This window comes from Equus asinus, chromosome 10 (assembly GCF_041296235.1).
Source record: "Equus asinus isolate D_3611 breed Donkey chromosome 10, EquAss-T2T_v2, whole genome shotgun sequence".
NCBI lineage: Eukaryota > Metazoa > Chordata > Mammalia > Perissodactyla > Equidae > Equus > Equus asinus.
The window spans coordinates 106,156,343-106,228,431 of NC_091799.1; positions in this window are offsets into that span (position 1 = coordinate 106,156,343).

Sequence of the window (72,089 nt, forward strand, 5' to 3'; positions counted from 1 at the left end):
AGGGGCTTCTCTTAACTTCAGGGGATGACAAAGGATGACCAGGTAAAACTCTGAAATTCTATTCTCAGTGGAAACAGTGCTCCAAAATTAAAGGGAAATAAAGATGTTTTTAGACAAATAAAAGCTGAGAGTATTTGCTTACATCAAATTTCACACTATTAAATATATTAAAGGACCTCCCTCAGGAGCAAAGAAAAGGATTACAGAAAAGAGCAGAGAACCGGAGAAAAAGAAGCAAAGTCATTGGAAAAAATAGAACAGATATTATCTGCTTAAAACAAAAATAACAATGTCTTAGGGGCTTATATGGAAGTAAAATACACAGCAAATGAGAGTAAAAAGGCAGTGGTGTGGAGTTAAATTGGACTTCTATACTTGCATTATTTGGAATCTATAAAAGTGCAAACCTGAGGCAGGCAGTAATTGACTAAGTATACATCTTTTAAATTTTTGAGGTGACTACTAAAATAAAGATACTAAACATAAACTGAAAATATCTAATAAGGTAAAATAAAATAATATTCAATTAACTAAAAAAACAAGTTTAGTATGGGGCTGGCCCCGTGGCCGAGTGGTTAAGTTCGCGCGCTCCGCTGCAGGCGGCCCAGTGTTTCGTTGGTTCGAATCCTGGGCGCGGACATGGCACTGCTCATCAGACCACGCTGAGGCAGCGTCCCACATGCCACAACTAGAAGGACCCACAACGAAATATACAACTATGTACCCGGGGGCTTTGGGGAGAAAAAGGAGAAAAATAAAATCTTTAAAAAAAAAAAAAAAACAAAAAACAAGTTTAGTAGTACATATGAAAATAATACGTAATCTCCAAGCAGCATTTATCTTTGGAATGAGAGGATGGTTGACATTAGAAAAAGCTATCAACCTAATTCACTCAGATTACTATACTAAGAAAACAAATATAAAACATAGAATCTCATTAAAGGCAGGAAAAATTATAAAATTCACTACTCACTCAAGAAAAAGTCTTAGAGAACTAAACCAACTTTCTTATCCCAATAAAGCCAGCCACTGAGGCCTAGAGCCAACATCATCCTTAACAATGGAGATTAGAAGCATTTTTATTAAATCAGGAAGAAATCAACGTTGCCGATCATCATCCTCCTCTGACACTTTTTATAATCCCCACATCAAAGACACAACAGAAGATAAAAGAGATAGGGCACATAGTCACTGTTAAGGATGGGACACTATTCCTTATTTGTAGAAGATAGGATTATTGATACTGAAAACTCAAGGAAACCAACAAACACCTGAAAACTATGAGAGAATTCATACAGATTGGTGCATAAAAGAACGACAGAACAACAAAAATGGTCCTCATAGTCACTCCCTGCACATGGACACACACACAAAAGTAAGTTAAAGATCTGTCTTTTCAACAGCGACAAAAACTCTAAGGCATCTAGGAATAAGCCAGTCAAATTAGGACTATGAACTTTATGGGAGAAATTATAAAAATTTATTGAAGTCCCTTAAACACATCCTACTCAGTGGTACCCTCGCTTCAAGTGTGTGAAGAAAGAGGGAAACACTAGCAACAGCAAAGGTCATCGCAAGCAAGGAAGAGCATTTGCTGGTTTTGAATTGGGAAGACCAAATGAGATGCGTCCCCACACTGTATGGGCCACACGTCAGCTCGGCCTTCTGATAATTGTGGAACCCAGGCAAATTGATTAACTTCTTCTGTCTCTGTTTTCTCTTCTAGAAAATGTGATATCCCTCAGACTAAAAGTGTCGTGACAGGTAAGCCACAGATGCTCCAGCAGCATGAGCAGCCATCCCCGCTCGTGTACAGACTTAGAGCCGTTCTCCAGCTCACGTTTAAAATCAAGTGGGCTTTTTACCTTGACACAAAAGGTTCTAAACTTCAACTGGAACATAAACAGACCAGTGTCAGTAAGAAAATGTTCCAAAACAAGAGTGAGAGTGGGGCCCTGTCACTTCTGAGATAAGATGATGTTGTCTACTGACAAGTTTCACCCAAAAGCTGACAAGCAGGATAGAACAGATTCTCTCAGATAGACCCTCAGATGGTTCAGAACTTGTTGTATGGCCAAAAATGCAATAAATGGGACGAGGAAGGAAGCATCACTCAGAAAATAATTTCCAAAAATAAATATTTGAAATGAAAAATGACAGAAACTCAAATTATATCCTTTGAAAAAATACTTTTCAAATACATTAAAAAATTATTGTAGAAAACGGAAATATTTTTCTTTATCTGATCTGGAGAATGAGACATTTTAAACACATTTAGCAATGGAGAAACTCGAAGATTCTGAGAGCAAAAACACCCTAAATGGAGAAAAACCATGTAATCCATTTGCAGGGTTACTATTCTTAAAACATAATTTCTACTACAAATCAATGAGCAAAAAAGACGAGCATGAAATGATAAAATAAGAAATAAAAATACCCAAAACAGTTGTGAAATTATTGTGCAACAAACATCAGCTCATCCAGATAAAATGCAAGTTCATCAGCTTTGTCTGCTCCATTGGGATCTGGCTGGTCCAGGACTCCCTGACCCACCTCTCAAGAGTTTTGGCAGGATTTAAAATTTGGCGCAAGTTTTCTGTAGAGCATTTGGACAATATGTGGTAAGAGTTTTAGCAAATTCACCCATTTTGGCCCAGCAATTCTGCAGAAGGAATGTCTACTAAGAAAAGACACAAGGATACGGTCAGAAGTCTAAGCTGAGGTCCTGGTCTCAGCCTTGTTTATAAGAGGGAAAAACGCATCCACCTCAATGTCCGGGACAGAGAAACTTGAACGCAGGAAAGAACATCGGGAGAAAAGCAGGGGCCCTTAACAATCGCAATTTTAATGTGCTCAAGAGACACAAGTACGTTAAAAAGACATCTGTGCATAAAAGAACACCAAGCAATGTTTTAAGCATTACTCACGTTTACCTCTGAGAGATCTTCCTCCATTTTGCAGGAAAACATAACTTTTTAATTAAATAAATATTATCATAATATCTTAAGTTAACTTTAAAAATATGTTATGACCCTTTACAGACATATCCATGAGTATATATGGCTCAGAGAGGAGCAGGAACCCAGGAGATGAAAAGGGACAAGCACATCCCAGTGAAAACCATGACACCATTGGAGTGAGTGCATCCCCCAGAGAATCCTGTCCCAGAAGGCAGCTGTCCTGACTGGTGGCTCCAAGAGCACCATTGCCTCCTCCTTGGGCATGCACGGTAAACTCAAGAGAAAGAGACATGATTTACTGCAGGACTGCACTCTCCAGGGGCTGCACCTTTGGGCCAGGGAACATCAATTAAAGATTAGGGGCCGAGCCAGAGGCTGGAGATTGCCCTGCCGTTGGCTGACCTTGCTTCTGCACCAAATAGCCCCGTGTCTATCTCTATGGATTAATCTTTATTAATAAACCTGGAGCATTGACAGGCATGTGGCAGGGCTGGGAGACTGTGGCCATAGGTGTTAGGAAAACAGCCGGCACCCCCGACCAAGACCCCCACTCGTTACAAAAGAACACGTGGCGTGTTTTGAATCTTGTGTGTCTGGGCCATGGCTCACTTCAGACGAGTAATTATTGAAATGACCCTTGCAATTTTCAAAGGACTGTCACTTCCTTTCGAAGATCTGACCTTTGCCTGCCTCTCCTCGGAGCAAGTTCCCAGCCCCAGGGAAGTCTTGCTGAAGAGTCTGAATCCAAGGAGACCCTCACACCCAGGAGGCCGGAAGGATGAGGCTGTGAAGTAGAGAGTCGAGTTAGGCTTCAGCGCTCCTGCCTGCAGGGGAGCAGGACCTGTCACCTGCCATGACTGTCCTGGGAGCCCGTGAAGGCTCCGAGAGACAGCAAAATAGAGAAATACTCAATGGCTAAATCAGGGTATTGCACTCGGCTAACCTCAGCAAATGGTTCCATATTCTGCAATGCAATGAAAAATAGTGGTGGCAAATCTGTTTATTTGAAACAACAAAATGCAAGTGACGAAGTAAAAATTCCAGGGGAGTCCTGTGGGAGGCACATAGATAGAGATGGGGAAATAAAAAGACAGAGCAAACACGTTCGCTCTGCAGAGATGCAAAGGGAGGGGAGACGGATTGGGAAACGTCCTTAAATAGGGAGCTGAGGCCTCAGAGTAAGTGAGCAGGACGAATAGGGGCCTGTTCAAAAGCACTGAAAATGCTGACTTGCCTTTTTACCTCAAACTTTTTCGTTCTTTTACTCTTGGCTCATAATACTGTTTCTCAATGAGCTGTGGTCAAGAGAGAAGACTCAGAGAGTCAAGATCCAGCAGCTTATATGCATTCTCAAACTGCATGAGAGTAACCTGGGAATTTGTTAAAATGAAGATTCAGAGGCCCTGGCCCAGACTTACTCACTCAAAATTTCTGGTTATCAATGCGAGAATCAGGATTATCATGTTTCCTGGATGAGAAATACGGATAAGAACAGATCATATCACACAGACAGTAAATGATAGTAATTCTAATATTTATAAAATTTATGTAACCATTCATTTAACTTATTTAAGACTATTTGCAAAACTGGATAATTGAATAATATTGCAGTAATCATAAATCTCTGTCTGGCTATACATAGAGAAGTGATGAAACTAACTTGCTGATGCCCACCAGTATATTTATGGTAATGAAATACACATAGCCTTATTTCACTGACCTTCCAGCGGCTGTTCTCTTCTCATCCATGTGATCCATCCACACAGTGCTGCTGGAAGGAAGCAATAAGTTTGTACATGTATGTAAAGTGCCTAGAATGGTGTCAGGTCCCAAGTAAATGCACAATAAATTTGCTTTACAGGGAAAGCTATGAAGATGTTGCAAAAATATAAAATTAGAATCAGACAGGAATGTACACAGTTACATGAGGTAATGTGTGTGCTTTACAATACTTGCACAGAGTGGGTAATCAATATTGTGATGCCCTCATTATTATTATCACTATTACTGTCTTAATTTTTCTTTTCCATTCCCACAGCCACCATCCAATTTAAAATCTTGCATCTCTCACTTGGTCCCTGGCCATGACCATCTCACTTGCTTTCACCTACCTTCCATCCCTCTCTAGGCTCCAGAGTTCTGCATGTGCTGAACTAGGGGGTTTGTGCAAAAGGTCAAGCTAACCTGAGCTTGCCCTGTGGAATTTGTCTTAATTCTCACTTACTCAACACTTCACGTCTCCCCATCTTTGAGCACAGGGTGAAGACCAATCATTACAATAAAAATTCTGGACTTACTACAATTTCAAATTTGCATACACATGAACTTCAGCTCTGGACACTTGTCCCCTGACAGTGTAGCCCTCCAGCTGCAGGTTTGAATCACATAGCCTCAACTTTCCAAGTGAACACCCTTTTTCTTTCCCAGACTTTCCTATTTTTCAAAGTCGTCCTCAGCCTGACCTTCCTCTGAGGTTGTCCCAGGATCAAACCATCCTTGCCCTCTCCCTTTATTGGCTAATAATCTGTAATGCATCTGCATGACAGACATTTTACTTTTTTAAGGGAACTACCCTCTCTTATTTTGCTCTCTTGATTCCTTTCTACATCTGTTCCCCATCTGTGATGACAGGGCCTGACTCATTCTTTTACATGTTCTATATAGTCTGTACGAGAGACTGACATGTGTGAGGTGCTTAACACACAATATAGCTAATGTTTACAAGATTTCATTCTGGTCCTGGCACTCAAACTCACACCAACCATGTGAGCTGGATGCTATTATTATTCCTACTTTACAGATGAGGAAACAGGAACAGAAAACTTAAGTAGCTTGCCCAAAGTCTCTAAGCAACAAAGCAGTGAAGCTGGGGTTCCAAGCTGGGAGTTTGAGTACCCAGCCTAGTATTTAACCTCCTTATGTTCATCAAATCATTCATCATCTTGAGTTGATCTGGGAAACTTTAATTTTTGTGTATGTGATGTGTGTACTGAATCCTGTTCCTGCTGAGAGGACAGCGCACAAGGCATCTGGTCTCAAGAGAGCATGAGCTTGAAAGTTGCCCTGCAAAACTGACCCACCATGGTCCTGCTCCCTCATAACTCATAGCACATTTCCCATGTCTAACCAAGGGTGAGCCTCCCACTGTAATACTGAAATATAATGAAGCACCAGGATAAAATTTGGGTCTTGGGTCCCATTAGCACAGTTTGCCTGTCTAGGAAGAAATGGCACCTGATCTTCCATTGTCACCTGAGGAGGGACTGGATGTCACAGAAACATTCTATGAATAGCATCCAAAATCCATGGGTCACACCAGCACACTGAGTTCCAGCAAGATGGACCAACCCTGCTGTCTTTTTCTCATGGGCTCTGGGTTACAGATGCTTGGCAGTATCCTCGGCAACCTAACCAAACTGCTATTGCACTGTGCCCTTTCCCATTGAGAACCAGGAGCCTGGGCCTCATTTCCCTCTTGCCTTCCTGAGAGGACTCTGAAAAATCAAGGAGGTAGCCTCCAAATGACCCCCCATTATCATATTGAACATCTCCTATGGACAGAGAGGGATCCCTGAGCTAGCTTGTCCTGAAACCTTAGACCCAGAGGCCCTTTAGAGTTGTGTGGTGTTTGTGGTAGACTGTGAGAAATGGCAGATTATGTTTCAATTGGATACTAAAGACTCAATATAACTCAAAGAAAGCTAAATTATTATCCCCCCAAAATGAAAGTAGCCTAGGTTCATATTCTAGCTACAATGAAATGTGATCATTAAGAAATGATCTATAAGCTACAATCATTTGTGTAGAGATAACTTAGAAGCACTTCAGCACATGTTCCTGTTGACTCAGTTTTAAATCAATTCATTTAGAGATTCCCCAATGTGAAGTCCTTCACCTGCTTGTGTTTGTCTGTCTGATGGAGGTGGGTTGCTTCCAAAGGCCTCTGACCTCAACTCTAAGTTATAGCTTCTTCTTTAGCTATGCCCCTCACTAACCCTGTGGTTCAGCCAAAGTGACTGAGGACACCAGCAGTTGGCTTCTCAAAATGGCAGGCTGTGTTCCTGCCGGAAAGCACCATCCCAATTTGTGCCCATAAAAATACTCCAAAGCTCAGCCCAAATGCCGCCATCTTTAAAAAGATGGCTCCCAAGGGAATGTGTCCTTTTCCTGAACATCCGTCTCCCTTTGTTTACCACTCCCACCACAAGGGGCAGCTGGTGTGGTGAAGAAGAAGGACTTAGAGCCAGGCAGCCTGGGCTCCCATGCCAGTTCTGGCACTTATGAGCTGGTATGATCTTGGACACATGTCCTTAGTTCCCTCAATGTAAAACAGAGATCCTAACGATTCCGCCTCACAATATTAAGTGAGTTAATACGCGTAAAGCATTCAGAACAGACTGTGAAGGTAAGAAGGTAAAATCTGTTTGTTACTATTACGAGGCTCTTTTTTCACGTTCCTCCTGCACATACACACACACACACTGCTATAATCCTCCAGAGGTCAGAAGTTTCTAGAAATTTCTCACACCCATATCACCACAGTGCCTACTGCAATGCCTTGAATATAGTAGTAATCAAATATGTAGAAATACATATTATTTCTATGAGGATATAATCTTTTTACAAGAAATAACCTAATCTAAAATTAGATAGATAATATCTGAAGGCAGTTGAGAACCAAAACAATAATCTAGATTATTCTTATCACCTCATACCCCACCAACAAAAAGCTTCTTTGTTTAGAATATTTTGTTAGTTTGTGCTTTGCACATCAATCAGGAATTTGTGAGCCTGCAATGAACACTGAGATGTGTATGGTAAGATGTGTAGGTATAAAATCGAGACTAGTTTATCCCATGACGCACAGCGATTGTTTCCACCATGTAGGTAAACGTCGTGGTTAATAGCTAACTAGGCTGGCTTCAACAAGGACCATGAAGTTTACCTACCTTCACATTGGAGACTTGTACTGATTTTTTTTCCATTTACTAATCTTATTTTAAAACAAAGCACAGCATATTTGGGGTTGCCTCTCACTTTTTCTTGGTCTTCACTAGGTGACAAATGCACCTTAGTAAGAACACAAAAGACTGTTCTACCCAGGGAGATGCAGGATGCTCTGTAGATGGACAGATTGTGTTTCTTCTACATTTTCAGAAAGGACCTCAGGAAATCTTAATTACTACACATATCTAATCAGTATTTATTTTAAAATACAGCATGATAAAAGTAAATCAGAAAACAAACAAGTATATAAAAGAATTGCAATACTCTTTTGCACTAAATAGATAATTAATTACATTTTTACTTCCATATTCTAATTTTGAATTTTTCCTTAATGGTATGTGATTAAAAACTTTTATATATTCAGATGTCTGATTATACGTTTCTGGATAATTAGAAGTGACTGTTAGAACTATTACTTCCCAACAGAACAGTAAAAACACACAAGTACTCTCTGGGGTTCTTTGCCATTAAAGCCCTTTAGGATAATTGTCTATATTCTTACATTATTTCCAAAATATTTAGCAAGATTAAAAATCATTATTTCTGATATTACAAAATTTGTTTTTTATTTTATAATTATTATTTATCAAAAACAACTTAGCTCAGGTAGATACAAAGAAAAAACACGTAGTAATTAATTAATTTTTCTAATCCGCCTCCTGGATAGAATTTGGGTGGGCAAAACCACAGTTAACAGAGAGCCGTCAACAGCCTACAGCACAAACGCACTCGGAACACCAACCCATTCACTCTCTCCATTTGGGTGAGTAGGTGGCGCAGCACCTGCCTGGGCCATCAACACCCTCACAGGGTAAGTTACTCTCAGCCACAATCGCTCAGATGGGGACCTCCCAGCCAGCTAATTCCCTCTAATTGAATGTTATTTAACCACACCATTCCCCCAACTAGAATTCTTAAACTTTTTTTTTCTGTTTCTAACTTGTTTGCCTTCACTAATTAAAGAAATGTGCCATGTTTGAAAACAAACAAAAAATAAATTGGATATGCTCGTAGGAAAATTGCCTGAGAGATTGTGCCAAAAACGTGTGGGTGATTTGAAACAAGCAATTCCCTTCCTTCTTCTTCTTTTTTTTTTTTTTTTTTTTGGTCTCAATGGCTATTTTAAGTTGTGTGCTGAACAAGCATAACTCGGCAGAGCAGCTGGGAACAGGCGTCCGCCCAGCCCTCCGAAATGCTGGGCAGGCCGGCGCGGCCCGCCCGGTTCTGCTGGGGCTTCTGCGGAGATTGATCTGAGGGGAGCACTGTCAGTTAAGACTCAACTTTCATTCCACGCTGTCTGCAGTCAGCAGCGGGGAAAGTTTAATTCTGAACTGTGAAAAGATTCAATAAGTCACCACAAATCACCCCAACTAAAGCCCAAACGGAGTAATTTACACAGCACTTTGTGATCTTCAAACAGTTTGCAGTGGGCAATTATTCATGCCCGACATGGGGCCGCGGGGTCCAAGCTCCCTGTTTGTTCTAAGGCCGAGGAGAGGTGTTTGAAAACGGCAAGAGACGACCAGGAGCCCAGAGATCACGGCTAATGTGACACCCCCAGGCCTAATCTTCTTAGAGCACTGGGATAAAGTAAGTATCCATTACAAAATCGGCCTTCATTCTGCCCCCTTCTGAGCCCGGCCACTCTGATAGCCAGCTCGGAGACAATTGCGCGATTCTAGACTTAATCAGGTCTTAGGAGCTGAGGCAGGAGGAGAAGGGCTAATCTCCATATTTAGTCCATCTGTACTTGTGGACCTGACTTGCCTGCCCCTGATAGATCAAAAGGAATTGGCAAAAATCAGATTAAGGCTGGAGAAAAGGGGGGAGGTTCAAGCCGTGTAACAGCCACATTTTTTTCCCCCTGCCTTGGATGTGTATACATTTATTAAGACCATGCGGTTAATCCCATGAGCTTTCAATGCATTGTGCTTGTCTTTTCTTCTTTCCCCCTTCTTTCAATCAAAAAAAAAAAAGAAGCTATTAAAGTGAAATATTGTATTAATTATAAAAATATGAGATATGCACATGGAGGGCTGATGGAATTGCTCAAACTTAGAGAATTTCTGAAATTTGATTGTGCAGTGCAACCCAGCAGCTCGCTCGTCCACCTGGGAAGGGGCGCAGGCCTGGCGTTTTGCAGGACTGAGACACACGGCGGAGCAGTGTGAAGTCAGCGGAAGAGAAGATGCTAATTATTAATAGAGGCTGCCACGGAGTCAGGCTGCCGGCGAGGCAGGTGGAAGAGCAGCGCCGTGACATCTGATCTCCCGGCCGCGCTACCTCGCTGCAGAGTCTGTGATGGAGCACGAGGAACATATGGGACTCACCCATTAAACAGACTCTTGTTTCCTCCTTCAAAACATGCTGCCACATTAGGCAAAAGTAGGTTATTTTCTTCTCTACTTCCTGTACATTTTTGTCAGCAATAGCATCTTGCCTCTGTGGCTCTCGCCACTGCATCTACACATGGGCACTTACAACTCAGGACGCCCTACAACTCAGGACGCGTGGACAGATGGGTAAGGAGAAGGGGGCAAAAGGGATTCACACTCTCACTGCTGTTGGCCGTCACCTGCTGTTTGTAAACAGTGACATGTGGCCACCAGCCGTGTCCTTCAAGCTAGGAGAAACATGTGCACCGATAAGTTAAATGTGCAGGCAGGACAACCCTGAGTTGGTGCCTACCTAATGATGGACGCAGCTCACGCCGCTCAGCGAGTCCCAGGCAGGGCTGCAGAAAACTTGCTGGCGTGAGAGGAAACTTTGTGAAAGGAGCACCGACTCCTTCCTGGAAGGCTGACAAAGTCCCTTCTTTTTCAGCTTCTTACAAACCCCCACCCAGTGCCAGAAGAGAGCTGTGTGGCCGCTGGGTTTTGGCAGTTGAGCTCACCTCATTAGAGTGGATTAAGTCATGATGCTGAGAAGGATAAAAGGTGAAAAGCAGAGCGCCCAGGACGGCGACCGCGGAAAGCTCTGAGTGCCATTTGTGTGCGACGGCCATTATTGACTCGCGCCCATGTGGTTCACACTTTTCAATTACCGTCTGCTGGAAAGGTGGCCGGTAATTGCAGAGGCTGAAGCTGGAGCACCAGTGTCAGGGGGCTCCCAGCCCTCGTCACCTTCTCTTGATGCTTGACTCCAGGATGTTCAAAGGCAAAGGTCCAGAGCCTGTGGATGTCCCCAAGGACCCAGGGAGGGGGCAATGCCATTAAAAACGTTAATAAATAAGAAACACACCCACATGTGCAAGATGGCCATTAAATTGGCAACCCCTATCTGGGCGGGGTTGGGTCTCAGTGTTGTGCAAGGAGTCGCACTAGCGAATGCCTGCCTTTGATACTCCCTCACAAGACTTTCAAAAATGATGAAACAAGGACAAACTCAGGTGTCCCCTGGCATCGTGCCTTTGCTGCCAGAGTATTTCTGCAGGTGCCGCTTCAGCAATTGGGGCCGTGTCTGCGTTTCTTCAGACACTCTGCCCTTTTGCAACTTCGCTGTCAATCTGGAATTACCTTTCTTCTGCCCAAAATGTAAGAAATAAAGAAATCCAATTCCAGATGTACATGATGCGTGATTTTACAAGGAAGGGGTTAAGAAGTTCAAAAGGATCTGAGATCATTGGGGAAGACAGGATTGCATGGGGTGAAGCTCATCTGTGGCCAGAAAGGAAGGAAAGGACAGGAACAAAGCAGATCAGATAAACATTTGGAATGAAAATAGGGAATTGTTGGGCAGCTCTCCTGACTTGCGCATATTTCCCTTTGTCCAGAGGCAAGGGGGAGTTTTTTTCCTGGGGATGGGGGGACTTACATTCCTTGGGAAGATTAGTGAGAAAAAACTCTAAGGACTCAGAGCAGCCCGTATGAGGGTTAGTATGTACTCGGGACGAATCGTCGTTTGCGTTCTAGGATGTGCAGAGGATTGTTCTCAACACGCCGGATCTCACAGCTCCCTTCTCGAGCTGCCAAGTCCAGCCAGGGCAAGAGAAACACAGGGCAAACCCAACGAAGAGTACATCGCTCAGCTCTGGGAGAACTCTCTTAAAAAGTGAAGCCTTTGCTCATGAGCATGCCAGTGCATTTTTGTACAAAATAAACGAGATTTAGGTGTGGTTTGAAAAAATGTTATGTATTATTAAGAATTTGACCTCTACAGTCTGAGTAGAGAATTTCTACTTAGATTTGACACCTTCTTAGTTTTCAGCAAAAGTGAGCTCAGGTGGCTGGCTTTTCTTATATTGTGTGTGTGTGTGTGCACGTGTGTGCACACGTCTGTGTGTGCACAAGGCTGCCCTCCACCCCACCTCAGGGACAACATGCAGCCTCTAACCAAAGGAAACACTTTGTGCACCCAGACCCTCGCACCCTTCTGCTCTTCCATGGGCCTCAGTGGGCTCTCCCTCAAAGCCAGTTCTCAAGGCCCAGCCCCAGCTGGTACACAATGTCCTGAGATAGAGCTGATTCCCAGTAAAGGAAAGTGGCCCGGCGTGGTCAGGCTGGGAATGGGACCCTGAGACCACGGAACTGAGATGTGTGGATGGCTGACTGGAAGCTCCTGGCTCACGGAGCAGAGCTACTGGGATAGAAATGCACTCTTACCCCCAAAGTCTGGAGATCTAAGAGACAAGGGACCCTGATGTAAGATCTTTGACTTTTGCACTCATTCTAATATGGGAGTTGGGTGGCCCAGTGCTTTGAATCTCTTCTCTGAGTAACTACCAGATGGCAGGCGTGGACTCTTAGACATGGAGCTGCCTCCAGCACAGAAGCAGGATGTCCTCTCTCAGTTTCCTAGTGCTGGGTCTCACTTCTAGCCATCTTCCATGTCTTTAATGGACTTCTTTGGAGATGGGCCGTGAATATGATAATGGAGATGCAGCCCAGCAGATTTCAGCTGCAACAAAAACGTGTTCCATCATCTTGATAGTGTGATACCTGTACCTTAAACCCAAGGGTGCTGCTAATAACACAACATCAGAAAGGCTCAGAGAGGGCAGGTCACCATGAACTGTCCCCTTTTTGGAGGCTAAGCTCTTGCCTTCCAAGAGAAGGGCCATTGGACCGGATGGCCCTTTGTTCCAGCCAGGTCCCAGTGTCTACCAGGCTGTGATTGCTGAACTCAGTCCTTCTCCCCCACGGCCAGTGCTACAGACTCCCTGAAGGACACAGATGACGAATGGCTTGTGTTGATTAGTAATAGGTGGCAGGAAACGTGCTACTCTGCTGGAATAGCACCTGTCCCCGAGTTCTATGGAGAAATAGCACTCTGATCTGCACCTTAATCCCACCAGACCATCGGAAGGATCTTTGGGTGAATGTAAAGAAATCAAGAGTGAACACAGCACCCATCAACCACAGGCTTTATTTTCTAATGGAATCCATGCAAAAGATTTATTGACAATTTTCAAATAGATAAAAGTGTTGTAAGTAATGTGTTAATATGTAGAGTGTTCTCTATATAACCACGCTAACAATGTGAAAAAAGGAATGTGTAGAAACACACATATGTTAGTACATGGAAACTGTACACTTATTAAATAAGCTTACTTTTCCCAGTCAGGGAATTTGGGACACTTTGTCGGTTGTACTTTTCCAGGTGACATTATTAGAAACAGATTAAGAAAGGGATACCACTTGTGTTGGATAATTAATTATCACCATCCGAGGCCAGAACTCTTTTCTGGTCGATCCTGGCCAGAGAGCTGTCCTCAGGATCACTGTACCAGACATCTGTTGTGGTCACTACCACCGGCCAGAGAGCCATCCACGGAAATACAGCAAAGGCGGACCAGGCCCAGGATGGTTTGCACACACCACAGGCCCATTGTTCTTTCCGGAGAAAAGACGTGAGACCAATGTATTCCCACTTGAGATCAGGCTGATAGTTGGAAATGGTGGTGAGAAGGCCAGGCTTTTCAGACCAAAGGACCCGGAGTTGGCTGGAGGGGCTTAACAGAGCGTGGAGCTCAGTGGAGGGGGCACCCTGGCCTGTGCCGGCTGTGCACCTGCTGTGGAAGCTCGGGTAAGAAAGCCCCCTTCTGACACCTGTACTTATGCACAGTAAGTAAGGACAGTCCTTCGCTGGGCCTCGCCGTGGCTCAGAGTAAACACTCAACAAATAAGACATATTATTTAGCCTGAGTTATCCAAAAATTATATATATATTACTGTTCTTTCCATATGAAACCGTGTTCATCTAATGAAAAAGTGCCATAGGTTTCTGTCTTCATGGAAAGTCCCCTTCTCTATCATTCACAGACCGAAGAAGTCTTCTTTCTCCAAAGGCTGGCTGGTTTACCCACTCCATCACCCCAACATGGGGCTGCACCCCTCTTCTCTGTGCTCCCAAAGTCTCTGAGCTCCGCTGTGTCCCCCACTCTGTAGCTCTCACCTGGTCTATCATACTGTCCAGTGAATGCTTGTTGAGTGACTATGCTCCTCATTCACGTTTCTCAAATCTTACTTTCTCCAAAAAAAAGATTAGACAGCTAAGATGCCCTAATGAAGTGACAGAAAAAATATTGCATTGAGCCAAGGAGTTAGGCTGGCCAACCTGTAGCTAATCAAAAAATCCTTTCTTGGTGATTGTTATCACATTTTGATTTTTTTTTGAAAAACAGAATAGAATCCCAGAAAATAATATTTCTCAATAAGATGTTCTAAAAGTAAGTTATTTGGCTCCTTCCTGACCAAATCCTGAACCCACAGGAAGTTGTGGGGACAGGATAGAGAACAGGAGGCTGGTGAGGACTGACTTTCCATCAGTGGGGTGCACTGGGGAAGCTCTTCCCATCCATGGATCCATTTGGTTTCAGAGCATCCCTCTGGCTTCTGTCCAAAAGAACTGTGCCAAAGGGTACATTTACCAGTTTCCCTGGAAGAAAATCTCCTTTTGAACAAAATATCTTTTATTTCTTTAATATTAATGGAACCCTCTTCTGTCCGCCATGCTTGGTGCCCTCTCTTTCAGCAGATATGAGAAAAGGTTAGAACTAATCTGGGCCCCTGCACCCTCTAACCAAGAAAGGAGGGTCCCTGACATCACAATGCTGCATTTGTCATGCAAACTGCATTTCCAGAGGGACTGGCTCAAAATGCATCAAGTCCTCATCTCGTCTGCTTCCTTCCTCAACCCCATGACAGGCAGAGCCTGATCTATGTCACCATGTTACAAATAAGGGGACTGATGCTCAGAGACACCAGACTTCCTGATTAAGGCAAGAAAGTTAAGAAGGAAAGCAGAACACAGCCCCTATTTTCTGGTTCTCCCTGTGTAGACTACCAACCTAGAAGATCACGACTGAGGGGTGCTAAGAGGCAGTCGTGTTCCCTCAGTTCACAGAGAAGTTGTCTCCAAGCAGAAGGCATTGAGGCAAAGCCAGTTTTACATGGATTTAGATATATGCTGATTAAGAGTAACCACTGTTTCTGATAACCTACTATGTCCAACCCCGAGACTTAGGCAATCTCATTCCTGTTTTATATATAATGGCACCAAGACTCAGGAAGTTTCATCAGCTGGTACAAGGCTGTTAGTGCTGCCTCTGGGTTTGGAACCCTTCCCCAAAGTCTGCTCCTTCCAGACAGCCTCCCACAGTGGCGGCAGGGACATGTACCAGATGACCTGCATTTCTAAAATGCAACCTCTAGTTAAAAAGTCATAAAGCCACACTGGCTGAAAAGAGGGTACTAACTAAGCACAGAATGTTGGAGCTTCTGCTACTGTTTTCAGCTGTCGCTCAGGACAGCACTACATCAGACCCACCCACTCGGGGGCAGAGGCAGCAGAAGGTACACCAGGGTGTCTGTCCATGGGATCCCCTCCCACTTCCCTCTGGAATTGGACTATTTAGCAGTCTCCCACTGGTTTTCCATATAGGTGAGGTTTGCTGAGGAAAATAAGCTAAAGAAAACTCAACGAGCCTCTAAGTACTTCATGAGGATGCTCTGTGATTTGGGGTTAAAACCTCGGCGCGCTGTGCACCCTCTCCTTTCCTCATTGCCTGTGAGCAGGAGCCCCCTTCTGCACAGCAGGGACTGTAGTGACCCAGAGTTAAGGATTAAACGAGATGATACATGGCAGGCTTAGTGCAGGTGCCTAATGCTTTATGAAATCTCATTAAATGAGACCCATGAATAACAAACGTAACAACAGTACTAATAACAATAATTTGTCTATGCTCATCTCAGTGCAAAATACCAGAGCCATCATGTCAGATCCATCAGTCAGTTGTGTGGCCACTTCCCACAGGAGAAAATCCATAAGGGCTCTGGCTGAGGGGCTGCTGGCTGAATGTTCAGGTCACGGCAGCACACGAGACCTAAAACATCTCCTTACTGACGGACTTTAAGAAATAGAATTTCTAGGCCAGCCCCTGTGGCCTGGTGGTTAAGTTTGGCATGCTCCACTTGGGCAGCCTGGGTTTGTTTCCTGAGTGCAAACCTACACCACTCATCTGTCAGTGGCCATGCTGTGGTGGTGACTCACATACAAAAACAGGAAGATTGGCAACAGATGCTAGCTCAGGGTGAATCTTCCTCTGCTAAAAAAAAAAAGAAAAGAAAAGAAAAAAGAAATAGGAGTTTCTGCAGTCCTCTCTCAGGAGCAAACACATTTGTTATTTAATGCCGTGGGAAAGGGCTCATCAGTTCCTTACGTGCCGTCTCAAACTGTTGAAGGTAAGCTCCACAATTAAGACGATCTAATCCAGATCCTTATGTTAGTCCACGTCCTCTGCCCAGTGCCTCCAGGAGCCCTCCGTGTCACAGTACCTGTGCATTTATTGTGTTCACGCTCAGTGTGCACGTGGTGGTGGCTGTGTTGTCATGAAAAACACTCCTTTGCATGCAGAAAGCTCTGACACTTCTGGAAACTCTGACAGAAACCCCATGAGGTAGAACTAGAGAGTGTGCTTGATGACAAGAAATTCAAGCAGCCTGTGATGGTTCTGATGGAGCAGCAGCCCCCCGGCCCCCTCAGTTCCTGATTAAACATAGTCTTACTCAGTGTGATGCCAGGCCCAGCGGCCCTATCACACATCCATCTTTAAAACACACCCATCACCTTCACCTCATATGTGAATTTACTTTCTGGTTGTTCCGAGGACCAATGAAGAGTGACACAGACTCCAGCTTTCACCTCCAGGAAGGCCCAGCCAGCTCCCGGACAAGGCAAAGTTTGCGGTGGCAACGTCTGCAGAGGGCCCGTCACCCCTGGAGGACGACTTTCTGAGAAGGTCACAGCCGTGAATGCATTAGCGAGGCTGGTGTGGTGCGCGGTGGCCCCGTCTCCCCTTTGGTCTCTGGCAGCAGCTGCATATTGGATGACGCCCCCTTTCAACTGCTAAGTGATGCTGCCGTTTCAGCGGCCAGTCGCCAGCGGGCTCAGGGGAGAAGCGCTATCTCCTATGGCCATGAAAATTGATATTGAACATGGAAGGGAAAATCTCACAAGCTGATAGCAATTAGCTAAAAAGGATTTGCGACTCCATGATTCATCACGCCAGGGGACCAAAGTCATTTGCAGACGCTGTTTCACGAGTCCCGGTGCGCAGCGCCGACCTCTGCCTCTGTTTATCGCTCACGCTGCAGTGTGACATTTTCGGTTCTCAGAGCCCCTTTCTAGAACAGAAGCTGCCGCAGTCGGATGATGCTCACTGTCAAAGATGCATCAGTGAGAAGGTGGTCAGGGTGGGGCTCAGATTCTTATTTACATTTTAGCTATTCATGCAGGAAAATGGAAGACGGTTTCTTTAAGAGTTCCTTGCGGTGGTGTTTATGTTTAAGAAAGCGATTTGTCTCTCTGGGTCAGTAAGAAAATTACACCTAAATTACTTAATCACAATAATAGTGCTAAGTTAGAAGAAGATTATCTTTAAAAAAATCTTTTTAAAAAAGTTATCTTTATTTGGAGATCATCTTTAGAAAAAAAATGCTCAGCCCAGGGAGCTGTGCTTTATCTTTCGCTGACATCCGGCGTGTCCACTGATGCAAGCGTTCACTTCTTGGGGGCAGGGGTCCCCCATCTGCCCCTGTGGACCTGTAGCTCTGGGTCATTCACCTAAACTGCTGCCCAACAGTCCATTACATCATACACCATAGTTCCTCCATTTCTTAAATGGACAGAGAATTTGTTCACAGTTTTGTCACAAACAATGCAGGAAATGATGCCCTGAGTGGTTCTCCAGGTAGGGCTGTGGTCCAGACGGGAATGTGGACAGTGGGCTTCAAGGCTTTTCTGACCCCAGAGAAGGGGTGGAGCACTTGAGCTAGTACCACACAGAAAAATCACATGGAAAAGCTTATTTATATGTTTTTATACTGTTTATATATGTGAAATGAGTAGTATATTTATATACTAGATTTTAATTTCAGTGTGTGTGTATATGTCTTTATATATACACACACTGCGTGTATATGTGTGTATATAAATGTATATAAACACATATTAAAATTAAAAGCTTCTTTATAAAGAGAACAAAAATACCATAAACAGACAAAAAAATGCCACAGGTAACCTCATCACCAATTAGGGGAATGAGACTTTAACAGCAATGCATCTCATATGCCACCCTTGTGACTGATGTGTAATGTCAAGTCTGATAACAGAAAGGGTTGGCTGGGAGGAGGGGTGATGGTCGTGCTCAGGCAGCCTTGAAGGAGAGCCAGTGTGGGAAGCCAGCGAGCCCAATGTCCGGCCCCTGCCCTCAGCCCCGCCCCACTCCAGCAACCCATGGGCACCAGACTTTGGGCCCTTGGCAACCAGACCGCCAGCGTATCTTGTATCAGTTGAGGGAGTCTGCCGTCTGATGCCAGCCACCAGTTCTGGCTTTCTCTTGTCTCTGGCGCCCCAAGGTAGGCCCTGGTTGACTCGCACACGTTTTAGCTCGAATTACTTGGGCCGTGGAGCAGGTTTTAGCATTGACTTGATGGCCAGCAGGGAACCATCTGTGAAAGAGCGTGGAAAGTTTTTAAAAAGGAGGAATGCGCACATACTGAAGCACTTTCAGAAATGTAGGTACCCCTGCTCAAGGGTGGGAGCCAGAGAGAAACAGAGATGGAGAAAGAACTGCCAGGTTGTCTAGAGCTGTGGGATTCAGCGCTCCCGCCGGGAGACAAGAAGATTCTGGGACGTAGCTTCTCCGGGTGTGGGAGGTGCCCGGGACGGCTGTAAAGACCTCCATGTTCCCTGACTCAGAGTGGGACAGCGAGGGGCTCAAGAGGACCAGTTTCCGCAGCACCTTTTTGGCAAAACCAGAAGTGGTTCTCTGTCTGGGTTGTGTAAGTAGAGGTGGGGGTGAATGACACTGCACACAGTACTTTCCTTCTTGGGTTTGGAAGGGGGCTCTTGGTGGGAGATAACAACACGATATTCAACACGCAGTGGACTTCAGTGAGATTCAGAAGATGCTTCACCTGTCTGTGTTCTAAGGGGCCCAGCAAGTCTATGAGTTATGGAATTTACTACATTCAAGTTCCATGGAACGTGGGGATGATGTTCCTTAGCTATAAAGCTGTTGCACTTACCACTTTTATAGTTGATAGAAATCAAATCTGGGTAAATGACTCAAATTTCAGGATCTCTGAAATTTTCACGTCTGGAAAATTCTGTACCGATGGGCCATACAGGTGTCCTCAGAGTGAGCTTCCTCCTCCCCATTTCTTCCTCTCGCTCTTCCTTTCCCCAAAGGAGGGACCTCCTTGTTGGGCAGCCCCCGATGCATAAGCTTCCTGCAAAGATTTCAGAAACGGCCCCAGCTCTCCCGGCCCCCAGGGTTCCGACCCTGAGGACTTGGAAGCGCCCTCTGCGCTCGCTGAACTGCTTCCTCTTCTCCTTTGTCTCGCGCGCGTTTTCCCTCTTTGGACAGATGTCGCGCTCGCCCTGGAAGCCCAGGTCCATTTGGACTTGAGAAGCTCTTCCTCCCCTACACCAAGTGTAGACAGGCGAGCTCGCCGCAAACGGGGCTCTTATCTCATCAGATGTGCTCCAATTAGAGGGCCAAATAATTTCTGTGCGTCTCCGATGCTGAGACTGAAAATTTCCATCCAACAGAGCGCGGGGCCTGGGCGGATCGCTTTACAGGCGCCGTCTCAGGAGCGAGCTGAGCGTCTCCGCGCGCCCTCTACACCGTGTTCCAACGCGTAACACAAGCTCCGCTTAGGACAACAAGGGCTCAGCAAGCCGCGCTCAGAACTGCTGACGGCGCGGGGGGAGATGGGAAAACCGGTAAGCGGATCCCTTCCTGGGAACCGGATCTCGCGACCTTGTGTCTCGGCAAGGTCAAAAAGTAAAACAGAGAAGAACTACATGAATGCAGAAGATGCCACCTGGGAGCGCGTTCAGGGAGAGCGAGCTTGGCTTGGAGGAGAGCAGACAGGAAATGTGAGCCGGGGATGGTCTGACACGCTGGCTCTCTGGAGTCCCGGGCGCTATTCCCAGTCCCACTGCTTTGACCTCGTGAAGGACGGCTCCGCACCATCTCCTCTCCTGTTCTTAGGCTAAGAACCTAAAATAGGGTTGATGACCACGGGTGAGGCTGGTAACATGTGTGGCTGAGGTCAGCTGGCACCTGGGCTGCAGGAGGACCCAGCAGTGATGGGGCAACCCCCACTGGGTGAGGCTTTGCACATTCTGTTCCCTGCTGGAACAGTTGTCCTGATAAATACTTGCTTCTCCTATGGGATGAGACTCAGAAGGCACCTTTGCTGGTCCCATCCTTGCTTCTATTACCTGTCTGCTTCTGCTGGAATTTTCTTTCTTTTTTGTGGACAGTTACCATTCGCTTCCTCTTCACAAAAATCTGTATGCTAGTTGCCTGCGGGTGTGGCTCTGAGCCCCATAGGCTGGGCTTGGGCCCTTGTTTCAATGCTGGCCCACTGGGTGGCCCCAGGCGTGTCCTGTCTGTGCTTAGGTTTCTTACCATAGGTGGACTTCAGTACCGTACCTCTGTCACAGGGTCTCATTATGAATAACTTAAGTATATTTGTCAAAGTACTTAGAACGGTGACAAATACACACATGTACACACACAAGTTACTTATTAGTGGGGACCGAGCTGTGCCTTCTTTTTGTTCTTGTGGCCTCAATGCCAAGCACAGTGACAAGCACAGACTAGAAGTCCCGGAGGGTGCCCTGGCTACTGACCCTCTGGCCAGTGCCAGACGAGGATAGGGACAGGCCCAGTGGCATGGAGAGGCTTCAGGGAGGCCCATGGGGTAGCCACTCAGGCCTTCAAGAAGGCAGTGTGCTGGGTGGCTCTTGTGCCCCCCTCGAGCCTCTGGACTCCTCTGGTACTTCTTCCCTCGAGCACAGTGTCTTCCCTCGAGCACAGTGGTCTCCAGTCATGAGGCCTCAGCCAACCTGGAGTTGCACGTGCTCCCAGAACCCGTGGAGAGTTCATCTCCCATGGATGGGCTTCTGGCCAGTGAGGGGCAGGGTGAATGAACACGCCCCGCCCCACCCCCATTCTTATGGACAGTCCTGCGTCCAGGTCATAAGGCTCCTTGTAGGCAGGTCCCTCGGGATGGACATGTCCGTTGCATGTAGAGGGGATCCACTCAGGAAAACACCAGCCCTCCTGCTCCCGGCACGTGGACGCTGTGCCTCGACTCTGCTCTGTGGGCAACCAGGGCTTCCACCTGCCTGATGAGTCCTGCTGAGGTCAAAAAAGCACAAAGCAAATGCTTTGTTGGCTCTTGCTTCTTTAAAGGGACAAATGTAAGCCGTGCACAGACCCAAGGAGGCCACACTGTGTGAGCTGTGCTCTGTGTGTAGGTCAGGGCCAGAGAAGACTTGTTCTCAGGGAGGAGGTTTGTGCCCTCAGGTTAGAGCTCCAGTGGTGTGAACCTGCAAGAGAAGCCCCAGCACTGAGCCGAGGGGCAGGTGGGCACGGTGGGCTCCCAGAGCCTTCCCGGCTTCAGCTGGGGAGTGGTCGGGGCAACGAGGCAGGCCACCTCAGGGACTCCCAGCCCTCGGCCCCATCATTTTCTTCAGTGCCATCTTGGTTTATGATTCAAAAAAGGATCATAGATATATTAGTTTCCTGGCCCAAAGTAACAAAATATCATAAACTGAGTGGCTTAAAGCAGGGGGAATGCATTGCCTCCCAGTTCTGGAGGCCAGAAGCCCAAAATCAAGGTGAGGGCCAGGCTTTATTGGTCCTGAGGCTCTAGGGAGAATCCTTCCATGCTTCTTCCGGCGTCTGGTGTCCCAGGGCTTCCTCGGCTTGTGGCCGCATCACCCCCTTTTCTGCTCCGTCTCACACGGCTTCTTCTCTTCTGTCTGTGCCTTTTCCTCAGTGTGTCCCTGTGTCTCGGAGCTCCCTCTCCTATCTCTTATAAGGACAGCTGTCACTGCATCCAGGCCCCACCTGGATAATCCAGGATGATCTCGTCTCCAGGTCCTTAACTTAATCTCATCTGCAGAGACTTTTTCCCAAATAAGGCCCCATTCACAGCTTCCTCTGGTTAGGACTTGCACACTTCTTTCTAGGGGTCACCATTCAGTCCTTACAGGTCTCTCTGGAGCCATTTAGGAAAGGGAGTAAATCTGAGCAAATCATTTCGTGGAGAGCTATGGGAGACGTGAGTAACTTACCCCCTTTGACTCCTGAAGGCACGTTATCAGGAGCCATAGAACCCTGAGGAAAGAAGAAGGCAGATTAATTTCCCAAAGATTTTCATGATTTATTTTTTGTGCAAAACCTCATTGTGTATTTTACCAAACCGCGTTTTATTTTTTGTGAGTATCATATAGGCTTGGCAGAGATCGTGGTGGACACGAGCACCATTTGCTGATTTTGCAGTATCATTGAGCCTTCTGCTCACAGAATTTTGGTTGTTTTGGAACTACATTTGTTTTATGGAGTTAAACAAACGGAAAATACAAAGTGCTGGTGTCAGGCAATGTGCAAATATCCATGGCTCCTTGTAGCCGGAGGAGAAGTAGCCTTCACTGCACCCTTGCTAAGCCCTTGGGTCACTGTCCAGTACCTGGCACCCAGTGGGCCCCACACATTTGTTAAATGACTTTGTGCGGAGACTGAGTACTAAGGGAGAGTGGAGGGTAGGGGAGAAGTGGTAGGGGGTGTGGTTGGAAAGTAGATTACTTCGGCTTGAGAAACCACAGGCAGACAGTTCTTAGCTTCCTCCCTGGAAAATGAGGAATTCTGGAAAATTCTAAAAAGTAGAGATGAGTCAGAATTTGGACAAGAGGAAAAGGTCAAGACATTCTAGTTGTTGGGATATATTATGATTGAATTGTGCACCCCTAAAATTTATGTGTTGAAGTCCTCGTCCCCGGTAACTTAGAATGTGGACCTGTTTGGGAACAGGGTGGTTGCAGACGTCATTTTAAGTCAAGATGAGGTCATACTGGAGTAGGGTGGAATTGCATGCTGAAAAGTACAAAATGTAGAGGAAGGAAATCAAAGGAGATCTAAATAAATGGGAGACGGTCCATGTTCCAGGATCGAACAGCTCAAAATATTAATAACACCAATTCTCCCCAAATTGATATACAGGTTTAAGGGGTTTTATTGTGCATATAGACAAGATTTTCCTAAAATTTATATTTAAGTCCTAGGAACTAGAATAGCTAAAATTTTTCTGAAAAAGAAAAAAATACATAAGAGGAAGCACTCAACCCTTTTTCAAGACTTCATATACATGTTTGTGTATATACATACACACACACACACACACACATATATATATATATATATAAACCAAGACTCTATGATATTGATGGAGGAATTGAGACAGATTTATTAAAAAAAAATAAGAGAATCCCACACAAGTTCAGCATATTGATGTTTGGCAAAGATGCAAAAACAATTCAGTGGAGGAAGGACAGCCTTTACAACAAATCATGCTGAAGCAATTGGACACCTACAGGAAAAAAATAAACTTGACCTAAATCACACACTCTATATAAAAATTAACTCAAAAGAATCATGGATTTAAATGTAAAATGTAAAAGATAGTTTTAGAAGATAGCATAGGAGAATACCTTCAGGAGTAAGGCTTGGAGAAAAGTCCTTAGACACAATCAAAAACATAACTCATAAAAGAAATAGTCCATAAATTAGATTTCATCGAAATTGAAAATTTTTGCTCTGCAGTAACAAGGATGAGAATACAAGCTACACATGGTGAGAAAATATTTGCAAAGCACGTATCTGACACAGGACACATATCTGGAATACATAAAGAACTCTCAAACTCAACAATTAAAAAACAAATAATTCCATCAGAGAATAGCAAAAGGTTGAGGAGACGTTTCTGTGGGAGTGGATACGGACGGCCAATGAGCCCATGAGAAGAGTTTCCACATCGCTGGCCCCGGCGAGATGTGGAGGAAGATGGTGCTGAGCTATTGCGACACACCTGCCAGGACAGCTGGAATGGAAATAGTGACAACACCCAATGCTGCGAGGATGGAGAGTCACAGAATCCCTCACACACGGCTGATGGGAATGTAAAGTGGAGCAGCTACTATGAGAAGTAGTCAGAAAATTTGGTAAAAGAAAAATAAAATAAAATACACTTACCACATGACCCAGCAATTACGCTCCTGGCATTTAATCGAAAGAAATGACAACTTACATCCACACAGAAACCTGTACATGATTGCTCAGAGCAGCTTGACTTGCAATAGTCCAGACTGTAAACAACCCAAATGGTCCTCAGTGAGTGGACGGTTGTAGCCCTGTGCCCATACACTCTGGAATACGGGAGGGCAACTCAGCAACACAGAGGAGCAGACCCTTCATATCCACAACTGCTGCCCGCACCCTCTGGGCATCACCCCGAGTGAAACAGCCCACCTCAGAGGGTAACGTATTATATGATCCCATTTATATGATATTCCTGGAATCACAGAATGATAGATGGAAGACAGATTAGTGGTTGTCCAGATTCATGGAGAGTGGCATGGCTTTGACTACAGAGGGCTAGTCAGAGGGCGGGCTCTGTGGTGCTGTCCAGGTCCTGAATCTTGATTGTGTTGTGGGCGCAAGATCCAGTCCTGTGATGAAACGGCAGAGAACCATACACACACCTCACATCAATGTCAAATTCTTGGTTTTGAAATTGTCTAACTCTATAACATGTGATCATTGGGGGTAACCAGGTGAGGGTAGAGGGGACCTCTTTGTACTACTTTTGCAGCTTCCTGGGGATCTACAATTATTTCAAAATAAAAAGTTAGGAACAGAAAAAAGAAGCAATGATACGCCAAAACAAATGAATTAAAAACAAAAGAAAAAAAGAAAAAGTCCTATGCTTCAAGCAGCGCATGTCAAAAAAAAAGAAATTTGAGCCAAAAAACAAATGGCAGAAAAGAATATGTATATGTGCATAAGCAATTATAAAACCATACTCTCTAAGGGTTTGTTTCGCACAGCTTAAGTAGAAAAGGTATAAAACTATGTACAGGAGTGGCAACACCACTTTTAGGATCAGAGGGAAGGAAAAGTGCAAATAGGGACTCAAACATAATCTGTAAGAGTTTTACTACTTTAAAAATCCTGGAGCAGGGGCCGGCCCGGTGGCCGAGAGGTTAAAGTTCTGCACGCTCCAGTTCAGTGGCCTGGGTTCACCAGTTCTGATCCCAGGCGCCGACATACTCCACTCATCAGCCACGCTGTGGAGTCACCCCACATACAAAGTGGAGGAAGATTGGCACAGATGTTAGCTCAGGGCATGTCTTCCTCACACACACACACGCACACACACACAAAACTGGAGTAAATATGCAGAAATGAGATTTGACCAGTGAGTGGTTGATGCAAAATGTTGCTTATATTCTTCTCTGTACTTTTCTGTAAGCTTAAAATATTTTATAAATTGTGAGGAAGAGAGAGGGGCAGAGAAAGAGAGACAGAGAAACAGGGACCGGGAGAGAGAGTGAGACAGAGAGACAGAGAGAGACAGAGCAGAGAGGGCCCTTTCCCAAGGAGCACGTGAGGAACCGTATGTCCCAAACCCGGGCTGAGAGAGGCTGTGACAGCTTCAGAGGCACCAAATGCAGAGAACGCCAGAGCTCGGGGCCTGCTGAGTTAACTGCATTTTGCTTTGAAATTGAATGATAGATTTAGAGTGATTTCTGATTCAATCAGAAGAGGCAAGTGTGGATATTGTGTGGGTTTAGTAAGAGAAATACGGAGGGCAACTCTCTCCCTGCAGGCTGCAGCTCCTGGTGACAAGTTAAAAGGAGACGGAGCTTTTCCACGGGCTCTGGGTTCAGGGTAATTCTGGAGTCAGTGGTGCAGCCTGAGGAGGGGATGCAGCAGGAGGCGCCAGGTGCATGTCAACGAGGGCCCTCGCCTCCCATGGCTGGTGCAGGATGCCCTGTGAGTGGGTGCTGCACTGTCTCTGGGCCCTGTTCTCAGGGTACTTTCTTCCTGCCCTCACTCCTGGGTTTGGATGTTGGGGGGCTCAAACTCAAGGAGTTCTTGGGATTTACCTTTTCGCAAGAATCAGACCAAGATAAAACTGCTGAGACACATGCTCCGCTCTCCCCAGAGCGTACAGGAGCTCCCTGCATTTCCATCATGACACACAGGTTAGCGCCCACCCAGATGAAGACACTGTTGTTTAGAAATTATACTTATTTCTCTGAACAAAGAGAATTCTTTTTTTCTAATCATGGTCTGTTAGTTGTAGACTGCTGCTGTGCACTGAATGTTTGTGTGCTCCCCAAATTCGTGTGTGGAAATTCTGATCTCCAAGGAGATGGCTCTAGGAGGTGGGGCCGTCGGGAGGTGACTAGGTCATGAGGTGGAGCCCTCATGAATGGGGTCAGTATCCTTATAAAGGAGACCCCAGAGAGCTCTCTCGCCCCTTCCACCGCGTGAGGACACAGAGGGAAATCGGCTGTCTATGAACATGGAAGGGGGTCCTCACCAGACAGCAAATCTGCTGGTGCCTTCGTCTTGGACTCCAGCCTCCAGAACTGGGAGAAACACTTCTGTCATTCATCAGCCACCCGGTCCCTGGCATCCTGTTCCAGCAGCCTGGACAGACTGAGACGGCAACACCAGAAAGATCCTTCATTCTGACTCTGCAAAGGAAGGAACTGAGCCTCAGGCAGTGGGAGGGTTACTGACCAAGGAGATGGATCAGCAGGTGCAGACCTGGGGCTGGGATCCAGGGCCTCGAGGACACAGCTGTGACCTTCAGGGTCTCTCCCATGTGGCCGTCTGCTGGCCCTCCGTCTCCAGCAGTGACTCACCTCCCGACATGCCAGTGCCAAGCAGGACTCTGAGCAGCCCCCTCCAGAGGGAATTTTGGTGAAGACCTCAATACAATAGAGTTCATTTTACATGTGCAAACAAGTTTGTCTGAAATAATTTGTGGTAAAATATTATTTAATTAAAAGTAAAGTGCACCGTACAACTATTACAACTGAATTTGAATGTTTGCAAGTTGGCACCTGTGATGTGATTCTTTGGTGACTGAACCCCTGAGGCCACTGTCCAACCGCCCTTGAGGATCTGTGTCCCTCCGACCCCGTGAGAGGGAGGTCGGGAGAGTTCTTGTCCCAGAGGACCAGTGAGATGCCTGCAGACCTGGCCACACCATAATTGCCGCCTGTGAGATGTCTTGAGCTGGGGACCCACTAGGCTGCACGTGGATGCCTGACTTACAGAAACTTTGAGAACCTGAATGTCACTAAATTTGGGAGTAACTCATTGTGCAGAAATGGAAAGCTAAGACAAAATCCTTCCCAGAATGAAGTTTAAAAATAGAATGCATGTGGGTATCTTAAAATCTTTCTTTTCCTCTCTCTAATAACTCGAAACTTTCCCTGACCACAATAATTTGTGAAAAATGTTATTCAGTTCTACATAAAGTCCTGTCCCTCTGTGACCTCATCCCTTCACTGGATATCAGTACAACTCCGCTCTCTGATTGAAAGACGTGCTCAAGTTGATCATAAAGCAGCAAAGGTGTCAGAAGAAGGATGTTGCTACATAGTTTTGTCAAAAATCACAGGACGGACTTGATTTGTCCGGCGGCTGCCAGTTTGGCTGATAATGGATATGTGACGCTTACGTATTTTATGTCTACCCAGAGGCTCTTTTTTGAATTACAGAGCTTTTGCACACACTGAAATAAACACATAGAAATGCTGAAAAAATTAAAGAAAACGTTTCCAGCTCCTGCAGTTCACTTGCAACTCGCTGCTGGGCTGAGCTTGACAAGTATGCAAATAGACATCCAATTGCAACCATACAGCAAATTTCACAGGGTTTAGAGCTTCTTATCAAAAGGGGTGCAAAGGATTCTGGGCAGTGGATCAAGCAGTTGGCGCTGACAATCTGACTTTGCTCGTTCAGCTATCAGGAATTAGAGGCAAACATAGAAGCTCATGGGAGAGAAAGTGGCTTGGTTTCTGTAACTGGGAGTCTGTGATTGAGACTCTAAGCAGCTGAGGGGTGACCAGTTTAGATACCCCCTGGGGATACCGTGGGAGAGGGAGGATCCACTCCCCACGAAGGGGAGAGCGTGGTGGTGCTCAGGTCTGACCTGTGGCATTGACTGTGGGTCAGAAAGTATGTCTTCAGGGTTTAGAATGAGAGGGAGCCTTATTCACTGATGAACGACAGAAGCGTTTCTCCCAGTTCTGGAGGCTGGAGTCCAAGACGAAGGCGTCTGGTGAGGACCCCCTTCCTGGTTCATAGACAGCTGATTTCCCTCTGTGTCCTCACACGGTGGAAGGGGCGAGAGAGCTCTCTGGGGTCTCCTTTATAAGGACACTGACCCCATTCATGAGGGCTCCACCTCATGATCTAGTCACCTCCCAATGGCCCCACCTCCTTGTCCCACCTCCCTGGAGATCAGAATTTGCACACACGAATTTGGGGAGCACACACACATTCAGTGCACAGCAGCCACCTGCAGCTAACAGATGAGTAAAAAACATCCTTTGATATTTTTATTGAAGTGTTTTCATCAAATATTGGGAGATTGGGGCCATTATATTTTCCTTTTTTTTCTGCCCCATTCTCGAACTTCTTTTTGGGATATCAACTTCACGTATTCCAGCACATTTGATGTTGTCTGAGAAATCGAGGAGACTCTATCCATAAGTTTTTTATTCCTGTTCTTCTGATTGGATAATTTTCCTTTTTTTATTTCTCTGTCTCAGGGACACCTACCTGTCATATTCAATCTGCTGTTAAGCTCTTCTAGTGACTGTTTTTATTTCAGATATTGTACTTTTCAGTCCTAGATTTTTTATGCATTTAATAGTTTCTATTTCTCAGCTAAGATTCCCTATCTGTTCTCTCAGAAAGACTATATTTTCTTTTAAGTCCTTAAAGATATTTAATATCTGCTTTAAAATTCTGTGTCTTGGGGTCGGCCCTGTGGGATAGCAGTTAAGTTCATGTGCTCTGCTTTGGCAGCCTGAGAGGCACCGTTTCAGATCCTGGGCGTGCACCTACGCATTGTTTATCAAGCCATGCTGTGGCAGGAATCCCAGATATAAAAAAAAACAGAAGAGGATGGGCACAGATGTTAGCTCAGGGACAATCTTCCTCAGCAGGAAAAAATAAAGAAAAAAAGAGGAGGATTGGCGGTGGATGTTAGCTCAGGGCTAATCTTCCTCACAAAAAACAAAAGAATCTGTGTCTCCTAAATAAAACAGGTGGACCATATCAAAGTCTGTTCCTAAAGTTTGATTTTTTTTCCTTGTCTGTGGGTCACATTTTCTTATTACTTTTCATGACAAATGATTTTTGGTTGAGAATGATGCATTATAAAAATCTCTGGATTTTGTTACATTCCTCTAGAGAGTGTTGAATGGTAAAAACTTCATTCATAAAATACAAATTTCAATTGTTGACTGATTATTGTGACATTTTAGGGTTGGCTTTATGCTTTGTCAAAATAGATAAGTGGAAAAGCCAAGGAGTTTACCAGATCTGTCTAACTTGACACTGCTTAATCTCCAAACCCCGTCTTTCTTCGGGACTGTGTCATGCTTGACTTTATACTTTATCTGGGTCTGGAGGATGCCTGAGTCCAAATCGTGGTCCTTCCATCTATGTCTTGGCCTTTCTCGTGCCTCCACTGGTCGTTGGGATGCCCACGAGGTCTCTTCCCTCTGGCTGGTCTGGAAACCAAGGCCTCAGCACTGCTCAACCTCACAGCTCTGTTCTGCTTTCAACCCCATAACAGACCCTGTGTATCTCCAGCCTAACGCACAGCTAAGGATCTCCCCACAGAGAGCTCCAGGCTGCAGTCCAGCCCTTCCTCTGTCCAATGCCTCAGAACTGTCCACTTTTATGGTTTTTATGGCAGGAGAGCTCATCTGAGACCAGGTACCCTGTCATGGCTATAAGAAAAAACTCTGGTCATTATTTTGCAAAAGTGATAAGCTCATGAATTTTTAGTCAACATTTAGATTTCTACAACTGAAAAGTTAAAACAAAGAATATATTTCTTAATTTTATCAATTAAATATTCCTTTGTTCATCTGAAACATGCGGAAAGTGGAAAGAATATTTGTGGACCATAGAATGTGTTCGGAATTTTGTGGAGGAGAACAGAATGTAGACTCTTTCTTCAGGGTGTCATCTTGCTAAAGATAGTTAGTGAGAAATTTGAGTCAGGAAGAAGATTGAAGTTTCCCTCATACAGTCAAAGGAGCTAGGGCCTGGAGAGGTTGCATATCCTCATCAGAGTCACACAGCTATTGATTGCCTGATGCAGCGAACTGAGAACAAAAGCCTATGCATCTTCTTATTCAGCAAATATTTCGTCAATGCCATAAATGCTGCGTTCTGTGCAAGGTATTTGAGCTGCAAAGGTAGGTGAGATACCAATGATTTCTCACCTCGTGGAGCTCAGACGTTAGTGTTATAGGCAGATGTGTGTCGTATTCACCCAGTGATGGGAAATCACAGCTTGCTGGTGGAGCTGAGATGGACAGAGACATATAATCATAGCAGAGCTCACTGACCTTGAGGGTCGGCAAGAAGTGATGTTTAAGGGAGACTGGAAGCAAGGATAGGAATGAACCAGGAGAAGACTAGGGCATGTGTGTTCTAGGATGAGGGGCCTAGAGCAGGAGGAAATCCAGCATGTGCCAGACAGCGAGGGAATGCTGTGTGGCCTAAGTCCAGAGAGCAGGAGGAAGCAGCGAGCCAGCGAGGTGGAAAGGTTGGCAGGCTCAGCGCCTGTGAGGCCTCTTGGGTCATGGTGAGAAATGAGGTCTTTGTCCTCCAAGCCATCAAGACATCAGAGCAGGGAATGGTGGCACCAGATTAACTCCACGTTCTCGGTGCCTTGACATTACAAGGCTTATTTGGTTAGCCTGGGTGCCCAACACGGGTCAGGGAGTGAGAATCTCTGCTCTACCGAGACATTCAGGGACCCAGGGGGACGGAGGTGCCCCTTCTTGTAGCCGTGACATCTGGAGCTCTTGCCTCCTCATCTGCTGTAATGAGGGAGCCACACACTGGCTTAGACTCACTCGGGAAGTGATCTCATCTCTTCTTTCCACCTTCCATTGGCCAGAACTGGCCAAGGATCCCATCCACCTGCCTGGAGCCCGGGAGCCATGGGCGTGGGCGGAATGTCTGGAGAGTACCTTCGATCTACTACAAGCTGAATGGGAATACCTGAAGGTGGTGTCCATGCCTGGTGACAGCTGAGTGGGTAACTCGTACTCTGCTAAAGGTGAAGTCACCTTTCAGAGCCAGCCTCGTGATACCATGTGGGGCTAGGGGCCCAAGGTGCTAGGTTTTCTGGTTTTTTAGAAAAGGGCAGAAATCTGGATTTTTGCTGTTGTTGTTTCTCTTGAGGAAGATTGGCCCTGAGCTAACATCCATTGCCAATCTTCCTCTTTTTCTTTTGCTTGAGGAAGACTAGCCCTGAGCTAACCTCTGTGCCAATCTTTCTCTACTTTATATGTGGGATGCTGCCTCAGAATGTCTGAAAAGGGGTGTAGCTCCACACCTGGGAGCCAAGCCTGCAAACTGGGGTTGCCGAAGCAGAGCATGCTGAACTTAACTACTAGGCCATGGGACTGGCCCCAGAAATCTGAATTTTTATGGGTAACTGAACTTTCCAAATTTTGAATTTTTGTTCCTATATTTTGGACCAATATGTGGGTTAAAGAGAGCATGCCCTCAGACCCAGTTTCTGCTGTAGACTGCCAGTGTGATTGCTCTACATACTGAGGTTTTTCTGCAAAACGCATGAGGGGATTGGATTTTCATTTTGAAGAGATCACTTTGGATGCAAAAGAAAAAATGGACTACAGGGCCCAAAATGCATGTGGAAAACAAGGTAAGATGATGCTGAGTGTGTTGAGGGTAATGGCAAGGCAACAGAGAAGCAGACAAACAAAATCGGGAGGGGAAGATGATTAACTCCAGTAAACTTGAAGGTGGGTATGAGGAAAGGGAGGGGTCCAGGGTGGCCTGCCACCCACTGGAATGAGGATCCAGGAAGAGGATTTGTGGGTGAAGATGGCGAGAACTGCCTGGGATGTTGAGTTCAGCTGAGTCTGAGGTTTCCAAGTGGAGATGCCAGGAGCCCATGTGGGTGTGAACAAAGGATGCTGAGGCTGTGGTTGGTGGCATCACTTGTCCCCAGTCCAGCTCCCTGCCGCTGTGGGGCCCATAGAGGCAGGCCGAGCCTAGACGGGCTCTTTCCAGGCAGCGTGGCTGCTTCCTTTGACTCAGCTGCCAGCCAGACCACACTGCTGGTTCCAGACAGACTCTGCTTCTAATCCCTACCAAGGAGAGGCCCTAAGAGGCCCCTTGGGGGAAGTGTTGCCTCCAGGGCTCCAGGGATGCATGGAAATGTCCCCAAGTTTCTACAGCAGCGTCAGGCTGCTGGGTGCCTTCCCTAAGCATCCTCACGGAAGCTTGTTGTTTTTCATCAGACATCACAGTGGCATTTAGACCGGGGGGGTGGGGGGGGGTGCTGGGAGGGAACTTTTAAGGAAACCTGCAGAGTCTTTGCAGACCCTAACGATGTGGCCGCTGCCCCCAACTCCGCAGAACCATGTCCCCTCCATTTATGACAAATCTGGTGCATTTCTACCTCAAACATCCCTCTTTCTTCCTCCGCTCCTGTCTCCTCCCTTCTCACTGGTCTGCTCTCCTTCTTATTTGATTGTTTCTGTTTAATTTGTGGCTGCTGCAGAGATACACTAATTATTGGAGAACGTACTTTGCTTGTGTAGGAATGTTCTAGTCTTAACTAGCACCCTACACTGCATGTCCCCAGGCTCCTCGCTGTTGCATGGAACTACCATCCGTCTCATGCCTGCTCCTGCTCACAAGAAGTCTGCCACCTCGACACTGACGCGCCTCAGGCTGCAAGTTCCCGCTGATGTTCCGGTGGCCACCGCGCGGTTCCAGGGGCCTCTGACAGTGGGGTGCTACACTGAGAGGTGAGAACACCATGTTGAGGAGTTTCTTAGACCAGTGTTCCTCTCCTTGAATCAGATGCCTACCCACCAGCATTCACAGCTTTTCCTTAAAGCGATTGTTACCTGTCTTTTGGACTCTATTGTGGTGACTGACAATTTTCAGACACTTGAAACTGCCTATAGTATTTTCTATGTGGATTATTTCCTGGTGTTTTGTTACCCAGATTTCTGGTACTCCCATCCATGCAGTACATACTCCATCAGGAGGAACGGCTCTGGAATGGAGCCTCTGGGCTGTGTTCTTCCTCTGAGGGGATCCCAGGAGAAGAGGCTAACTCATGTCCTCATGCTACGAAGAAATCACTATTTGAAAATTCCTTTGGCCGGCTTTCCATGGGACTTTTAATTTCCATGGTGCCAAAATGCTGATGATGTCATCATGATGCACAATCCTCACCCCACCTTGCTTAGGGAAGCCCCCAGCCCCTGGCATCTGAGGCAGGTGCAGATTTCAGCTGCATCACGCGGCACACCACGAGGCTCCTTTCATCATTGTGAAGGAAGTCTGCTCATTGGGAACAGATCAGAACCTGCCCTATGTGGAAATTCAAGCAGCTTCTGGAGCAAGCCTAAGACTGCACGGACACATTCCAAGGTTCACTCTGGGGAAGACCAGTCTCAAAGTCACATCGAGAGAAGCCAATGAAGACCTTAGTTTCTCCTTCTCCTCTCCATTAACAGCCTGCATCCCTGCACCCTCCCTCCTGCCCTCAGAGGAGGACAGGTTTGTCCACGTGGGCTTCTCCCTGCCCCAGCTGCCCAGGGACTCCCTGCTGGCTCCTTTACCTCCACTGCTCCCTCTCACTGCCACCCTTCCTTGTCCTCAAGCATCCTCTGTCTTGGAGGAATATTTCCTTGACACCAAAAGTCTACTCTCCCTTCCAGTTTTTGTCTCCTAGATACCATCTCCTGTCCCCAACCCTCTGACTTGTCCTTTCACCATTCTGTGGAAACTCCCTTCCAGGACAAAGATTCTCAAATTGAGCACACATTGGAACTCCCTGGATGGGTTGTTAAAAGACACTGCTGAGACCTGCCCCAGAGTTTCTCCTTCAGTAGGTGTGGGTGGACCCCTGGGAATCTGCATTTCTGTTAAGGTCCTGGGTAACTGCAATGCTGTTCAGGTCTGGGGTCCCACTTAGAGGACAGCTGCTCTAAAATGTGGACTGCAGAGACCTCTCTGCAGTGCTCGATGCCATGGACCACTCCCCTGAAACCATGCTCACAGAGCATCTCCTGTCCGCTCACTCTGGGCAGTCCTATTCTGGTCCCTCATTTCCCCCCACCCTCTAAGCATGGATATATGCTCAAGAATCCTATTATCACCCCTGGATCTCTCTGAATGCTTCCCTTTGGAGAAAGAAATTCACTCTGACGCTCACTTACGAACTAGTTTCTGCCTTGTCTCAGGTCTCCCTAATTCCAGCTTGAAAATACTAGTAGTTTCCATTAATTCCAATTGAAGCATTATAACAATATCTGTCTTCTTTTTTCCTAACTCCCCATTCCTCCATATTAGTTTCTATATACGTAAAGCAGCATTTTTATTCTATGTTTATCCTTACATTCTTTTTGAGGAGAGAATATTCGAGGGGCATTCCAAATCAAACCTCTGCTGTGATAATTGTGTCTGCAGCAACGACTGTGCTTGAGACGGATAGCTTGGCTAAATGTTTGACAAATTTCCACCCATCTTCCAATAAGGCCCGAGCCCATTTTCCAATAAAGCTGATGAAACCTGATAAAAAAAACGTTAGAGGAATCGAAAGGCCCCCAGGCTAAGAGGAATCATATCTCGTGAAATTCCACATTCAGCATCATCTATATTGGAAATATTAAAAAATTCATATATAGTGAAATGATAGATACTTATGTCACTATTTTAAAAAGTTATGCTGATAGAGCTGTCCGTCGCTCATCGCTAAAGATGCCCTTCCTGAATATATGAAGATGGCATTATTGACCCGCAGACCCTCCCAGGGCGTGCTCTGCTCTGAGCGCTGATGAATCTGCCCTGAGCCATCTACACCCCCCGGGCTGATGGTCTGATCAGGCTGCGGGCTGGACTTACACAGAGCGTGGTCAGGTACCACTCGGGCTGGGAAGGACCCCAGAGCTGACAGAGGCGAGCACACAGAGGAAGTAAACTGTGAAGCGACATCTCCAGGTGTCTGGGCTGCAGAGACCAGAACCGGGTGTCCTTATTCCTGGCCCTGTGAGGCCACATTGTGTCCGTTGCACTTTTGCTGGCCATTTCCGCCTGCCTCCCACCACCTATGGATGGGGAAAGAGGTGGATCCCAGGTTTGGAAGATGCTTTGAGCCCCTTTTGCAACACCCTTACAAACGTTAACCCGATTTCTTCCTCAGTACCACCAGGAAAAGAGAGCTCTCCACCTGCTGAGGGAGCCCATGGAGCCACTGTGCTCCAAGCATAGACGTGACTCCTTCTCTGCCCCACCCCCGAGTACACAGAGATGCCCTTGCACATTTGCAGTCTGAATCTGTGTGAAGTGGGGGAGGCCAACATCCTGTAGAAAGAGGAGAAAGGCTGCCCTTGCAGCATCTCTTTCATTTCCCAGAGGTAGGCAGTGAGCAGTGAGGTCAGCAAATGACACTAGGGGGTCTTCCCTTTTCCTTTGATGTCACTCAATCCACTGCCCAGGCTGTTGTGAGGATTGCAGCCTGACTGAAAGGCTGGGATGATGGGAGGTCATCACAACAAGGAGCATTAGTCTTCTAGAGGAGCTTTAGTCACCCCTGTTCTAGAGAGTTCATTGGCCACCTTTCCGGTTCCTCTAAGGGCCCCTATCCCTTCACCCATCCATGCTGCCCCTCCCCGCTTGGTGAGAACACCTCCTCTCCCCACCTCCACTACTCACACCATGCTATGATCCACATTCCTCCCTCTCCTGGAGCCCACCAACCCCAACCAGAGGATTCCCTGGCTTATGTTGGTCCTGCAACAGCTTCTCTGCCAGCAGCCAGGAGGCTCTTCTGAGACAGCCCACGTGATGCCTTCCTCTGGTCCTGGCCCTGCAACTGACAGCATCTTCCAATTAATCTGGCCTTCCCAGTCCCCACTTTGCTTAGCTTCCTGTCATCTGGACTCCCTGGCTGACAAAGCCCAGAGCACCCTCCTTCCAACCCCAAACACCTGCATGCCTCTCATTCTTCAGGTCTCTGCTCAGATGTCACCTCCTCTGAGAAGGTCTCCCTGACCACTTATCTCTCTCTGTGATTATGAATGCTTTGTGTTATTTATTTATTGTCAGTGTAACCCTTTAGTTTATAAGCTTAAAAAGAACAGAGGCTGAGTCTGGAAACAATATAAATATATATGCTTTGTCATTGACAGGGCATTAAGCATGGTCTTCATGTTAAATGTTTGTTGACTGAATGAGTGAAGACAGAGGAATGAGCAGAATGCTCAGAACCGCACACGGGGAAGCAATCCGGGACGCATGGGTGTCTTTCCTGGAAAGAGGTCTTGGAGGACTCAGTGGCTATATTCACCCTTAGGAGTGGGATCTGAATTATTCTTGGTATTACAGGGTGGTAGACATAAGCCCAGATATGGTGTCTTCCATAAGAAGGCCAAATTCACAGTACACTCTTTGACATCAGTATTCAAAGGATCTTTTCGGACACCATGCCTTCTCAGAGAAGGGAAACAATAGAAAGAATAAACAAATGGGACTTCATCAGATTAAAGAGCTTCTTCAAGGCAAATGAAAACAGGATTGAAACAAAAAACAACCCGCTAACTGGGAAAAAATATTTGCAAGTCATGTATCTGACAAAGGCTTAATATCCATAATATGTAAAGAACTCTCGCAACTCAACAACAAAACATCAAACAACCCAATCAAAACATGGGCTGGAGACATGAACAGACATTTCTCCAAAGAAGATATACTGATGGCCAATAGGCACATGAAAAGATGCTCATCATCGCTGATCATCAGGGAAATGCAAATCAAAACTACACTAAGATATCACCTTACACCCGTTAGAATGACAAAAATATCTAAAACTAATAGCAACAAATGTTGGAGAGGTTGCGGAGAAAAAGGAACCCTCATACACTGCTGGTGGGAATGCAAACTGGTGCAGCCACTATGGAAAACAGTATGGAGATTCCTCAAAAAATTAAAAATAGAACTACCATATGATCCAGCCATCCCACTACTGGGTATCTATCCAAAGAGCTTGAAGTCAGCAATCCCAAAAGTCCTATGCACCCCAATGTTTATTGCAGCACTGTTTACAATAGCCAAGCCGTGGAAGCAACCTAAGTGTCCAGCAACTGACGAATGGATAAAGAAGATGTGGTACATATATACAATGGAATACTACTCAGCTGCAAAACAGAACAAAATCATTCCATTTGCAATGACATGGATGGACCTTGAGAGAATTATGTTAAGTGAAATAAGCCAGCGAGAGAAGGATAATCTGTGTATGACTCCACTCATATGAGGAATTTAAAATTATGGACTAAGAACAGTTTAGTGGATACCAGGGGAAAGATGGGGTGGGGGGTGGGCACAAAGGGTGAAGTGGTGCACCTACAACATGACTGACAAACGTTAATGTACAACTGAAATTTCACAAGATTGTAACCTATGAATAACTCAATAAAAAAAAAAAGAAGGCCAAATTCAGCTGAGTATGATGAAAAATCCTCTAATAAGCACAGCAGCTGAAAATGGAACCGAACTTTCCAGAAAGGAATGGGTTTCTGGTTACAGGTGCCAACTGCTCTCTGGCACCAGTGACAGAGCCTGTCTAAGTGACGACGGCGCAGAGGAGTGCGTGGTGCTGGCACCTACATGCATGTCCTTTCCTCTGATATCCGCATCTTTGGGCAGACGGCCTGCTGGATGTCATCTCTTGGGTGGGATGGTCAGGAGGACTGAACCGCCTACGTCCTGAGAGCTGATCTGACTCTCTTCATTTTCCTTCTTTGCTAAATCTAGAATTTTTGATTCTCAATGACCTTTTAGAACCTCGGGGTCATCATCACCACTCCGCATTGTGTAGAATTAGTTAATTAATTCAACAAATGTATACATGACATATGCCACACATACGTTCTATAAGTTCTAGTCCTAAGCACTAGAAATTTTAAAATGAGTTTAAGTAAAAGGAGGGGAGAGGGTCTCTGTCCTCATGGAGTGGATCCAACTGCAGGAGACAAGAGGATTGGAATGAAACCCGGTCATCCCGGGAGACTCTCAGCGTCGGGCACATTCCTCCTGCATGTTTGCTTCTTACAGCGGCTTCCTTTGGAAAGCAGGACGTCAAACAGCCCACTTGTAGTAGAGCGCTCAGATTCAGACGTTATAAATTAATACAAGATGTATTCAACCTCAGGTGCAGTTGAAGATATTACATCATAAGAATAATGCACGTCTCCTATAATCCATCATTTGTTTGGGAAGTGGTGGAGCCCGATATAGGTTCCATGTTTATTCAAAACTTCCTAGGCCATTTGGCAGTTTATACATAGTAATTGCTCAGAAAAGTGACTTAACCCTGAGAAGGAATGCTGCAAAGCTCCATTCTAGGAACCTCAGACAAAGTACACACAACAGCAGTTTCCTGCAGGAAAGGAGGCATTTTAAAACTGAAAACTGAAAACTGATGTAAGTAATAATCGTCAGAGTGCTTTTGTTTGTTTGTTTGAAAGAATGAGGTATCTGGGGAGTTTATTATGGATTCTGGCCTGAAAGTGGAATAGTAATGAAGACCTGAATTAAGGAATTTGGACTTCTGCCTCCTGCTGTGTGCAGAACTACCCGCATTCGGATGAGAGTTCTCCTGGCAATTAGAACTTGAAGCACAGGATGCTCTGGCTTCATAGCAAACGTAAAGAGATTTCTAGATCACAAAAAACACAAGTCTTTGATGAGAGCCAACAGCTAAAAGCTCACCTAAGAGTCACTAACTTCAGATGAAAAGATACGCAGTGTGGAAAAAGAAAGAGAATGAGTTAGAAGATGTAGCACGTGTCCGGTAATTGGGGTTCTGCTTGCAGGAATTCTGCCATTTGCTTGGGGATAACAGCTTTTCCTAAAGAGCGAGAGTAAAGTGCTGACAGGGAGGATCCCCTGATGCCTTATCTGGGCCCAATGGACAACACCAGCAGTAAAATTAGGATTGGCCCACAAATCGTCCAAACCTGGAAGATCTGAATTATCACTATGTAGGACATCAGAAGCCAGGGCCCCTAATGAATAAACAGCTCAGCAGAAGATTCTGTTACAGGGGTCAGAAAAAACGCCTCAGTCTGAAGGTGATTCATCAATACAGGCCGGAAAGAAACCCTCGTTTCTTCACAAGTATAGTGGGTTGAATTGTGGCTCCCCCAAAATGATATGTTCCTCTAGAAACTGTGAATGTGACTTTATTTGGGAAAAGGGTCTTTGCAGATCTCATTAAGTATCTTGAGATGAGATCATCCTGGATTAGAATGGGCCCTAAATTCGTTGACAAGTGTTGTATATTAGTTAGCTTGAGCAGAAATAATAAAATGCCATAGACTATGGACTTAAACAGCAGACATTTATTACTCACAGTTCTGGAGGCTAGAAGTCCAGGATGAAGGTGCCAGCCAATTTGGTTCCTGGGGAGGGCCCGGTTCCTGGCTTACAGACGGCCACCTTCTCCATATGTCCTCCTATGGCATTTCCTTGGTGTGTGCTAGTGGAGGGAGAGAGAAAGAGAGAGAGAAAGAAAGAAAAAGATCTCTTCTCCTTATAAGGACATCAGTCCTATTGGATTAAGACCCCACCCTTATAGCCTCATTTAGCCTTAATTACCTTCTAAAGGAAAGCCTCCATCTCCAAACACAGTCAAAACTGTGTCAACGTATGGATTTTGAGGGGATGCAGTTCCATCCATAACAGTCCATACAAGAAACAGAAAAGAGGAGATGGTAGACAGAGGGGAAAGTAGATGGAGGAGAAGGGAGACAGAGGAGAAGGGCGTGCGAAGACAGAGGCAAGGGTTGGAATCATCCTGCCATAGGCCAAGGGACACCTGGAGTGGGACCAGACGCTGCAAGGGCTGTGGAAGGCATTTCCACTAGAGCTTTCATAGGGAGCACAGTCCTGGCAACACCTTCGTTTCAGACTTCTGGCCCCAGAAGTACAAGAGAATACACTTCTGTTGTTTAAGCTACCAAGTTTGTGGCAATTTGTTATGGAAGTCACAGGAAATGAATACAACAGCTAATCTCCAAATATGTACCACTGCAGATCAACTATTTTTAACAAAACAAATGTGTTTCCAATTTAAACAGAGTAAATCCATAGATTATCTAACATCATTGGGGGTCACCCAACAATGTTATGAAATCTGCCCCAAATAATTGGAGCCAATGCAGGGGAGGTTAACACACTGCCTGAAACAGAACAGAAGACATGTGAACACTAGCGAGGGCCTGGGGCTGGGTTCCTGCAGAAGGAACTTTCCCAGGTGGCTCTGTGGATGGGGGTCAGCTTTTTCTAATCAGGAAGCTGGGTGGATCTCAAAAAGCTGAAGCCAACTGAAGTTTTCCATGCTGAGTGTCTGAAAGGACTGTCTTCAGGTCAAAAGGCTGGTGCTGGACCAATGGGTTCAGATGAAAGACGCACTAATGAGCAGAATGTGTCTGTGCTGATGCCGGTGACCCCACTCGTCTCCTGCAGGCTTGTCCTTCAGTTCTGTGCTGACCACCAGTCCTATGATTATCCCTCCTCATTTCTTTTCCCCCATTGGCTGTCTTCCTAGAAACATCTCCGGCAGGGAGAACATGTGCTAATGAGGGTCCATTAGCAACCAATAGAGGGTCTGATCCCACCCACAGTTTCAGTTTGGATGGTACAGGGGAAACATAAGTTACTGTCATTGCTGTGTTGAGGGCAGCTCTCCATCTGAGAAAAGAAACCCACGAAACCACGCCTCATAGCCAGTGGCCTTTATTGGTGGTTTTCTGGGCTGCAATCTGAATGAAAATTAGACAAACAGGCAAGTAACAACAACAACAAACATCCCTGCTCAGGATTTTTACAGGCATTTATTAAGTGCTAACTGTGCTTGACATTGTGCTCTAGACATAGGAAAAACTATTCTTACCCTTTGGCTATAATTTGGCCAAAATTTTATGTGAGTTCTGGACCTTTTCCAAAATGAAATGCTTTTGCACACAAAAAATTGTTAGGGAGTTTATGAAACGTCTGAAGTTTCCCTGTGATGAGGGTCCATATTTTGGGGGCTTCTGGTGTGATCAGGACACATCCCTACAGACCCAACATCAGAATTCACCTCTTCCTGCAGAGCCTTAGGGTTTCCTGAGATCCTTCACTTTTAGGTGAAAACTGCGTGTCTTCAGGTCACATCTGAAGTGTGGGAGAGTGCCATAGCCTAGGTAGAATGAGACAAAGCAAATGATTTTAGGATTTCCATGTTGAAACTGATTAATGAAGAGTCACAGCTGGTTTTCTCTGAGTAAGTGTAATGTCATAATGGAAAAGGCGAAATCTCAGGAACGGTGTTTAAAAAAATCTACCAGAAAAGAACTGTCCAGAAGATTTAGAGTCATAACTAGGTGAACTTGCAGTAAAGGAAGGTGGAGGGTCGGCCCAGGGGTGGTGGGTAGAGGAGGGGCGATGGCAAGGTGGCACTGGGCATCTTTGGAGAAGCCTCTGAATCTCAGTGTGAAGTCTTGGGTGTTGTCACTGGGGAAAGAAAAGACCCCATAAGCCACTAAGATGGGTGTGGGACTGCCACCATTATGACTTGGAGTATATGCAAGAGAGGTGGGATAGCGGGATGCAGGGGTGATGGATAATGTGCACAACTGTAGAAAGAAATGCCCATGACACAGGTGCATGAAAGTCCCTCTAGAAGGCGATATGGCCACTTCATAGGAAGTGAAGAGGGGAAGCAAGGTAATAGAGAGAGTCAAAGATCCACATCATTTTCCCACCAGCTGGTTTTATAGCCTTCTGGTTCACTACCCCAGGTATGAGCCAGCCCCAGGAACATTCCAGAAGGTAACGCCTGTCTACAGGGGAGGGAATTTTCAGCCACTCAGAGAGGTGAGCCAACAGGGACAGCACAGAGGGAGAGAGCTATAGTAGTTCTGGGAGCCCGACCTCTAGCACAGGGCAAATGAGAGCAGGTCAATTGCCCACCAAGGCTACAGACATTTTCAAGACAGTGCTCGGTCTCTCAACTGCATAAACACATCAGATTCCATGGTTGAAGGATCGTGAGGTTACACAAACTGCATGATCTAGATCATTGCTGGAAAATGAGTTTTTGAAATTTCATTTGGAAGTGTCTCAAGGCTTGATGTCAAGAGAGGATGAACCTGAGTGAGTTAACGCCCCTAGTTCTGTATCCCGCTCTTTACAGCCCCAAATAGCTGCTTCGAGGGCAAAGAGCAGACTCGAAGGAAAGATAGGGAACAGGGAAGCTGTTGAAGGACATACAGGAATTCTGTGTACTATCCTGTAACTTTTCTATAAATCTGAAATTATTCCAAAGTAAATGTTGGTTTAAAAAATAAGGTAGAAGACGGAGAAAGTGAAAGGGGAACCGAAGCTGCACTCAATGGTTTGAGTGCTCTGCCCAGGTTCCCCTGAGCAGTCAGTGCAGCTCCCCTCATGACCCCCCTTGCTGATAACAAGATCTCCCTCTCCTGGAGGGTGATGCCCCTCCCCCAGGGCACACCTGGGCCAGAACCTGACTTGTATGGGGGTATGCAAGGCCAGCCCCGCTTCCTTCAAGGGGGCTCACTTGGGTTCCGTGTGCACTTCAGAGCTCCCTGTAGGGTTGGGCAGAAGCACGTGTCCAGCTGACAGAACATCCTGCATAGCTCTCCCCTGCCCCATCCTGCCTTCCTTCCTCCTTGTCTCCTGAGAGCACTTGGAATAAATCGCTCAAACGGGAATCCCCATCACAGGCTTGGCTTGGAGGAGCCCTGCTAGGGCAGATGGCATTCTGTGTTTTCTCATCATCCACCCTTTAAGCACCAAGGTTTGGAGACCAAGTGTGGACTGCAATCCTGTAGGCTACAAGCAGCCTCTCAGGCTGGCTGCAGTCTGCTGCACAACATGGAGAAGAATAGGGAGGACTTGCTAGGTTTCAGGTTGGAACTCCCAAACTTGCTTTCAGGTCTCTGGGTGAAGGAAGGAAACTGAGGACGGAGCCGAGATCTTTCCATGGCCCAGAGCAACTTGCCCTTTGCTCGTTCAGCCTGAGTGGACTTCTAGCTTCACAGCCTCGAAACGTGGAGTTATTCCGAGGCATCCTCACTAATGTAATCAGTGGGGTGTCTCCAAATTGAAGCCAGAGCCCGGAGTTCTGCAGATACGTGTTTTGAAACCATGGAAATACATACATTAGATTTTTGGTCATCTGGTCTATTTCCTGCCAAGACAAGATTGCTTTCAACTGCATATTCTCCTGGGTTGTGTCAAACTCCATTTTGAAGGATTCATGCAACTGGGTTCTACTTCCTTTGGGAGATTATTCTACGGGTAAATAAGCCTCAGATTAGGCCAATTCTTTTTTGGTTCTTTCCTCACGTCAGCCTAGATCACTTTTCACAATTTCATGGCATTATCCCACATATGTCTCATGCAATTATTTTTCCTTCTGGATTCTAACTCAACGGGCACAATTATGTTGCCTACGAGAAGAACTGGGTGTCCGATACAGATCCCTATCAGAGTATCAATGCACTTCTCTGAAACACAGAAGTTTGGAGGAGTCTGCAACCAAGAAAACCTGTACCCACATACACTCACACATCTGCTTCCAGGCTTCTAGCAAGAATCATACCCAGAGACTTGGGAGCCCAAGAATTCTAGGTCTCAAACATGTCCAGAACATGGCTCACATCCCAAGATTTGGGAATCCTGTATGTTGGCCTGGGATTGGTAATGCAGCCTTGTTCCCCTTCCCAGAAATGTGAAGACACTCACTGAGGAAAGGTGCCTCCGGTGCCCGCCTTCCCCAGCAGTCCCCCAGGGGATGGATCCATCCTGTAGACTCCAGCCCTGGGCTCGGCCAAGCCCCCACTGTGTGCTGGGTCGGGGGCCAGGAGTCCATGGCGGGAGAATGTCACAGACGGAGGTTCCTCACTCAGATGGCAGCCACAGGGCTCCTCCTGCCCCCTTTCCACCACCCAACACCTTCCAGCTGGTGAATTCTCACCCTTTTCCAGACCTCCAGTTTTTTTAGCTTGCCAATAAATTCCTGTTTATTTAAGCTGGTTTCATTTGTTGCAACCAAGGACTCCTTGCTTTACCACAAGGCCATTCTCAAGGGGGTTCATGGACAGAAGGTGAGGGGGCTCACCCTCAGCTTTCCCTCACTGGTACCCCAGGCCAGGCCCCGAGCTGACCTGGATGAGCATGAGCAGCCCTGTCTTCTAGATTCTGAAGATGCTCTGGGTGCTGAGAAGGAAGCCCAGGCCTGCTCAAGGCCCCCAGCGCCAGACCCCTGGTGCTGGGTGCACTCACAAATAGCCTGTTTGAATGAAGGCTCCCTGAGCACTGACTATGCCCCCAAGGCTCTCTCAACCAATCTGAAAGACAGTTAGTAAGCCTAGTATGGAGCAGCCCACGGGCGTGGAGGGGTGTTGGCAGGCATCGGGGTTGGTACATCCTCACGGTGGCGGTGTTGGACACTGTACTAAGACAGCAGATGGGGAATGGGGAGGGAGCCAGGCTCCCTCATGTAGAGCTAGGGGGTGAACAGGTGTGAACAGTGAGCCCCTGAGTCCTCTGTGAGCCTGGAGAGAAGGGGTGGAGCCTCTCAGAGTCTCAGTGAGAGGGAACTTCTGCTTTCTGGAACAGCAAGGTGTTACCCTCCGCTGGTCCTGAGGAGCTGGGAACCAGGGGTTTGGGGAAGACGTGTATTTGTTCCCCATGGCTGCTGAAACTGATGATCAAACACTCAGTGGCTTACAGCAACACAGATTTATGACCTTGTGGTTCTGGAGGTCAGATGTCAGCAGTGGTCCCACGGGGCTACAGTCAAGGTGTCAGCAGGCTGTTATTCCAAGGTGTAAATGGGTGTGACAATCATGAAACCCAAAACCATCAAAACCATCTAATTCACTCTCAGCCACGTCCCCACTGTGGCCCTGGGCTCTTCCATGATGCCAGGTTGTGGTGCTCCCATGAGGAGGAACCAGTCCCCTTGGAAATCAGCACGATGGCACTGACCACAAACAGCCCACACCCAGCACGGGGCCGAGTCGTGAGATGACATCCCAATGCATTAGCTCACTACAGTACTAGACGTGAAGATCCAGGGTTCTGCCTGCGCTGTGTCTGTTTGCCATAAAGCTCGAGTCCCCGAAGCTACCATAGAGGCTGGAGACTATTTTAGAGGGGCAGCTGCTGCCTTCTGCCCCTGGATGGGCCGCGTTTCCATTAGGCAGACTGAGCCCAGCCTTCTCTCAGGGTTGTGAGCCTCATAATTACAGCAAGTGTGATTCCATGGGAGGCTTTACGAACTTCTGTAGGTAAATGGCATCTATCCTTTGCTCATTGACTTTGCATCTGAGAAGATGCATTTCTTACAGATATTTGAACAGCGCACTTTGAGTGCAGACTTCAAGCCAGAATGATCCAAGACAAATTTTCGTGTTTATTCTTTATTTTGACATAATGTACAAATAAATTATTCTAATAGTGGTGCTAAGTATTTATCTTTCATCAAGTAAATGTAAAAAACAGGCATAAGTCACCGGTTACAAATACATCTGAAAACGATAACAGTAGATGATATGATATAAGGAATGGTTTGAAGAATATTTTCATTTTTTTGAGGTTGCAAAATAATCCTGGGGTCAACTTTTAACAAGTTTATATTTAATTAAACTCACAAAATTATTACCCATACTAAGTTTTTAATATATTAAATCATAATATATTTTATTATACATAATATTTAATACATATTTTATACATGTTATTTAATTATATTAATATTATACAATTGTATTTAAAATAATACTAAATTAAGTTAGTAAATTATTAAGTACCTACATATCTGTATATGATCTGATACGACATACAGTGTTGTCTTATACATAATAGGGTTAATATACAGACATATATAAACATAATAGATAGATACCTATAGCTATATATCAAATGCATATATTGAAAGAGATTGTAATATGTAGATAGATAACAGCTACTCAGGTGGATGGATATGACACAGCCACTTGTCCTGGGAATGTGGAATCTCCTAGGAGAGCTCAGACAGGATCAGACAGCTCTAGCCCCAGGAAGAAAGGGGTCTTATGATAAAGGATGTACGAACTGTGTGGGGGGCAGGTTGTCTGCCAGAAGTCCATTTTGAGCTGGGCCTTCACGCTGGCCATAGCCTCAAGAAGTACAGACTGGGGGCAGGAGGGTTTCAGATGGGAGCAACGTCACACAGTAAGACATAAAGACACAAAATCCCATTGATGTTCAGGAAGGGAGCAATGAAGCCCCACATTGTTAAGAAGTCATTGCTGGTTTGGAACCCCTTTGATATTGGGGGCTGACACACCTGGTATGGCTAATATGGTGATTTAACCATTCATCCCACTGTCTGTCACATAGATGCCGGTGCTTTTGTGTTCCCACTTTGACCTGTACTTACAAATATATAAGGCCACAAATAGGAAATATCAGTCTTTCTGAACTTATGGCCAGCATTCTTTCCTGAATAAAGTCCAATTTGAACTTTGGCCTCCTACTTTCTCAACTAGCCCTTTTGTGTGCTCGATGCTGGTGTAAAGGAGCTTGTACTTTGTTGAAGTTGAATGAGGCTGTGTGCTTAACTTCTCCAAACAGCATCATTCAGGTCATGTGAGCATCTGATGGGAGCATGTCTATGGTAGCATCATAGCCTTCCAAACACTGCCAGCAGTGAAGCATCTGAAATGCCCACCATTTTATTTCTGTGGATCCACACTTGAGCTACTTACGGCTACTGAGACCTGTCCTGGCAAAACCTTTGTAGTTTTCTCCTATAAACTCAGCATAAATTCTGTGGGAGATGACAGATGACTTCATATACCATGCAAGCAAGCCCAGACAATAGCTTTCGCCATGACTGATTGCCTCGCTGTAACCCACTTTATGTTAAATGCATTCTTGCTGTTCAATTCCACCACTGTAATTTTGTTCTTCTGCATTCCCTGGCCCTCTGTGGACTAACCAGGTTCCTTCAGTAATGATTTCTTTTCTATTGTATTGTTTTCTGCATAATCAAGTTGGTAGGTGGGGGTTTGGGTGACACGGCCATCTGTCAAGTTCATTTGCTCTGAAAATGCAAGAAATAATGGCCTCTACAACTTGGGGCTATCCGTTATAAGGGGAGAATATCAGCTTTACCCCACGCTATCTTCTCATCTCTCAAATTGTTTTTCCCCTTTCAATAAGATGCACAAACGCTTCCTCCTACATGATGGGCTGTTTACTTGTTTCGGTTCCTTTCAGCGGGAAAAAAATAAACGTATTTTTCCCCCTCACTTGTCCACCCTGTCTTGCAAATTATGCAGGCAATCCAATTAAGGAGATGCGCTAACATCCAGCCTAATGTGCCTGTCGCGAGACTAAAGACGCTGCCACCACCTGGACGGCCCACGAGTCCCTTCCCGTGAGGCTCCGCTGACAGGCGGCGCTGCTCCTTCAAGTCCACATAATGCGGAAGCTTTAAGGAGACATGGTGCCACCGAGGAGAGAGAAAGGTGTTATTCACTTCCCTTCTCCAAAATAAAAAGCTCGTAAACTCTTATTTTATCAAATTTACTGAAGTCGTGTGCTGATACCTACCCAGACTGAAAGAGATGAGCAATGTGAAGCACGAAAGATGCTGCTTGGGATTCCAGCATTTTTCCCATTTAAAAGAACTGGAGTAACTTACAAAAAAATTATTTGTAACTTTCTTTTCTAAAAAGGGATGACGCGGATAAGATTAAAAGCTCATAGAAGGAGAGAAAACTTCTCTGAGCTAATGAATCCTTCTGAATTAAAATATTATGCTGGAAGGTTGTTGTCAGTAATGGGGACATGTTTGGTATGTTTTGTAACATTTTTGCTGCCTCTGAATTTCCTCCAGAGATAAGTAGGATCAATCAAGTGGCTCCCTAATCTTGGACTGATATACAAAGTCGATGCCTCCATCCAAAGATGCACGAGTGTGGTCTCTTCCTCAGGGTTGAGAAGAAGAGCTGATGAGCCCTCCTGCACAGTGGGAGGGCTTTGGCCAATGCTTCTCCTGTGCTGTAGCATGGGAGCCTGCACTGCACAGAGGGGCTGTGGCACTGAGTGGCTCTGTAGGTGTGCTCAGGCAGGGCTCTGGTCCATGGATGATGTGTTAGGCAGCATTCTCCAGACAGATAGGAGATCTGCTGCCCCCCGGTCTATCTATCTATGTAGAGAGAGGCACTATAAGAAGTTGGTTCACACAATTATGGAGGTTTGGGGATCCCAAGATCTGCCATCTGCAGGCTGGAGATTCAGGAGAGCTGACAGTGTAGGTCCAGTCTGAGTCCAAAGGCAGGACATCAATGCCCAGCTCAAAGACAATCAAGCAGAGAGACAGAATTCTTTCTTACTCAGCCTTTTAACTCTATTCAGGCCTCCAACAGATCTAATGAGACCCACTCACACTGGGGAGGAGAATCTGTTTTACTCAGTCCTAATTCAAATGTTCATCTCATCCAGAAACACCCTCACAGACATACCCAGAATAATGGTTAATTGTGTATCTGGGCGCCCTGTGGCCCAGTTAAGTTGACGTGTAAAATTGACCGTCAAGGATGACGTTTTCCTGGTTTATCTCCTTATAGAATTCCAAGGAGATGTCTGCTTCGCTCTTAAGAGCATTTGGGGCACTGTGAAGTGATGTGAGCGAGTTGCTTCAGAGCTCCTCTTGCCTGAAGAATTGCTGCTGAGAACGAGGAAGGTGGGAAAGAGTTTACGCACATCACGAAGGGCCCCGGAGCTGCAGGCGCCTTCGTGGAGAGGATGGTGGATGCTCGGGAGAAAACACACTTCTCCTGTGGCTTCTCAGGTGGATGCCACATGAACTCAGCCCCTATGGAGCCAGATTTTCTTGTTCTTCTGTGAAAACTTAAAGACACCTGGCAAAGGTGTCCGCTTCTACACTCGAGCGACAAGCCTCTCTAGCTTTAAAAATGCATCCTCATTAAAAATCCAAACTTCTACTAAAAGCAATGTTGCTCAGAAGAGGTTTTTGGCTAACAGTCAATCCTTAAAGAGAATATGAAATGGCTTTTCCTTGAAGTGACTTTTGTGAAGTGTTTCCTACACACTTGACATAATTCTTGGTGGATTCTAACAACCCTAATCCTATAACAACTGAATTACTAATTTCATTGTTTTCCCAAAATTGAACATCACTCAGAAAGACTGGCTATTTTTACCTGGACTTTAGGAAGAGCAGTGGGCAACACGTCTCACAGAACTGAAGCCACAGACCCAAGATGGAAGCTTTGCACTTCAGTCACAGTACACGCTATGCGTTCTATACATCAACTCAAAATACGCGTTGTACTAGGAATATAGTTTGGCCTTGGGTGAGCTGCTTCACTTGTTTATTAGCCAGACTGTTTTAGATATTTCATTGCCCCTTATTTTTGCTGATGATAAATATTTTCCCAGGCAGTTGTAAACTATTTAGAGATGAGGTCAACTTTTTGAATAGACGGGAATGTCTTGCTCAGTAGTACTGGGGAATGATGAGAGAGGGAGCCGTAAAAATCCTCTAAAGCAACAGCTATGCGTTTGATGGGTGGTGCCAAAACGTCTTCCCGTGAGAGCAGAGGAGCACTTTGTAGAGACATGTGTTGTCCATCTAGAACATTCCTCTGCTCTCTCATGGCTTCTCAAAGACCCTCCATTGGATTCCAACGTAGTCTTTACTCTGGAAAGTACTCTTGTTAATAGTAAAGTATTTACACAAACTACAAAGGGAACACGGACATGGATGATTCCCAAATGTCTCCCAACCTGAAGACACTCTTCCTACTTTGCAAAAGGAAACCAAAGCCCCAAAATTATATGTGGCCAAAACTCTCGGAGCAGGAGAACTGGCTGAAGCCAACAAAGTGATGACTTTTAAGGTTCCTGGAACCTCCCCATCAAGCTGACAGACAGGTCAATGAGATAATTTAACACCAGGTCCAGCAGTTTGCTCTCCTTGCCTGGACACCGTGTTCTCATGCTTCAGTCTCCTTGCATCTGTCCATGATTAACAGAAATGGACACGTGTGAGGCAACCGCACATACCTTGATGGCCTTTACTCTTTCTTTACCATTCGGGAAATGCTCGGTTCAGATCATGATAAAGTGGGCAAAAATAAGGTCAATTAAATATCTGGTCCTTTCTCAGCCCTGCTTGTCTTCTCTTGCCTGATTCTCCCTTTTCCTCTCCTAAGTCCTGCCCTGGGGCTTGGCGGGCACGGGTGTAGACACTGCGTAGACTCTGGGTATTACTTCCTTACTTACCACCGTATGGCTACCACCGATGGCTCCGAGTTGCTCCAGCCAATACCGTCCTCCTGCTCCGAGGAGTTCTGAGCTCTCCTTTCATCCACTCTTTTTTCATATTCTCTTCCAGCAGCCCCTGAATTGCCTTTGAGAAGCGATGCGGGATGTGCCACTTGTCTGTCCCTGGGGGCTCTAAATTCGCCAGTTTGGATAGCTAGAGGCAGGTAGGACACACAATATATCTGTAACTTATGCCACAGCCCGTGCAACCAGACCACACAGCACATCAGCTTGCCCTCAGCAAAGAGTCTGGATGCCTCCACAGAGACTCCCCTCAACCCTCACCCGCAGTGCTTCTGAGATATCCTGCAGGTGAGGCAGTATCTTGCTTGGTGCGGGTCTAACACAAACTTAAAGTGGAGAGACAGGCTCAATGCGAGATGTAAACGTAATCGCCCCAGAATCGCCAGCAGCCACCCAGTAAATCCACTCTCCGTGTTTACGAATGTCTACCCCGCCATGTCCCAGCTCCTCTCTCTGTCAGTTCTCTATTTATCTTCTGCTTAGGGGCAGACATTTATATGCTGAGTGCAGGAATTTTTGTCCTGTAATTCATAAATAAGTGAAAATAGGACAAAACCTCAGTGGACGTTTCCTTCAGGGTTCCCAATGTACCTGAGCTCTGCCCACCTCCAGGGAGGACACCATCAATCTACAGGGAACATTGAAGAGCCAACTATCAGCATGTGCCCCAGGCATGACAACATACACATTACACGTGTGGACTTCACATGTGGGTAGGGGTAGTGGGTTGAGTAGTGCCAACAGGAAACTAGAATGTGATCTTCTTTGGAAAAAGAGTCTTTGTGGATGGAACTAAGTTACAGATCACGAGCTGAGATCATTGGAAAGGGTGTCAGATCTAGACCCTTGAATCTGGAGTATTCAAACCTGGACTCTGAAGGCTGGAGTGGAGATGGCTCCCTGTGAGCAGCATTCCAGAGAGAAGGGCACGGGCCAGCACCGTTCAGAGGGGAGGGGCGATGCCCTCTGTTGCCCTCAGCTTGTTGAAAGGGAAATGTGAGACACAGGCACACAGGGAAGAAAACCACATTAAGACAGGCAGACATTGGAGTGAGGCAGCCTCAAGCCCAGGAACACCCCGAGACATCAGAAGCTGCAAGAGGCAAAGAAAGGTCCTTGCCTAGACCTTTAGAGGGAGTGCGCCCCGGCTGACGCCTTGGCTTCAGACTGCTGGCCCCAGCACTGTGAGACAATAAATTCCTGTTGTTTTAGGCCACCTGATGTGTGGTAATTTGTTACAGCAGCCACAGGAAACTAATACAGCTCAACTCTACATAATAAGCTGGTGTTCAGTGGCGCACTCTTAGCCAAATCTTTGCCATTATAAATGTGGAAAATCTATAAAGATTAAAATCTTGCACACAAAGAACGATTCACAGTCCTACTGGTGGCGTTACAATCTGCAGAGCGGCATCTGTGTCTTCCCTTGCAAACCTAACTCCCCAGATTCCTGGGTGCTGACTCAGCATTCTGCTTGCACGGGTCCCTGGCCCCTGCATCTTGATCTTTCAGTAGTAGCTGGCTGGGATCGCCAGTGGGGTAGCAGCTGGCCTCAGGGATTGCTTGGTGCTTGTTCTCTGCCCCGTCCAGTGTGATTCTCCACCACGTACTCCGTCACACATGCACACTGCCTGCGTCCTGCTGAATGCTCCACCAGCTGCTTTTCTGAGTCTATCTGCCATTGTGCCCCTAAGCCAGGTGACCCTGGCTGTTTATTCACCTGTCATTCCTGCAGCACTGAGTCTGAGAATTCTCTGGAAAACTGGAAATGTACCCTTATAAGAAAACTGTGCAATGGAGACACACACCCACAGAAAGATGCAACCCTGCGCACCTGTTCTTTGTGAGGGACCTCACTCCCAGCCAGCAGTCCTATTCCCTGAATCCAGGCCAGTGCCACCCTCCTGCCCAGAGAAACTCTAGGCCGCTTTTGCTCCATAGCAAGCTTTGCCTCTGGAGGAAACAATGATAATTAAGCCCTCGTTTCCTGCCCCACAAAGCTATCATTGATTTATAACGCTTGGCCAGCTTGGCCAAGACGCAGTCTCAATGGCCAAGTTTGAGTGGAGACTTTCGTCTGACACATTAACAGGCCGATTCGCTTTAGGGCAACTGACACGGGGGCTGCCCTGCTTTTCACACATCGGCCTCGCTCCAGGACAGAGAACCTGCAGCAGGAGGATGGCAAGGGGTGTGAAAATAAAAGTTACTCTATGGACTTTGCACACCCTCGGGCTGCGGGTTGTTCTTCAGATCTGAAACGAAGTAATTGAAACAGAGTCTTTTGGTCTCATAGCAAAGACACGGATTTTAATGAACTGCTCTTAAATGGGGAAGGCCATCTAGACGGTTGCGAGCAGGTCAGCTTCATGCAGGGTCAACTTGATTTGTAAACCTGAGACTCACCTCTTTGACCTTGGACTTTACGTGGTATGTTTCCAGGGAACTTCATTGACCCATCTTCCTTCCACCTGCTTCTGGGACTAAAAGTGGCAACGACCAGATTCATTCACTAACCAGAGCTGAGGCTTGAGTGCAAACACTCTCGGACAAGGGGCCCCTGCCTGAGAGGCACAGAATACAAAGGTTCCCACCAGATTCCTTTGGCAGCAATGGGGAGCCCGGGTGAGGGAGGAGGTAATGCTATTTAGAGTCAGGGAAAATTAGGCAGAAAGAAGATGCTGGAGAACTCGGGGAGCTCGATCTATTTCCCAGTTCCATCAAGGACCAGCCCAGTTGGCTTTCCTCCCTCGATCCAGTGCTCTGTCAGACTATGGGTCACACACCCCTCGGGAGAGGGGGTCCTGGCGTCTGGCCTCCACGGTCCACAGGGGAACCTTTGAGAGACGAGGCGTATCAAAAGTAATAATTGCCACTAACTGCGCTCAGTGAAATTACAAAGTTTAAATAACTAAGAGAGTGGCTTAATGACATCCTATGGAATTACGTATTCAGAATTCTCGACTTTTGGATCAGTCCATGTGCCATGTGGATTTCCCACCTTGTAACCCTGAAAAGATGTTTGCTAGTAATTTCATCAGAAGAAAATGTGAGAGTTTTCACCCATATAACTGTGGACATCTCAGCCCAACCTTCATGTTCATGTGAAAAAAACCCGCTATTGGAGTGTGTAACCCTGGATGAACACAAGATGCTCTCTGCTGACTGAGAGCTCACTTTCACTTGTGGCTGTGCTGTCACTATTGCATTCGGACTAGATGGCCGTTGAATAACTCGACTAGTGACCAACAGTCAGAGGCATGTGGGCCTGAAGGCCTCCTGCAAGGGGTCAGTGAGTCACATTTTGGAATGTGTCACCCCCCCTGCCCACTTGATGGGGTTCCCAGTCCAAAGCCCCAGGGGACTGGCTGTGTGACCTCCAGGGGAACAGCCCTGTAACACACACACTAGTCAAGGCCGGGTCTGCAAATGGACCTGAACACAGAGATTTTACCAACTGTGACAACTGGTGGAGTTCCTCAGTTTTGATGGAATGAAGCTTTGTTTATCTGGCTGTTTATTTAATGGTAGACAACTGTTCTTCAAGGGCTCATTTCAGATGTCATTGGAACTGCCTTCCAGACGATGGGAAGGACTGTTCCTCTAAGACAAGGGCCAGAGATGAATGTGTAGGTGGAGATCTGTTACAGTGAGGTGCTGTATCTGCCACAGGATAGTCACTGATGCAGCTCTCGATACCTTGTCATCCCAGAGGCTGTGGCTGTCCGGCTGCTCAGAATCTGTCCAATGCAACAGGATCTGCTCCAAATAGCAAGACAGAGATGCAAAGTCACAATAAAAACAGTGCAGTTTGAACCCTGAAGATGTCCCTTCCACCTTAGTGGACAGCAGGATGGCTGAGGCAGAAGGTGGCAAATTTAACGCCCTGCCCGCAAGGCTGTGGCATTCCCACACTTATTTGGATCTGGGATTACCTTCCCATACCTTGTGTTATATGAGAAGGACAAGATGGCTGCCAGATGTACCTCAGCCACTTTCACTAACTCTTCTGGGAAGCCATAAGCCATACTGATGGCACTCCCACCGGCCAATCAGAATCTTTGATGGTTTCAAACAGTGACTGCGGAACTAAGGATGTGGTTCTGGATGAGCAGCATCACTGGAGAACCAGAGACATGAGGGCTGGAAGTCTGAGTTCACGTGTCCATCCTGGACAATGGGGACAGGAACATTGCACAGTGACCACATACCCAGCCCCTGACGGGCAAGGAGGAGTCGCCACTAGAGATGGCCCCGGTTGGGCAGCAGTGGTATTCCCAGATGGGGACAGACAGCTGTTCATCCATAGCAGAAACTTTTCTTGGGTTCCATTTCTTGGGAACCATTTCTGGCCTCACATTCTCCTTGATGGATGCTGTCATCATTGTGGTTGTTGCCCTACCAGGGCTGATTGTCAAAATCCACCAGGAGGCTGAGTATGGGCTTTGGCTCCAGGGCCTTCAGAGCTGGCACTTTGATTGTGTAGAGTGGCGTCTTGTGTCAGATCTCTGGAGCATGTGAGATGGAAAACATTCTGCTTTTAATACATCTATTTTGAAAAGAACAGTTTCTCATGTGGAATTGCTAATGATTCGGGAGCTACTCCTATGGGATATGACAACTTCTCATCTGAGCATCTGCTAAACAGGCTGGGTAAAAACAGCAGGCGTGGCAGGGCGAGGTTCGCTTTCTTGTTTAACATATTGGGGTTGCCTCTGCTTATCATTGTTTTTATTTTGTGCTTTCAGAAAATCTCTTCACTCTCGGTTTATCATTAAGAAGATTATCAGTCAAATATGAAGTGGCATCACACTGCAGGTGATGGGCATCCAGGAGGCACCAGAAGTGGAGGCCACTGGGAACGCTGGCCCCAGCACTCCGGGACTCCAGGACCCATTGATCTCTCCTGGTTAAATCACACCAACTCAGCAACTTCACGGGCCTCCACTCTAAGAGAGCATTGTGAGAATAATGTGGCCATTTATAAACCCAGGCACCTTCCATTATTCTTTTCACATCCTCTTTTTAAAAGACTGAGCCTTGTGGGCTCTCTCCCCGGCTGGTGAAAGGGGCTCCCTCAGAAAATAGCATGCTCATCTATTTAACATCCACTCACCAGCATTTTTAGCAGTTTAGGGCAGGGAAGCTCTGCATTGTATTTATACAGTGTCTTCCTCAGAATATTTTGCTAATCCCTAATTTATCCTCAAGAAGTCTCTAGAAGTATAAGAAGGAAGGGAAGCTGTGGGGTTGTGGAGGGGGTGGGGTGGTTTCCCAGCGACAACAGGGGTGTGTACAGACCTCCAGGGGCTTGCCAACCCCAGGAAACTGCACAGCGAGGAATAAAATCTACATTCCATGTTTCAACTTAGTGGTTAGAACATGACCGTGTACCATGCAGGAGAAAAAAAGAAACACTTTATAATAGGTCGACAATGGTTATACTGTGTGAAGTAACTCTTCTAGGCACTATTAAAGGCATAGTTTAAATGTGGAGCTCTGTCCACCTCTTCTGGAAATTAGGAATGGCTCTATCCTCTGCTTGGCCAATGATAAATATTTAATGAATATTTGTTGAATTCAATTTTACTCCAACTTTGGAGCTTACAATGTGTAGTACACAGAGACTATACCATATCTGCTTTCTAGAAGGGCTTATCTTGTAGTTGGAAAGATGGATCAAAACTCTTAAATACAAATACAAGAACTCCACAGAAGTGGTACAATCCAACAGTGTGTAGGAAGGCCCAGAGGAAGCATGGTCCCTGAGGACCAGACAGGGCAGAGGCTGGAGGGAGCTGGGACTGAGTTAGATCAAAGGAAAGAAAGAGGATGCAGTGAAGGAAGGATGTACAGGCGTTTGAGGCCAGCACGATGCTTCCCCAGGGGAAGCTGGTGTTAGAGAAAAAGTGGATTTACTTAATGACTTGAGGGTAAAGAAAAATATGTAGGTGGAGAAACCCAGTTGGACATTGGAACTGCAGGAAGTACGGTCTAGAGGAGGTGTCTGAAGTGGAGACGTGTCCGTAGAGGGGATGGTTGGGTTTGTGTCGGTGGATGAGCTCAAAGGAAACGTGCAGACAGGGAAGCGGCCAGGTATTGCCATTGAGTCTTGAGATCATTACATGGGAAAAGAGGACAGAGAGTAGATGATTTGCATGTGATGTGTTTGTAAATGTTAACATACCCACACAAGAGTCAACTGACAAATTATAAATAACTAGCAAAAAAGCCAATTATTAAGTAAATTATCAAAATTAATGTCTCCTCATATAATAGCAACCACCAGCTCCTGTGGAATAAATGCATCTCTTTATAATAACAACAAACATGATAAAGTATTTAAGAATAAATTCAATATAATGAAAACTTGTAACAAATTTGCCAAAGAATATGTAAAACATTTGAACAAATGGAAAACGTGGTGTATTCGTGGACAGTCATTCCACTGCATGCAGACTAAGCTGCTGGAACAGAGGTCTAAGTGTGAAGTGGCCTGGAGCAGGCAGATGTTGGTCTCGTGGTGGTGGGAACGTGCGGAGGTGAGTGCTCCTGTGCCCAGCATGGGCAGCTCGGCTGGAGGAGATCACGCAGGCCTCCAGAGCCTTCTTCTCTGTGTTGAGTGTGTCACTCCACCATCTTGCAGGGTGTGGTTGAGGCTGGGCCACCCCATTCCCCAGGCCTGCCTGTGGGGAGCGGAGATAGGGGTTAGGGCAAGCAGCTTCGACTTTGAGGCAGGAGCGAATTATCTTGCTCATATCCCATCACTGCACACTGAGTGTCATGGTCTCAGACAAAAGACCCCAGGAAATGTCATGGCCACTGCAACTCAGTGGGTTGGGAGGTTTCTGTCACTAGAGGAAGAAGGGGGGAGCTAATGGGAACAAAATTTACCATCTGAAGAGATCAGTTTCCCTCCAAGGGTTTATATGTTTAACGTAATTTTAATTTTGATGGAAACTCTCTAAGAACCTGGCATAATACCTCTAAAGGTCACCTGGAAGAATAAACACGTGAGGATAACCAAGAAAATGGTTTAAGGAGCAATGAGCAAAGATTTGCCTTGCCAAACATAATTGGTACTGAACATACCAAAATTACGATACTTGTGAAGATTAGACAGAAATGGAACAAATTAGGAAGTCAATACACGGGCATACATCAAATAATAAATATATAATACATAGTAATATAGTTATATATATATATACACACACGGAGAGACACACAGAGACAGAGAGACAAAGAGTGAAAGAGGAGAGGAGAACTGATCCACTTGCCAACTTTGTCGTATGCAAATGTGACTGGACCTAAGGCAAGTAAAGTATGCACATACAGATATGAATAAAATCTAAGAAATACACATGAATAGATGTGAAATATATATGAATAAAGTGTAAGACAAGAGGCATTTCAAATCAATGGGGAAAGACTGATTACAGAGGAGGATAGTGATTTCAAAAATATTAAATTCTTACCTAAGAGCATAATCCAAAATGAATACTAAATGAAACAGATAAAGATTTAAAAATGTAAAAATTCCACCGGGACAGCATGGCAGAAAGGAAGGATGCTCGCTGGGGCAGCACTGGCTAGAGTAGGGCCTTGGTCACCACCGACAGCCAGCCAGGGCAGGTGGCCAGGGGCAGATAGCATCCACACGGGTCAGGACACAGAGGTCATGGGACCCCACTACAGCAAGTCCACTGTGCACATTCATCCCAGGGAAACGATCCCACAGGGACCCTAAGAGAGAGCCACGGAGAGGATCACGGAGAAAACTGTGAATGAAGACGATAATAGTAACAATGCACGCTGGCGGGAGGAGCCAGCCCGTCAGCGGGCAGTGCTTCCCCTGTGATCACGGTGTCCTGGCCTCGCAGGGATGAGCTGTGGTCAACATGGCCAATGTTGGGTTCAGTGGGGACAGAACAGAAGGTAGGGATGGACAGGGAGCATCTATAGCTGTTGGCCTTCAGGAAATCAGCCCAATGTGGCTTTCCCAGTGGGGCCTGGGCAGGGGGGTGCGCTGGGGGCGGCTGGGCCAGTCAGGTCCACCCCACAAGTGCCTTTGGGGAGCTACAGTCACATGGAGCATGTGGGAGATGAGCGAGGCCTGAGGCCCGAGGCCGCCACCCCATTGGGATGGCCCTGCTCTCCCGGGAACTGGACTGTGCAGCCTCCACCAGCTAGCGCACTGCCTCGCCTCCACTGCCTGCCAAGACCAACGTGCTGGATCCAACAGGGCTTCCTGGGCGCGGGGCGATGGCGACCCCACTGTCTCCCTCTCCTGACCCCCTTCCGCTCACTCCCCGATGCCAAAGGCCTAGTGGATCATCTGTTGGATGACGTGGCTGCTGGCATGGAGGACCACCTGAGAGACTTTCACACAGTGGCTCCTCCCAGCCCCGGGGGACCAGATGCTTTTAAGATCATTCAGTTTCACACACTCTTATTTAAAATATAAATATATATAACAGCTTTTTTGAGATATAATTCATATACCATCACCTTTTCTCATTATTATCCACCTAAACAGTCTTTTAGACATATTTTACCTAATTGCCCCCACCCATGAAATTTCGATAACACGTGCCTAGCTGTCTTTGTATTGTATGTATATCTGTGCTCGATGCATAAAAAGATTAAGGCTTTTTGTTCCCCAAAACCAATGTTGACCTCCTTGGGGCGAGATTGGTTGTGCTGAGCATGTGTAACTTAGACCCAAGTCCTCTGGCTCAGATGCGTGGTAGAATTGCCCCGCCAGCTTTAAAAAATACTTCACTCTGCTCGATCAGGCCCCGGGGCAGAGAACCTTCTTGCCCTGGTCCCAGTCAGTGGTGCTTTCTGAAAGCCCCTCTGGTACCTAATGTGCAGCCAGAGCTGAGAAACACAACTTCAGACACAAGACCCGGCCGAGGAATATCGAGGTTTCCAGAAACAAAGTTTGGGGTGTGTCCGAAGTTGATGGGCCAGCTCGAGCCCTACCAGTTTGGCCTCCTTGAAGTTGCCATCAATGAGACCAAAGAAAACTGAGAAGAAACCACAGTGTGGGCCCTGCGATGTTTGTGTCAATATCAAGAAGAAGATAAAAAAGTATCTTTTCAGCAATTCAGGGATATTTTTCTTTGCCATAAGCAGAACACCTTTCTCTATGTCACAGAAGAAGAAGCGGAGGCACGGATAAAAGGGCAGCGAGCTCCTGCTATACGTCTTGCAAGTCTGCGCTTCCCAGCCTGATAAGTCAAGTGCCAGTCAAGACGGAGAGGGCTGGAGAGAAAGGAGCTGTCGGAGCCTGCAAACGCTCGCTCACTGTCACCAAAAGAAAGCCCTCTTTCAACTCACTTGCTTTCTTTTATTCCTGTTTCATGGGAGAGAAAGGAAAAGAAAGTGCTTATAAGAGAAACAGAGAGAGGAGGGAGAGTGAGGAGAGGGGAGAGGGGCAGCAGAGAAGGAGAGAGAGATGAGAGGGAGGGGAGAGGAAGGGAGGGGAGAGGAAGCGAGGGGAGCTAGGAGAAGATAGATACACAGGGCAGATCAGATCAGTGCTTTGCCAGTCACTAAAAATAGAAGAAGCGACTGTAGAGGGTTTCCCATATTCAGAAAGTTTACTGGAAAAAACATTCACAATGTACTCTTCAGCCCCATCCTCTGGTGACAGAGGACCCTGACAGTTAAGAAGAGAAAAATCTCGGAGACACCCATCCAGTCCTGCCCCAAGTGAGAAGACGGGACCCCAGAGCTGAGGTGGCTTGCTCAGCATCACTGGCAGCCTCGTACCTCCCCTGGTGAGGGGTGCCAAGAAACAAAAGTAGGTTCTTTCCCCTGGGCTGCTGAGGACCCCTTGGACACGAAGCCAGAGATCTGGCCAGGCACTGGGAGTGTGGGCCTGGGGAAGGGACCGTCAAGGGGGTATGCGCTCAAGCACCAAATACGTGAAGGAGGATCTGGAGGAAGGGGAGGTGGGTAAGTCGGGAATGGGTCCAAAGGGGTGAAGAGGGCTAACCGGTGTCTGCTGCCAAGGGAACAGTTGAGCTCAAACCAAGGGAGACATTTCTAACAGCCGGTGTTGTCTGAAGCCCGATGGCCAGCTCTGCCAGGCCATGAGCTCCCATCGCTGCACGTGTTGCCGTGTTTGTTAGCTAGATGGGCATGGACAAGGATGCTTTAGGTGGACATCACATCTCAAACAGATGGTGTCCTCTTCTTTCTCTGTCCTGCTCTTGGTCCTTGTCCTCTGCTTTTGGTCCTGTGTACCAAAGACAGACCTCCGTGGGCCCTGTGTCCAAACCCCTTTGCCCCTGACTTCCGGTTGGTTTTGGACATTGGGAGGCAGTGGCAAGAGATCAGAGGATGGGAGGGAAGAAGGCTGGGGAATGCCTTCCTTCACTGTAGCAGGTGCGGTCCTGGGATGCCCTCTGCTTACATAATGGCCACCTGGAGCAGCCGTACCAGTTAGCTCGCCTAACCTCTGTGTCAGTCAGCTCCTAGAGCTGCCGGGAGGCTTGGAGGTCACAATGGATCTGAAAGGGCTCTGAAAAAGTGTTCCAGACCCCTGGAATATATGTGTAGAGAATTAAGTGTTGGATGATGCCGAATTTGACTTCTGGTGTAGCAGAGGTACAGAGAGAAAAGGATGTCTATAGTTTGCTATGACAAGAATCATCTTGAAGAGGTGACTTTGGAGCCAATCCAGGTGAGCTCGTTCCCAGGGGCTAAAAATGAAATGGAAGCTTTAGACAGTGGGGGAGATCCAGACAATGCAATATTCCAGGAAGCACAGAGTTCGATATTAATTTTCCACAATTCCTCCGCGGCCTTTCTCTTAAGACAGAGGCAAGGCTGAGGCGCCGTGGTTAGCCTCTCTCCTGCGCACTCCCACTCACTGGGATAGAAAGGGCTTCAGAACCCTCCCCGGCCCCTGCCTGCCCGCAGCAGGCCTGCCCTGACATTTATGGGCTCATGCAAGACTACAATGGGAGACCCATACACCAAATGTCTAAATATTCAACAGTTGAGAACAAAGCTAGGAAATCGATGGATGTTTTCTTTCTTCTGCCTTATAAATACACCTTCAAAACAGCAGCATTAAAATTTAGGTCTAGAGATAAAGTTTTTCAAAACTACAAGATGGCAAAATAGCAAAGACAGATTTTAATTATTATCATTATACACATCTGGGTATTCTGTTCATAGGCTAGTGGTGTTCACATGAGTAAAAAATAACAACTTTAATAATTTGTAAATTATACATTTATTTCATAAAATTAATTTTTCATACTTTTATTTCAATAAAATCACTATACTGTTATAATCAAGATGTTCAGATATTTTATGTTCTGTTAAAAATAAAGATTTAAAGTATTTAGAAACAAAATTTTGTCAGATATGAACAATAGAAAACTTGAATATGTTCAAATACAGTAAATTTTAAAATTAAAAACAAATTATTCATCTGTGTTCTCAATTGTTTTTCTCCTAAAATATTTTTAAACCCCTATTAAAATTAAAATACCTGTTGTAATTTAAAAAATCAACAATTAAAACAAAATGACTAAAAAAGCTAATTTTCATTTCTTTTAAATGAAGTATTTTTAAAAAAATAAAAAGGGGTGGCCCAGGGGCATAATGGTTAAGTTCACAAGCTCGGCTTCAACGGCCGGGGATTCATGGGTTCAGATCCCAGACCCAGACATGCACACCACTCATCAAGCCATGCTATGGCAGCGTCCCGCAAACAAAATAGAGGGAGACCGGCACAGATGTTAGCTCAGGGACAGTCTTCCTCACCAAAATAAATAAATAAGTGTACATGCAATTCTCGCGTTCAGCATCCATCTAGCTGCCAATGTAAGGAATCAATGCCATAGCTCACACATGTTACATCCTAACCCTCTGTTGTGGGGTGACTTGTGTCTTCTCAAAAGATATGTTGAAGTCCTGAGCCCCGGTACCTGTGAATGTAACCTTATTTAGGAATCAGGTCTTTGCAGGTGTAGTTGAGAGAAAGTCGTATTGGAGTAGGGTGGGCCCCTAATCCGACAACTGCTGTCCTCATGAAGAGGAGCGTGAGGACAGACTCACAGGGAGAAGGCCTTGTGGAGCTGGAGGCAGAGACTGGGGTGACGCGTTTACAAGTCCAAGAACAAGGAAGACCCGCAGCGGCCAGCAGGGCCAGGGCCAGGGCGGGAAGGAGCCCCTGGAGCCTTCCGAGGGCACAGGGCCCTGCTGACCCGTGGACTGCAGACTCGGGCCCCAGGCTGTGAGAGACGACCTTCCTGTTGTTTGCAGACCCCAGTTTGTGGTCATTTGTCATGTCAGCCCTAGGAAACTACTATACCTTCTTAGACATCAATTTGAGAAAAGTATAAATTATTTACCATTGTAAATGTTCCCCCACTGCCCTGTGCAGCTGTTGACAATACTGGGGTAATTCGAACTTCTGGAACCACAAGTAGAAACACAAAAGAAAGGGAAAACCAAAGGACGTAGCTACCATGGGCGAACAGGTGGGCGATTCACGAACCTGCTGCAGTTAGCATGTGGCAGGACGTGACGAGTTGTGTCCTCTCCTCTAAGCTCTGCCATTCCAACCCCCCATCAAGGGGCACAGTGTCCGTCTCTGGCATCTGCACCAGGACAGCCACGGCCTTCACAGGACCTTTCCTGGAGGCCACAGGGCAATAGGTGGGCAGTGTTCCTCTGGCACCTGACAGGTGCATTTAGGAGAATGACGTTCAGTGTTACTATGTGAATTAGGGAAGTGGTCTTGGCCAGAGGAGCCTTGACCCCCTGGAGCAGTGAAAGAGAACAGGTGACATGAGGCATTGACAGTGCTGAACAGAGCCTTCCACAGCAGATTTTCTCCAGCGACCAAGAAGAATTAGTTAGCCTGCGGTTCCCCCAGTCTGCTTTACGTCTCGTTCCTCACCCAGCAGCACGGGTCAGAGGCCTCCGAGTGGGAATCGTCGATAGCTGTTGAGCACGACTCTGTGCTAGGCCACGAGAAGGAAAGCACAGAGCGACTGCACGGGCTGGCCACTCCCCTCAAGACTCCCCACAGCAGAGCAAGAAGACTTGGCCACGGCGGGCAGTGGGAGGGCGGGCCGAGGGGCAGGCTGAGGCCTGGGCCCCAGGCAGCGGAGGAGGGAGCTCTGGGTGGGTGTCCGGACACCACAGCTCAGCTGCACATCCAGCCTGACGCAGGTGTCGCCCCTTGAAAACTATGCCTTGGTCCCTCTCGTCAGTCTATTTCCAGCCTCGTCTCTGATGACACTCAGCATTCGTTTGCCAAAGACGATTTTCATTAAATTCTAAACACAAATTTTTATGGCAATTTAAGTCATATGTTTCTGATTCACTGATAATGAACTCACCAAAAATTTTGGCAACTGCCGTTGGATGTCCCAGCAGCTCTCCCCGTGTTCTGTGCATTTACCATTTTATATGCGTGCGCACATACACACACACTCAGGCGCGCACACACACAGGCGCATGAGCACACACAAGTGCACACACGAAATGCAAAATAGAGGCTCTTCACCGTGTTTCCAAGAGGAGCAAAGTAACACTTTGTTTCCTGGCTACATCCTTCAGGGACGGGCATGAGCACTCCCCGTCTGCCGTCACAGGCCCTGTAACTAGGCCATCGACCGGGGAAGCTTATTCTCGGGTCCCAAGACAGCACCGGGAAAGTAGGCAAACGGGCATCTTTCAGGTTATTTGAAGACATGAAGTTGTTGGTAATGAATGTTGTCGAATCGTGGTAATTACAGCACAACGATGTTAATTCTTGCCTCCTCTGCTCTTTGTAGCTGGTATGTGGGGAATTCCCTGGTACTTTCTGTTCATTGAATCGTCTTGTTTCTTAACTCCTGTTAAAAGTGATCTGGAACAAGATCACGACAACATGCTCACCTGCAGCCTCACCTGCCCACCAGCTCCAGTGGGGAAATCTGTTCATCACTCGTCCTGCCTCCCCTGACTGTGATTTCCCCCGAGCTCCCTCTCCCGGCTGCCTCCCTCCGGCCCCCCGTGGCCCCCATGGCCTGCCTCCAAACTCTTCCCTGGGCTCCGAGGGGCTCCCTTGAGATCCACACAGCTGGCAAATAAGGAGGCCTGCTCCCCCCACCTCAGGGGAAGAAAAGTTTCCATTTGCATCTTGAACTCTTCTATTCATTGCAGCAGACCTTTACTGGGTGCCTGCTGTTTGCACGTCAAGTTGGAGGCCCTGTGGGAGAGATGTGGTTAGCACAGAGCTGCAGGATTCCGGGGCGGGTACGCCCAGCAGCATGAACCCAAAGCCACCTGTAGCGAGTTGGCAAACGAGGCTGAGGAGAACAGGGGCGAAGGGGACCCCAGCCCTGCCGGGGGTTCTGGGGAAGACGCTGAAGCCAACCAGTGGTGGGTCTTGGCCCTTGGGCGGAAAGCTCCAGGGTTGATAAGGACAGGAGAGCGGGCTCAGCATTTGGAACCAGGTGTAGCTGGGCAGGCAGCCTGGATGTTAGGCTGAGAAGTGGGCAAAGAGGCACCACAGTCTTAGGAGAACAGCGAGGTAAGGATGGAGAAAATAGCACCTTGCCGAGAGTGAAGGGAAGGCCAAGAAAGGAGAATCCAGGCCGTCTTTGGGGGCACCTGTCCCGGCTGGTTGGCCCGTGACAAGAGGTGCAGATGCTGAGGGCCCCAAATCCGTCCCAATGTGGGCAGGAGAAGTGAAAAGGTCTCAGGGCCACTGTGTCTCTCCCACCCCCAGGCTCCCCGCCATGCTGGGGAAACATTCTTCCGTGTGCCCGTGTCCCCTCCACCCCCGCTGCCCCTTCCCTGGGAGGGATAGAAGGATGGAGCCCCTCCGCCCTCCTCTGCCTGCCCAGCTCCATCCAAGACAGAGATAGAAGCTACAGGGCCTCCCTGGTCAGCACTCTCCAGGGCTCTGAGTCCCTCCAGCTGCCCCTCTTCCTAGATTCTGGGACATGCCCCCTTCCAGAGCTGGGCTCGGAGCAACGCCCATGCTAGTGTGAGAGGAACAGCAGTCCGACCCAAGGCCTGGCTGCCGAGTGAGCAGAGAGCAGAGGGCCCCGGGGGTGACCCGCGGACGGAGCAGGCAGCATCAGAGGTGGACGAGGCCTCCGCCCTGCCCCACCCCTTCCCCATGGGGATGAGGGAGCAAGGAGGTTCCTTGACCCGTCCAACATCACACGTGTCGTTTCTCAGGCTGGTCATGGAAAACAAGTGGGTTAAAGTCACCTCAATTTAAGATCATACTCTTATTGAAAGGGAATTAGACAAGATGGCGTCTGCCTGAAGATGTGTAATTTTTAAGGGGATGGGTTTAAAGTGCTACTAAACCCATTTATAAGAGTCTCGTGTGTTCGTCCACGCAGGATGAGGCTCTCCAGGGAAAATCCAGTCTCAGCTTGCAGACATTCTTGTCTCCATTATTGCAAACATCTTTGTGAGCCTGATGCTTTCCTCATGGAGCTGGTCTCATCCAAGAAGGAACCTTTGCGGTCCAAGTGAGGGGGAGTAAATGCCCCCCGCAATGTCCTCACTCTCCCCGCGTCTGCGGAACGCCCCTTCTGGCTCCTGCAACTCAGCACAGTCATTTACTCCATCTTTCCATGGCGCCGATGAGTGAAGAATGCCATGTTCAGACTTTCGTGACGTCTCCAAACTTATTTTTCAAACTTTCAGGCAAGAAATAATCCGAAGTGTATTTTGCCAGAGACTTCCACTCATTTGTCAAACCCTATGTAATTCCAGGGAAATGTGATCCATGTGTTTCTCATTCATTTGTGCTCGAATCATCAAGCTAGGAGCCAACGCTCCGTGGGGGTAATGAGGGCCATGTAGGAGGACTTGACCAGAGAGGGCAGCCAGGGGGTGTGGCAGACGGGACAGCGGCTCAGGTGGCCCACCAACGTCAGACCTGTGTGCACCTGCTGGAGTGATCCTGGGTGTGTGGCACCACTGTGACCACAAAGAAAGCGAAGTGCAGATGTAGAGGCTGCTGTCAACAGGCTCCCAGTGGGGTCGGCTGTGACGGGGCTGAGGAAGGTCCGTCAGCGTGGGCTCAGAGATTAGCGCTGGCGGAGGAGATGGGGAGGGGAGGCAGTGTGGGGGAGAGGACTTGCTATCAGAGCTGGGACAGATCCAGCCTCCATCCCTGAACCTCTCTGAGCCTCGATTGGCTCCTCTGTAAAATGGGAATAGCAGCATGCAGCTCCCACCCACAGCTCTGAGTCTCCAGTGTGCTCATGCATGGAAAGTTCTTCATGCTCATGGCTCTGTCTCTCTTCCCGGGCTCTAGAGGGGCATGGGAGTGCTTCTCCCTGCATCCAGCAGAGCAGCCGGTCCATCGGAAAGAATCCAGGCTCCCTGGCAGGCCTTTGAATGTTGCTTTCACAACTGGTTAGCTGGATGGCTTTAGAAGGCAATTCCAATTCCTTGTTTATTGCTGCTCATGCAGAGAATACCTGCCCTCCTGCCCACTCATCCAGCTGAACATCTGAGTGTCTATCTCCATGCTGGATGCTGCCCTAGGCCCTTGGTGATGGAGGGTTCAGGGAGCGCCCATGTTCCAGGGCTCCTCAAAGCTGTGTGGGACTCAGCGATGGACGTGGCTTCTCTCTGATAGGATTGCGTGGACAGGCTCTCCAAGGCTTGTTGCTCAGAAGGAGGGACTCTGCCTGTGAGGGTTTAGAGCATCATCACCACCGGGGCATTTCCGAGCTTCTCGCCCATCTTGTTGACCTCTGGTGCAGCGTTACACCCACAAACATATGTGGACACAGCAAGTGCAGGGGCTCCTCCACTGAGGCCCAGTCCTGCCCTAAGCTCCATTCCCCACATGCTGGGTGAAAGCCAACAAGTTACAGCCTTTCGGTCTCAATTCCAGGCCAAAAAATAAAAATAAAATTGTGGCTCTGTTTTGCAAGTTCCTGAAAGGACAGAGTTAGATAAACATGGAAAAGTTCTTTGAAACAATTTTAAATACTGTGCAAATAAGCAGTGTAGGTGGAGGGAAGCCCTCCCATTTCATGCGCCAGGTCGGGTGAGAGGGTGGCAAATCAGGAGACGGAGCAAATCTTTGAGATTTTGAAGTTTTGAAAAAATCTTCAGGATTAATATTCCTGTGGCCATTGGTGCTAAGGAAAATTTGTCTTTGGGGCATGTGTGGGACCCTGGTTAGTCTACTGCATTCTTAGCATCAGCAAGAATTCATTGGAACACGGAGGCAAAGGCCCAGGAAGCCTTGGGGATCACATGAGGCCTCCTCTGCAGGGCCGGGGCCTCCTGCCCCTCTCCAGGGCAACCAGGGCTCTTCCTCCGGCCTCCTCTGTCAAGGGGCCGAGTGGACAGGGCAGGAGGTCAGAGCTGCCTCAATTTAGCTTCTCTCTTTTGGAAAGAGGCCGGGTTAGTGGATCTGACAAGTCACAATCCCCTAAGGGGACCTCAAAACCCATGAGCCCCAAATGTGCAAGTTGGGAAGAGATTTTAGTGTTAGTGTTGGACATAAGGACACAAGAAGAAGTCTGGGATGGGAGCCTGAGGCTACTGAGGAGGGCGGGCTGACTGAAGGCAGGGGGATGGCACCGCGGGAGAAGGTCAGCTTTGCCTGCTCTTTAAGGCCCGTGAAAGCCGCCCGCAGAGACGATGTCTCCTGGGTAAGGATGGAGGGGAGGCCCATCCTTCCCCAGGCTGATGGAAGCCTCTTTGTCAGACTTTTAAATCGATGTGAAATCTTTCAACAGAAGTTTATATTTTGGTATTATTCTAAACTTTAAAACCGAAGGATTTACGATTGACTAATAACTACAAATTCATGAAGCTAGAATGGATCAAAATTAGACCAAATGTTCTGTCATCCGTGAATTATTATTTTCTCCTTTTCTTCTTATAATCATCAATTTTATGAAGCAGATTGCCCAGAATAATTATTTTCGAGTTAAAATTGTTTTTCGTAATTCATCAATCTCACGATTGTGTGAAATAATCACGTCTATTTATTTTTTCTTAAGTAATCATGGTATTTTCATCAAAATTCATTAGAAGCTCTTTCTAGAAGGACATGCTTTTAAAATATTCAAATTTATAGTTAATGTTTTATTAACCATATTTAGCCTATAATTATTTTTCTAATGAAAATTATCCCTACTGCACCATCTGATGTTATGAGGCTACTAGTTCAAACAAGATTCAGAGAAACATTTATGCACAAAGGGCTGTGTATTAGTCATTTGGAAGGAAGGATTTATGTGCTATATAATTAATTGTTGCCTGAGTTTGACAGTCCATATTTTACTTCAATGCATTATTTACACTTAGGGGTTCACCCTTCACAAGGTTAGGAAAATACAAATATACACATTGTCTGAATAGTGGATGATTGTACTGCAATGGATAGCAGGGTGTGTGTGTGTGTGTGTGTCTGTGGTTTATATATAGAATATATATATTCTGTCTGTATAGGACAATATATATTCTCTATGGAATAATCTATATATTATATATTATAGACTACTATGATAATGAATGTATGAGCATATGTGTGTGCATGTGGTTTGTATATAGAATGTATATGTATTCTGTCTATATAATGTATACAGAATGTATATATTATAGAGAATATATGTGTTCTATATTATAGAATGCTACAACAATTAATATAGGAATATATGCATGCATGTGGTTTGTATATAGAATATATATATATTTTGCCTGTATATGTATATAGAACATACATATTCTCTCTCTCTATTATGTAGACTACATGTCTTATATACTATAAACTACTACAAGGATTAGTAGTCCAGTATATACACGCATGTGATTTATATGTAGAATACAGGTGCATTCGCTCTCTACAGCACATGTCCTATATGTTACAGAATGCTACAGTGATTGAAGGATGAGTCTGTGTGTGCGTGTACACTATTGTACTCATTACTCTATTTTTCAACTGGCTGATGTCTCTCAAAGATCAGTGAAATAAATGGGCTGTGAATGCTTTGGAGCTTTGTTTCTCCACCAGAGAGAGAACCACATGGACGTTGGTGCCGTTGGAAACAGGGCGGTGGAACATCTGAGCAGACCATTGCTGGGAGTGTGGTGATTTGATTTCCAAGAGCAGTAAAAATAATACACTTTTGACATGTGTGTGTGTCTACTTTTTTTGAAAAAGAAAATCACCTCTCAGGTCAGTTCAGAGTGTCACCTGTGGAGCTGCCAGTGGAAGTGTCAGTGCAGGTGCAGATTCACCAAGATGGTGCCGGCTGAAGATGGACGGGGTGACACGCAGGGAGAGTCCTGCTCCTCTCTCTGCTGACCGTCGGCCCCCAGAGCCCGCAGGACACAGAAGGGTACGCCTGGATTGCAAGACTTGCAATGTGGCCATTAGGGCTCAGATTTGCCCTGCAGACCAATGGGCGAGATCCTTCAGAGTCTTTGTACCCGATCGAAGCAAGTGGCTTTACTTTAGATAATTCTTTTGGAAAGAGAAGTTTCAATGTCTACAAAGGTAGGATCCTGCAGCAAAAATTAGTCAAAACCCAGCCTTACTATATAATAGAGCTTATGACACCAGGTGCTGTCTCAGGGCTTCATAAACATCAGAGTGTGGATGACACAAATTTACAGACATCAACCCTGCCAAATGCTCAGTCAATGATGTTCATGAAAAATAACTGGGAGGCACTTACATGATAAAATTAACTTTTAAATTGGGGCTAGCCCCGTGGCCGAGTGGTTAAGTTCGCGCGCTCCGCTGCATGTGGCCCAGTGTTTCGTTGGTTCGAATCCTGGGCGCGGACATGGCACTGCTCATCAAACCATGCTGAGGCAGCGTCCCACATGCCACAACTAGAAGGACCCACAACGAAGAATATACAACTATGTACCAGGGGGCTTTGGGGAGAAAAAGGAAAAAATAAAATCTTTAAAAAAAAAATTAACTTTTAAATTAAATGCTTCAAATGTGAGAATGAGCCACAATAGTGACTTGTCCTCCACTAAAAAGCCAGCCCAAATGGCCAGCCCCAGGCTCCCCCAGCTGCTGGCATCGTCTGAGCAACACGAGCCACCTTCAGAGGAGACGGCCAAATCCCAAACAAGGCCTCCTTCGAGGGGTCAGCGAGGAAACCCCCAGCTCCGCGTGCAGGAGGGCCCCGTGGATCCGTGCTGGGAGCCAGCAGTGTGCCCGTTGGCAGGTGCGACTGCCCATCGCTCTCAGACCGCCATCTGCCTGCTCGGCTGGCTCTAATGATGGAACTGCGTCCCACAGCGGGTCATCTTAAGAAGGAAGATGACACAAAGTGTGTCTCCACTGGGAGCTCTTCCGTGAAAAACGCCGTCCCCTCTGTGCCTCTGCCTCAACCATTCATGTGCTGAAGTTTGTCACTTCAGAAGCCCAATTTAACCCTCCCTGAGTTGGTAGAAATTCAGATCTTCCTCTGGACGGGTTTCACTGACCAACCTCACACCGCTCCTCTTTCATAATATATTTAAACTGATATATTTAAGCTGAACCATCTTTAATATCGGATTTTAGCATCATTTAATAGGGTCTAGTCTTTTATTTTTCAAGGGCAGAAAAAGTCCAACAAAATTCTTGAGAAAATATTCAGAAACGTGGGCGGAACTGGCTTTATTTTACATTGTTCGACTTCATGCCCAGGATGTGTTCATCATAAACGGGATTTTAAGAAAGATCCCATTCATGAATGAGGTGGTTAAGCTAAGTAGTCTCTCCTGGCCCCTATTCTCCCAGCACTCAGCATTGAGGGACCTTTAATGCACACGCTTGATTCCCAGGGAGGGCATGATCAGGGATGACAGAGGTCACGAAACGAGAAGGTAGAGCCACCAATGAGCAGATGTGCAAATAACTCTGAGCTGGGTCCAGGCCGATACTTTGGACTTGGGAGAAATTACCAAGGATGGCCAACCTGGCTGGAGAGCCCAGCCACACCTGTGGACTCCTCACTGACCTTCTGAACAAATGCCCCGGCTCTGCCTCCTGCTCAGAGCCCTGACCCAGAAATGGCCCTACCCGATCCCCA